The sequence below is a fragment of the Akebia trifoliata genome, chromosome 4, assembly GCF_017979445.1.
Source record: "Akebia trifoliata isolate Shusen 1 chromosome 4, ASM1797944v1, whole genome shotgun sequence".
NCBI lineage: Eukaryota > Viridiplantae > Streptophyta > Magnoliopsida > Ranunculales > Lardizabalaceae > Akebia > Akebia trifoliata.
The window spans coordinates 22,294,937-22,367,025 of NC_141378.1; the positions used below are offsets into that span (position 1 = coordinate 22,294,937).

The following is a 72,089-nucleotide window of genomic DNA, read 5'->3' on the forward strand; positions in this document are numbered from 1 at the left end:
CTACAAGGCTTACTTAATTTCTAAAAGTCTCTCTCATTTCTAATCTAACCTCAAGCCCAATTTCTCATCAAATTCAATCTTAACCCAATCCAATTTACATATCAAATTCAACCCAACCCCTAAGTTCATTGGACTTAAACCAATCCTAAATGCAATCCAACCTAAATCATTACCCAATCCTAAGCCTAAATCCTTACTCTAGCCCAAACCCATACCCATGTCCATGATCATAACCAATCAAGATTCATACAACCATTGATCATCAAGGTGGACCCAAAAGAAATCATTTTTATCATCCCGTCATTATTCCCACATCATACAACATGCCATAACTTAACCTCATCACATTCTTTTCAAAACACTCTACAAGTCATCTCCATACCCTATACCCCTTCTACTTAATCAACTCACCTAACTCATACACTTCCATACCATTTTGCCATGTGTCACCATATCCTTCACCCTCCCAATACCTACCTCTTTACATAACCACTCTTCCAATCAACACCCACACCCTTTAACTTCACCTAACACTCAACCCATATGGGTCAAGTAATCCATTTCAACTATTTTTTGCTAATGTTACTTCCTCCTAATCTCAAATTCCTTACACCTCATTCACAAATCTTTAAGTCATTTACCATCATTTTTTATTTTCACCTCATTCTATCCCTAAAAAGTCCTTAAAAAAATCTATAAAAGCCAGCCCTTCTCTCACAAACCCATCAATACTTGAACACCTTCTTTTCAAGTCATCTCTCTCAATTCTTTTCTTTCTCTCAACCTCCTTAAAATTCTTTTAAATCTCTATTCAACTTTTCAAAAGTCTAACAAAAATACATCACCAAGAACAATTCCATTAAGAACTCAAGAAGAAAAATAAGAAAGAAGAATACAAGTTTTAAGATAAGGTGTAGTAGGACCATATAATTCTCCCCTTCTCCCATCTTCATCTCATTTTTCTATTTCTCTGCTTTATTTTTTCTTGGGGATTTTGAAAATTCACCTTCATAAAAATGTAAGTGCTTGAGGCCTAGACAATAGTGAGGCCCCTATCATAATGAGGTGACCCCCATGATTTAGGCCCAAAATAAAATTCCTCTAAGTTTAAAGGTACAAATTTTCCCTTCTCTATCGATTTTCTCTCTTAAAATTTATAAAAATGAAAAATGAATATTTTTAAAGGTTACCACCCATGGTGAAAAGAATAGAATACTTAACACCTTCCCTATCTCTTAACATGGACCCCCTTACTTAGATCTTATGTAGACTAATACGCTTATCCGTACAAGAGTCACTACAAATAAAAATAAATTTTTGAAACTATTTTCTAGGTGCCCATTCACATCCTATTTTAAAAAAGAATGGTGACGACTCTAAATCTAAGTAATAAAGATCTTCAAAAATGAAAATCTCATGTCTATAGTCTCTTATAGATATTAAAATTATTGTTACCTCGCACACATTGACATCCTAAAACTTAGTTTTTATTTTATTTTATTAAAAATAACGATTTTGAATTGAAAATATATTAGGTACTCACTTGAAAATTTTCATGCTACGCATCACCTGGTATGAGAGTTTTTAAGCTTCAGCCATGCTTGGTACGATGCAAATCATTTGCAAATGCAAAAGATTTGCATCGCAAATAATTTGTAACAAAGCATATGTAAATTAGAATCCAACAAATCATTTGTATTTGCAAATGATTTGCTTCGTACCAAGCAGGGCCTTCATTTCAAATAATTACTCAAGATGTTAATTAAGAGCATTAAAAGCAAAAATGCTAAGAAGAAGAGAAAGACCAAGAACAAAGGATCAAGTATTTCCTAACAAAACCCCTAAATGATTAATCATTTTACTCTCCATTTTGTATCTTCATTTTTTTCTTAAAAACATATATAATGATTATAGTCATCAAAATTTTAAAGTGCCCTACAACTTTCCAAATTATCAAAAAATCCATAAAAATCAAAGTTGGGCCTATGTAAATTCGAGCCATTAATTGGGATAGGCCTATTATGATTTGGGTTTGGGTTTTCACAAATAAAACCTACAATTGAAATGAAGTCAAGTGATCTACATATTAAGTATTGGGTCCTACATCCAAATAAATGAGTTTGGCCTAATAACAATCCATAAAATCCTTAAAATTGGATTTGGATGAATAACCTTTACTAATCAAACTCTTTAAGTCAGGACAATAAATACCAAAACCTCCCTCAGTTAGAAGGGATCTAAATCATTTTTTTCTAAGAAGACAAAAATTCTTCTAAAGAACAAGAAGTTCTCAAGCCCTCCTTCAGAGAAAAAGAAAAACTTTTTGTAGACACCCCATTTTTGCATCCGCCTGATTAATCAACTCGTCAACCCGATCGCAAAAGTTTCCAATGATGGATGTTTATTCCAATGCTTTATTTTGTTACCAGATATGTTTCAGAAATTCGGATGAGGTATCTCGAACTGACAAAACTTAGAAACCACGCTACGGTAGGAAAATACGACCCCAGAAACATAGAAATCATCATCTTGCAGACCAAAAAGAAGCTTCACGATAAAAATCACTAAAAATGACCAAATTACCAAAATACCCCTAACATCAAAACAATCCTAGAGCCTACATTACACTTAGGAAAACCCATTCAAACACATAAAACAACAAATCGAAACCAAATAAACCACTTCACCAATTTTCACAAAATTCGACAAAATTATGAAAATACCCCTCATAAAATTCAAGATCATTTCATACAAAAATTTTCATAAATGACAAAAATCAATATTTTCATTGAATTCCTTACGAAAAACTGATTCTAAAACATCCTGGAATATTGAAAAATGACTTAAAACGTAAAAAATCCTCTCCGAGGGCAAAATGGTAATTTTACAACTTTAATAATTAAAATTTTCAAAATTAATAAATAAATCATTAAAAATGTAAAAAGAAACATTAAGGTCAATCAAGTAAGATTAAAGTCAAGTAAGGCTAAAGTCAAAACATTAAAGTCAACCAAGAAAGACTAAAGTCAAAGTATTAAAGTCAATCTCATAAGACTAAAGTCAAAACCCTAAATCAAAATACTAATCAAGTCAATTTCATAAGACTAAGGTCAAAACCCTAAATCAAAACCCTAATCTAATCAAGTCAATCTCATAAGACCAAGGTCAAAACCCTAAATCAAAACCCTAATCTAAATTAATCAAATCAATCTCATAAGACTAAAGTCAAAACCCTAAATTAAAATCCTAAAGACTAAGTCAAAACCCTAATTGAAACCTTAAAAGAAATCCTAATCAAACCCTAATGCTTCTAAAAACTTTATAAATAAGAGTCTCCACACCCTATTTTCGTATCAAAGAAAAAACCCTAGGAAAAGTAAGTAAAGAAGCCTCCATAGGCTCCCCAAAACCCTAATTTTGGAGCCCCAACTCCTTCCCTAACACCCCTACTCCGATTTTAGCCTCAAAAACACCCAAAAACCTCTAAAAAACATTCCAAAAATCCACAACAAATTCGAAGCACCCAAATCCAAGAAGGAGATACCTTATCTCGGAGATCAAGAATCAGATCCGGAGATAGAACGAAGTAAGGAATACGGTACAAGGAGCCATTCTCACCAGATCTGAGGGAATAGCACTTTTGCAAATCGAAGGTAAGTTTTTTTTTTTTTTTTTTAATCTAGGTTTGTCATTAGCGATGTAACTTTATTTGGGATAAGTAGAGACCGGCAATGGCCGGGCGGGGTTGGTGCCTAACACCTTCCAACCCCGTAACATGATCCCCGGATTTGGATTTTCTGTAGTAGATTAGTTTTTATCCATTTTATAGTCAGTTTGGTTCCTAGACCACAATAACTAGGTGGCGACTCCCAAACCTCAAGGGTCAAAAGTGGATCCGCGCACCCCGCGGATCGAGGGCGCTTTCACTTTTCAAGAGACTCAAACTCTGATTAAAGAGAAGATCCAACACAAAATCCTTCTTCAGAAGTTAAGAAATCATTCCCAATTGATAAAACACAAAGCTCGAGAGAGAAGAAAATCTATTGAAACCTCTAAGAAAATCAAGCACAAACAAAACCATCGTCAAAGCAACATTTTCAATTAATCACACACGAAGTCTAGAGAGGAGAAAAATACACACGTCATCTTTATTTTTGTACTTGACTGTTAATCAAAAGATAACACTAAGACTTGTATCTCATTTTTATCAAAATCAATAAAATCATTTTTGATCTTATTTCATGAATCTTGAGGTAGATTTGCAAAATTTATCATCGACAATGACATTTAGTGATTTCATTTTTAGGTGGGTATTTTGGATAGAATAATGCTAAAGTGACCTCAAACTGGAACCTCATGTCTCACTTCATAACGTGAAAGTGGATAGGAGCCATAGATGTCTTTTATCAAGATACCAGTGAAAAAGCATCTATGGCTCCTATCCACTTTCACGTCATGAAGTGTGGTATGAGGTTCCAGCGTGAATTCACTCTAGCACAACTCTTTTGGATATTTTGAAAAGAATTTCAAATTCACATTATCTTGGGCTAGCGGTATCAATGGATACCTATTTAATCGAAATGGAACTGGAATTGAAACCGAAAACCCAAATTCGATTATGGAACCGAACCGATTAGGTTCTATCTGATGGGTACACGGAACCAATTTACTTTTGCGTTATATGAGATTTAAGGGTTTCCTACATTTTAAAATTAATATATATAATATAAAGTTCTTCAATTTTTTGTATTAACCTATTCAACGGAACTTAAAATGGGCTTTCTCTTTTAAAAGTTTCTCACTCGTAAAGAAGTTGAATTTTAATTGTTGAAAAAAAATATATCATTAACTCATATCTTTAGTAGAAGAAATTATAATTAAGTTGATATTTTGTAAATAATACGTTAACTTTTTAAAAGAATTTTTTTTGTAATAATTTAAAATATATTTTTCCAATTCTATTCTTAAGAACTGGAATCGATGAGTACTTAAGTTCTTAGTGGTTTCGATTCTAATTCCACTTATTTTAAGTACAGAACAAGAGCCAAAACAAATATAATAGTTATGGTTCTAATTACCTTATGAATTGGAGCAGAGCTGACCCATTGACACCCCTATCTTGGGCTTCCTCCACGCTTGACTTTTGACCACAGCTCTCATTTTATGGGAGGAGGCAAAAAATCCACAATTTTGCAAGGGGTGATTAAAAGATTGAATTAAATTCCCAAAAAATAAAAATTAAAACTCAAGCCCAACCCACACTTCACACCTAAAGAACCGTAACCGTTTTTGTATTGCTGTTATTTCTCTATCCACATGTCTAGCTCATTGGAGATATCATATCTAACTACTACAATATATAGAAGTCCACATATGTAAAATTAATGTTCTAATCATCATGCGACCATATACCTGTATCAGAGAATCTTTCAGATCATAGATTTTCCAAAGAGTATTCCTCACAAAACTTAGATTCACTAACAAAAAATCTCTCATATTAGGATTATATCTCATATGTACTAACAACAATAGTTTTAAAATTTGTCGATTTTACTCAACTTGATTGGATTTATAGATTAATGATCTGCCCCAAAATTCAATGGGACCAAGTTACCAAACCAACTCGTCAACTTGACCGAGTAAGCTTGAAAATTTACCAAATTGATGGACAAACTCGACCAAGTTATTCAATTATATATATGATATTTTTGTGTATAAAAGAATAATTAATTTTTAAAATATTAAAAATCATTTTTAAATATTCATAAATTTATTTTATTTGAAGGTGCCAACTTGCTAAGTTAGTTAATGTATTTTGAGTGTTGACACCACAATTTGGACTCAAAATCTATATTTTATTAAATAAATCAAATGAAAATGAGGTTCAAAAAGTAGAAAATATGTTATTTTCTGAAAGATAAATTCAAGTTAAAAATGACAAATTTTCTCTAAGAAAAATTAAGGATTTTGGTTTGAGGTTGAAAAAAAAGATGGTATTTAAGTCATTTTCTATTATTTCCCTATACAAAATGTAGGTAAAGGGGGGTATGTTATCAGTTTGAAAACATAAGAGAGTATCTCTAATATTTATTGACCATAAAGGATTGGAGACATGTTTAAATCTCCCAAATTTATTTTATTTAATTAACTCATACTGATCGGTGTTGAGGCTCTCCATCAACGTAATAGTTGGGATTTTAGGGATTCTCAAGAACTATTTCTCTCTTGGAAAAAGTATATTATCCCTTAAAAGATGTAACTGATCTTTAGAAAATCTACAATTTTTTCTTGAAATCTTAACTGCCATGTTGTCGGAGAGTGGTTGAGGCTAGAAAAGAAACGTGGTAGCTTCAACTGCTCAACCCACGTGTTGAGGCTCTCCATCAACATAACGAACAGTGTCGCAATTTACGCCAAATCCCAACGGTCTTGTTGACAAAGAACCTCAATCGTGGTTTGAGGGTAGAAAGTCCTACTTCATTGTCAAATGTTTGAGCCAAAGACCTTGATATAAAAACGCACCCACCCCCCATTGGCCCATTTTGTGTATTTTAATCATAAGTGAAAGTTTAATATTTTGTCCATGGGCTTGTTGGACATGGTTGAAAAAAACAATGACGTCTTTTTACTGTTCGTGCTGGATCCTAAAAAAAAGCTGACTAGAAAAGATTGGAATTGAGTTGGAATCACCCAAACTATCGTTCAGAGTTAAGTTTCTTATGTTGTCTTAGGTGAGTCAGTCTTGCGAGGAAAACTTATTCTTGGGGATGAGCTCCCACATTGACTCTACTTGTGGAAGGGCTAGATAGATCACACTTTGTCCTGCAACAGGTCTTCCCAATGTGGGTGGTGATTTCCCGATCAATCATAGATAGACACATGTCATATTGAGATTCAAGTTAAATTAGTATCATTCGACCGGTCAAAAGTCGTCGAATTTCATAAAATTCGACGGACCAAGGCATCAAAATTATTATTATTATTTGCTAACCCAAAATCATCAAATTAATGGAGGATGAAAAAAATTCGTCTCTTAGCCATCGAATATGGGGGAACATAAAAACTTTTCAATGGCACTGGGCCATCGAAATTTGGTTTCTAAAACTTTTGGGCCTTGGCCTGTTGAATTTTTCATTTTTCACACAGTGCAACTTGTTTCAAATATCGGATTGGTGTGTCAACCGGTTGGACCCAAAATGAAATATTAATTAAGTTTTTGGGCTCCTTTCCAAAATATAATTACTCAACTTCAAAGACATGATCCAATTCAGTAGAGATGTAAATTATAAGATTCTTTTTTATGAATGTAGATTTTAAGAATTTTTAAAAAATAATTAAAAGATAATTTTTTACCATTGGAACTGACTTTGAAATTTGAGAGATACTTTTTCACTATTAGATTTGAATTGAAACTTAAGAGTTGCATGGATCAAGCAAAAAAATTAAATATATTTTTAAATTTTATTTTATATGTTCCGATTAGGTTTGGGAGTGAATTTTAGATGGTTGTAATGAGGCAATCCATGTGAATCAAACAATTAAAATCTTACTAAATTAGACTATTTTCCATTAGTTTACTAAATTAAACGGGCTTGTCATCAATTTCAAGACACAAGGGTATCTCAATAGTCACCAAATTGAACCGGTCCATCATAAGCCCAGTTGAGTTGGGCGGATCAATTGGTTTTTATAAAATTGGCTTTTTTCAATTGACTCAACTCGTAGAAGCTAGTGGGTATGGTCCGATCTGGTTTTTAAAACGCTAATATCAAGATCTGATTGTCGTGCTGTAACTTCAATCCCAATTTTGTAAAATCGGGGTGAACGTGAACACTTTGTATTTTTAAAATTTCTATTGGTCTAAACAGCACTAATTGATGTGTTTTTTTAAAGGAAATTGGCTACGAATTAGAAATAAGACTTTGCAATCTAGTCAAGTTTCCAATATTTAGGGGATGTGGTCTCCTCATCTACATAGAAATGATATCCTCCTGGGTTTCCTCCTAATTTTGTAATGAGTGGAATTAAGGAGATGAAAACTATTTAAAGTGGAGGCAGTCCCCTCTATTCAATTACAGCTCCATTGGTTATATCGTGTGTGTTGTGAGAGTATTGCTAACTTTAGCTCACAAGTTGAAGGACTTCTCAAGTTTTTAGAATCATTAATTGAGATCAAGAATACTTAAAGGGATTTCTTCATTATTTTTATTTTATTACAAATCTTGGATTTTAGAAGGTATGTCATCAATCTTGAGACTCTAATTTTATTGTTTCTTAAATAGATTGAATGATTGAGAACTTTAGATCCTTAGACAAATGAGTTTTAATCCAACATGCTGAAGTTTAGAAGTTAAGAATTAGTCTATGATGGGATATACCCTCAATTTTGACTAGGAATTAGTCCAAAACTCAGAGGTGGATAGTGTTTAGTTTACCAACTTTAACATACAAGATCAAGGCCACTCCTATTTTTTTCGGGGCAATTGTATAGCATATGTGTAGATACATGAGTTTCAATGGATTTGACCTTTTACCTCATTTACGTGGGTTTAGAGTCGTCATCATGCAAAGTGTTAAGATGTAAATGGACATCATAAAAAATGGGTTTGGAAATTCTATTTTTCAATAAATTAGTGACTCAAATCTAGTCTTCACTTAGAAGTAAATGATAAGGAGGTTCAATTGTGAGACAATGAAGGAATTAGGCACATTGTCTCACTCACCAAGTTGGTGGTTATTAAATATTGGTTGAAGAGTAAAATATGAAACTATTTTCTGTTTGTTTGTAATTTTTGAAGTTAGATGGGATGGTTGAGTAATTAAGAATCAAACGAAGTATAGGTCGACCTCTTAACTCATCAATGAGTTCAATGAACAAGCTAAAAATGAAACTTCATGTTTCCTAAAAAAATTTATGAGCTTAAAGTTTAGGTAGAAATCTAAATAGATTTCACCTTTGGGAACCTCTAGCATGATCCACATGATATGTATTTCCTTTGGAGTGTATTTTTGTTAAGAACTCTAAAGATATATTCGTAAGTTAGACAAATCTTTATTGGAGTTTACACTTTATGCATGAAATATGTATTCCCTTTGGAGAGTATTTTTGTTGGTGGAACTCTAAAGACATGTTATGAGTTTGACAAATCCTTACGGGAGTTTACACCTTATGGATGGAAATATATCCTTTAGTAACTGTTTTTGTTGGCTTAGAGCTAAACGACAAATTTAGGTAGATTTAAACTAGTGACTCGTAATCATTTTGAAAAATAAAAGTATTGTGTGTGAATAAGTGTATGCATGCAAATGTTCCATTGGAACTTATTTAATGAACTTAGAAAATAGAGATTTCTTCACATAGTGAAAATTTATTCTCTTCTCCTTAAGTCATTTACAAGAGAGAGATGTATGTGAGACACAACAAATCAAATCCAAAGTTGGTGTGGAGTGATTAATCAGATATACATGGTGAAATAGTAGATGAAGCATAAAGGGGTACAAATATCACAACTTGCACAGTTGCACTTGATCTAAATTGGAATGGTATCATCCAATCATATCAACATGGGAGGACGTATGAAAGCCACGTGTGACCAACAAATACAACTTTCTCCTTGAACACAGAGGTCTTGAAATCATGAATCATGGATGGCTTGATTGCAGGCATGGACATTAATGGAGACCATGATGCGAGAAGAGGTTAAAGGTTTTAGAAGATGAGTGGAAACGTGTAACAGACATGGGATACAAGAAAAGTTTCTCTCTCGATTTTTTTTCATGAGCATCTTTTCACTAACTGTAGGAAGTGTGTAGATGGTGACATAAAAGATTAGTAATACTTATTTGATAAAATATCCAAGAGATTAAGGGTTTATTCTTTACAGAAGCTAACTCCAACTCCAAAAATTGTCTTCTAGAAGAAGTAGAAGTCCAAAATCTGAAAAGTTACATCCAACAGAAGCTTGTTCGTTACAGAAACACATAAACCAGAAATTGATGTTCGTTGGACAATTTTTTATTATTAGATTATGATAAAATGATCAAAATACCCTTAATGTTGATAAAGCACCTAAAATACATAAAAAAATTATCAGAATACCTTAATAAATATATAATTACACTATATAATAATAATAATAATAATAATAAAATTAATATTAAAAAATTATAAAAATAATTATTTTCAATTTAAATAAATTTATAAATTTTATAGTTCTATTAAAAATTTTGTAGCATTTCTTCTTAAAAATGGGCATATGAAAATTTTATAATAAAGATCACATTATTCAAATAATATTAATTAATTTTAAAAATTAATATAAAATCAACCATTACTTAAGTTTGGGGGAGTTAATTACAAATTAACATGGGTATTCTTTCTTTATAAATAAGAAATAAATGGTATTATGGTAAAGATGAAGGGTATTTTGATAATAAAGTAGTGATAATGAATTACTTTTGGTCTTGGTAGTAAATATGGTAATAATCCCATTTTGAAAGATAAAGGGTATTTTGACAATCCTCTTTTATTTTTAAGGTTACGTTTGGTTGAAAATTTGATTAAAGATGAAGGGTATTTTGGTAGTAATCTTCTTTTGAAAGATAAATGGTATTTTGGAATATAAAAAGTATTTTGGTAATTCTCTTTTATTTTCTAATGTTAAATTTGGTTGAAAATTTGATTAAAGATAAATGGTATTTTAGTAATCTCTTATTATTTTTTAAAGTTAAGTTCGGTTGGAAATTTGATTAAAGATTAAGGGAATTTTAGTAAAGATGAAGGATATTTTGATAATCTCTTTTTATTTTTTAAGGTTAAGTTTGATTAGAAATTTTATTAAAAATGAAGGGTATTTTGGTAATTGTACTTGAGCCGTTTACATTTTTGACTTCACGCAAAAGTCATTTAAAGAAGTCTCTCTTGAATAACTTTTGTTAGGAGTTACTTTTGTACTTCAATTGAAATTCGCGGGAGCCAAAAAAGTTTAAACGAACATCATTCATCTAATTTTTTAGCTTAAAAGTACAAACAAATAGAAAAAACTAACTCCTGGAACTCAAATGAACAGGCCCTGAACATATATCATTTGCAGAATTAAAAAAAAATGAAATTAACAAATAAGTATTTTATATGGTGATGGTACCAATAGAAAGAAAGGTTAGAGGGTGGGGGCAAAGTTATTTGATGAACTCAAGATATGGTCTACATATGGTTTTTGATAATATGCAATGATGGATGAAGAATCTGAGGAATGACGTGGATCAAGAATTCTGAAGCTAAGGTTTGACAGATGACAATGATGTCGTCTATCAAAGGACTGCAAGATCTTTTGAACTTGATCAGACGATCAATGGTTCTCTAATACCATGAAAAGGTTAGATAAATTGAATTTTCAAATGCATTCATCTCTTGTGATGTTTCTATTAAATAGATAGTAGTTAGACAAATTTGGTTAACATAACTGCATAAACTATGGTAACTACAACACCAATACAATTCGGTGTATCTCGACTCACTTTAATAAACTACTACACTTCTACTCAAATAAAACTAACTAAAAATTTAAAGTACTTGAAATTAATTGCTATAGAAATAAATACTTTTAAAGAGTTTGTTATTAACTTAGAAAATAGAAATTACTTTACATTGTAAAGACTTACTCTCTCCTCTTTATGTCATTAGGAAACAAAAAGAGTCTTTTGAGGCATGAAACTTTCTTTTGATGGGCCTTTGAATCATTTTGAAAAATTCTTTGGGTCAAGTCCATTTTCGAAAGATTTTGAGACTCTTGGGCTCGGCCTAGACAAAATGGGGTGTCTACAATATGTAATCACAATGTCATCGTAACAAAAATTAGGGTAACGTTACTATAGAGGCATTTTCCCCAATTTACCTCGAACACCTCAACGGCAACTTTAATGATGAATCTGTTTTCCTTCACCAAGCTTGGGCACTAGTGTGATACCTACAAAAAACTCTCAGACACTCAAGTTAGAATAAAAATTGTGAGAAATAATGGTTAAAGTATAATTATAAAAACACACCACGAATTATTAAGAGCTATCCAAACCATAGCTAAATTATTTTGTCTTATATGGGTTGAAATTTTTGGAATGAGCTGATTTTGGTGATGATAATCTCTATGATGAAAATATCATTATCACCAAAATCATCCCATTTGGAAACTTCAAACCCCATTAAAATTGATTTACAAAAAAATGGATGATGTACGATTCTTGAACTTGTTTTGATGGGGTTAGAAGTTTCAAAATGGGCTAATTTTTAGTGAGAATAATCTCCGCATCTTAGAAATCATCATCATCATCAAAAATTAGTTCATTCCGAAATTTTTAACCCATATAAGATAAAACAATGCGGCTAAGGTGTGGAATGCCCTTATTAATCCGTGAGTTGCTTCTAGAATTACCCATGGCTAAAACAATTGAACCACCCTCATAAACACTTCACCCCTTTCTTTATCTAAGGGGATTCTGGATGATCTTCTTTTGGATTTTAGATTTAATTAAGGGAAAATCTTTGTAAAATAAGAAATCATCCATTTAGGGAAGAACATGATTGACGAGATCAACTATTCTTAGATTTTTGGGATACTCTCCTGATCCAACTGAAGGAATAGTTGAGCTCTTTCCAACTATACTATGATAAGTAACCAGTTTGACTCAGTCAAACTAAGTTGATTAGTACTGCATGTAACTGCGATTGACTACAATCCATCTTATCCTTCCAACCCCTCTTAAATCATGCCACGTGTAAGGCCGAGATTTAGTCTGAATTATATCCTAATTACGTGGAGAGAAGTATTATAAATAGATAACAAAAAAGTTGTCGAAGGTACATAATTTCTCTACAATTAAATGAGGAAGAAAAAAAAGATTAACTTGACTGTTGGATAGTCTTTATCAGGTATTACCACCTACACATATTGTATTTGGATCCAAGAAAGATAAAGAATTACATGAATCTCGAGGAGGATTGCAGATATTTTGCATCCACAGTCAACAATGCATCCAACAACAGCCTAAAGTACCTTGCCATGCAAGTTACACATAACTAACATAACACATTAGGTGGGTTGGTATTTGTCTTAATGTTTAGATAAATTAACAATTTCACTCCCCAACCTAAAAGGGCTGACCATTCGTTTAAGCACCCTCATAAAAGACTACATTTTGAGATAGCGAACTGAAATCTCTCACCATTTTACCTGAATTGAACATCTAAAGATCACCATAACCAATCTCAATGAGTTGATCAAAGAAAGTTTTAAGATAATTGTATCTAACAGCTTTGAAGATGCTGGACTTGGACCATAATTCTATAACACTGTTTCAAAGAATCAAACCAAGATACTCTAACACTGCTTTGAACAGATATTGTCAAAAGAGCTTGCTTCATAATTAATCCATCCATTACATCGATTGGAATTTAATTGTTTGAGTTCAAAATCACTTTGAATGGACCTGTATTTCAAACACCTTCCTTGACACATTTGATCCTGAATTAGGGGTGTAAATGGGGTTAGGTTGGGCCTGACTCAGGCTGAAATAGAAGTGGGCCAGGCTTTGGGCTGAAATAATTTTTAAAATTAGCCCAAATAAATTTTAAAATTAATCCTTTAGGTTGATCCACGACAAGTGTAGTAATCAGCTTTTCACTTCTGTTTCTTTTGAATTTCGATAATTGTGGCATCTTCAATAACAGTGGGGGCAAAAACTGTTTAATACATGCTTAATATATATTTTGAGGGTAGTCAACAGATAAGGATTTTCTGTTGCCATATTTTTAAATTTGATCTATTAAATTTTTTTTAAAATCTTGGTGGGTTTGGTTTGGGTTCAACAGATTGGTTTCCAATTGCTATGAAAATGGGGGTTAAAAAATTGTTAACTGTTGAAAATTGGAGTATAATTAAAAAAATAAAAGTTAGAACAAGTCAGAGTCCTTGGTGTATATAAAAACTGTCTTTGCATATTTAATGGACCCACCCAATGAATAATATCCTTACGATACAATGAACTGCAACCTAAGTTTATTTAGAAGTTCTATTGCGGTTGAATTGAAGACTTATTCATAAACACTATTCATTTTCATGTATGCTCAATTGAAAATATTCTAACTTAGAAAGAAGAAGAAAATTTATGGTGCAGAAACCCTTTGAAAAGACCCACATTTATATAAGTTTAAAACCACATGGATGCAATGTCTCTTTGAAGAAACACAACTACCAAATGGATGTAAACTCTTTGAAGAGTCACAATGGCCAATGGACACTAAGGGAAGAGAAACTCCCTTTTAAATAATAAAAAATGTGCACGTCTTCAAATATAGAGATCTTGAGAAATTATAGAGGACTTTTCCCTTTTTTAAATACCTATTTTGTTCATAAATGTCATTTTCAACTTAAATTTACATGGAAAATGTTATAAATATTATTTTCATCCCTTTCACTTTTCAACTTTTTCAAGTGAATTGTGTTTTAGATAACTAATTAGAAAGAGATCGGTTGGAATTCAAATTGGTTAGGAGGTGTGAATCATTTTTAAATTTAGAGAAGATGCCAATTTGGATGAAAATTTTATAGACATAAGTTGAAGTTGCTCTTAAAAGGCACAAAAATAATTTATTTAAAATATCTAAACAAGCCTATGATTGTTTTTGCAACTATTGACACACCTGTATAAGTAATCTTCTCATTGTTTATGTTTAATGGTGAATTCCGGCATTTTCTCAAGTGCAAAAACAGACATGGATGTTCCATGCCCAATCCCCCCTTTCCCCTTCCAAAATAAAATATTAATATTAATATTAAATTAAAATATAAAAAATAAAAAAAGAATTTTCATGCGGTCTGCCTGTGGCTGATGTGGCAAAGGGCATGGAATCATAATACATCTTTTTTTTTTTTTACTAATGCTTTTCGAGTCAGAAAATCATTAGTAAAAAAATTTAAAAAAAAAAAAAGCATCCTAATTGGCAAACAATGCACAAAAGCTGAAAGAATTTCTCATAGCCATCTTCAACTAATCCAATTTTTTAACTATATGGGAACTAAAGTTGAGGGACAATGTTCTCAAGGTGGTCTCTTAATAATCCAATGAATGGTACAGCTACACCTCTGTCCATATCCCGGCACATAAACAAACCCACTTAAGGGAGAGAGGATGAAACACTATATATATTCCAAATAGAGTGAGTCCAACGTAAGCCCAATAATTAACAGGACCTTGATCACTTGCATCCACTTAGAAAACGACAAAATTAACACACACCAAACGTGTAATCCGTTTCAATTTCGAATACAGCTCATCACACTGATGACCGAACACCCTGTATTCAACCATTTGACTTCTCTTAAACAAACAAAACACGACACATATTCCTACTGATCGACTCTGCCCTCATTGTAAGGAATTAAAAAAACACTAATGGATTTTAAAACAGATTTCTTATCTTGCCATCAGCTTTCTCGAAAAATTAAATAATTAAAGTAACCTCGTCCAAATAACCGAAAGTTTTTCCAACTTTTATATTATTATTATTAAAAAAGTCCACTCTACTTCACAAAATTTAATTTGAACAAAGCATATATATATTTCTCAATAGTTTTCACTCCTCTCATGATTTCCAATGCGTTACCGTCGTAGCGACCACGCTATCGTGTTCCCATAACCTAGATTAAAGAGGGGAGAGAAAGAAAGAAAGAGAGACCACCAACCTCAAAATGGGACACTACGCACACAGTTTCATACCCCGCTTAGTACGTCGTCTCTCTCTCTCTTTCTCTTTTGGCTAATTAATTTGCGCATTGGACACAAATAAATACATACATGATATGTGACTACATATACCTCTTGGATGCGGACACGTGGCGACGTTTTAGATGTGGGGAGATGATGGAGATTAGTCCACCTAAGGGAGGTCTCATCTTTGACCTGTAAACCATCTCATCGTACGGAATCCTGTACAACCTCAAAAAAGGCCGAAAAGATTCTCGGATCTTGTCGGTTCTGCTGACTTGGCAATCTCTCTTGAAGAACAAAGCAGGAGATTGAAGGAAGGATGGCCTTGGTGTTCTTGGTTGATTCATGTTGTTGTTGGTTGTTTTTTGAGGCAAAGGGGTTGAAGGGAAGAAGTTGCTTTTCCTGGTGGGTCCACCCCTGTTATTTATGCTGCCACGTGGCGATCTAGCGGCGGGTGATGCAAATGAGAAGGAACGGGAGTTGAGGTAGGGGGAAGATGGGATGTTATTGGGGCCTACTTTGGAAGCTGACGTGTCAGTTAGGCTGAGGTACCAAGGCTTGAGGGAGTCGCAATGGGGGGAGGTGGTGAAAGAGAATCGTGAAGAGGAAGAAGGGCCAATCTTGGCTGTTGTTGGGGTTGACGAAGGGTCGAATCGGAGGGAGGAGGATCGTGGGAAGGATGAGAAGTCGTTGTACTCCATTGATTCGTCGAAGTCTAACGACGAAACAACCATTATTACCGTTGACAACTCAACAAACCGACGGACTCCCTGCACACGTGAAAGGATGACATGTAATGTAAGAGTAAAAATTTATAAAATATAAGGGTATTTTCGTTATTTTATTGTATCGATAAAAAGGGGAAATTTTATAAGTTTATGACTTTAGTTTGGGAGTTTGCCTTTGTCCTGTATGAAGGTGGCCGAACACTAAAACACCCAATAATCCAAAGGACAATGCTAAGTTGACTTCCCAAGATATTGCATTCCACACCATGAGGTGTGGAGGTCTGCACTCACAATTAAAATACAAGTAAAAAGCATATATGGTGAGGTGCACACCTCCACGTCAGCTCAATGTCGTAAAAAAGTCATTCCTAACATTACTCTAATCCAAACGATGGACTGATGTACCAGGATCACTGCTTAGCAAAGCATTTCTCATCAATCCATTGACATCAAAATGGCTAGAAATTCACAAGGCCAATTTATACCGTTTGAGTCCATCAGTGACCCAAAATTTCATCGGAGCCAGATATCATGTGACATTTTATTTTCAACTATAAACTACCTATAGCCTTTTTATTTTTTTTATAATGGTTGAGAGAATTACATCAATAAGATAGTAAAAATCACTCGACCTAAATTTAGGTGTATAATAACCATCCATTTTCTCACAGTCTTTGATTGATTAAAAAGAAATCATTTATATTATTTAAATATGATGTAGTACACGAAACCTTGAGAGTGAAGATGCCAATTTTATCATCATAATGATCCCTCAATCATGGAAACAAGTTTTACAAGTGGCATTCGAAAAATAATCACAAATAATCGTACTAGAGTAACCTCAAGATTGGACCTCATATTGCACGTCTTGATGTGAAAGTGGATAAAAATCATAAATGCTTTTTCACTTGTATCTCGAGGAAAAATATCTACGATTCTCATACACTTTCCCATTATGATGCGATGTGAGATCTAATCCTGAGGTCACTTAAGCATTATTCTTCAAAAAACACTCTCACATTTCAAATTAAAATCCAATTGTGAAAATTAATATAAAAAAAATTATAATCACACGTGCCACACATATGAAGAATTATTCTTACTACGGAAGTTTTTTTATTTTTTTTTTTAAATGCGTGGTGGTCACTGAAATGAATATATCAAATCATGACCACACGACGGCATTGTTCATTGTAAATGATGAAATTAGTAGATTGCTAGTTACCAAATTAGCTAAAATGCAGGATAAAGAGTATTAGAATATGGGAGCATTTAAGTTTGGCATGATTTTTTAATTTTACCTTCCAGAGACATGAGAATAAGGAGGGAGGGTCGATGACGAAGGCCTTGTAGAGTCGTCCAGGATAATAATCGGATACAGTCTTCAGACTTACCATCAATACATTCATAAACGCGGAAGCTGATCTGAAAAAGCCTGCATTTGCACGCGCTTGAATCAATAATCAAACAAGTTTAAACGTATATCCCTCTTTCTTGTATTATTTCTCACAGTAGCAGTACACCTCAGAAAAGTCTGTTCTGACAATGAGAGTTTTGCGTGTTCATAAAGATCAACTCTATTAAAGGTCACCATTTCATGGATGATTGGAACTATATTAGAGACAAATTACTGATGACGACGTCGACATTTCAGCGACACTTTTGTCCCCTTGGAACTTTCAACTTTCAACTTTCGGGACGTGCTGGTTTTCCGACATTTTCGAACGCGAACTCCATTGTTCAAGGAAGGAATAATTAATGTACACTTCTTGCGACCTTTAAAAAAAAAAAAATGTACACTTCTTGTGGTCTAATTTGCTAACGTACGCTACGAGAGATGAATGGCGGTATAGACCCCTCTCGAGTGTACTCAAGTCAACTATCTCACTCTTATGTATGGTTAAGGAATTAAATAGGGGGTAGGGTGTCAATGGGTACCCATTTACCTGGACCTGAACCGAAATTAAAATCGAACATCTCGATTCTGATTCCTTTTTTATTAGAATCGAATCTAATATAGAATCGAACTGATAGGAATTAGAACCATTAGATTTTATTCGATGGGTACTCGCGAGTACCTGAAATCAATTTATTTTGTCATTTATTTTTACATTATACATAATTCAAGGTAATCCTATATTTTAAAATTAACATATATGATATAAAATTCTTCAAATTTCATATAAACTAAACATTTGAGTTTAAGATGAGTCATTTCTTTTTAAATTTATTACTTGTAAAGGTAATACATTTTAATATTTAAAAATAAGTCATTAAATCATCATTTTAGTAGAATAAATTATTATTAAGTTGATAGTTTACAAATAATATGTTATTTTTTAGAAGGAATTTATTATTATAATGATTTTGAAATAATTTTTCTCATTCGATTCTTGAGAATTGGAATCGACAGGTACCCATGATTTTTTATGGATCCGATTTTGATTTCACTTATTTTAAAATCAGAACTGACAAAAACCAAAACCGATAAAATATCAAGATTATAGTTCCAAATATCATAGGAACCGACCCATTAACACCCCTAATAGGGGGACGGATTATGGGACATAGATAGCAAAATTTTAAAATATGGGTTAGAAGTTTCGGATTGAACTGATTGTTTGTGAGGATGATCTCTATGATGAGAAAATCATCCTAAAAAAATCAGTCAAATCTGAAATTTCTAACTCCATCAAAAGTAATGTAAAATGTGGATCTTCGATTTTTTTACCAATAATTTTTAAATCACTTTTGATGGACTTAGAAGTTTCAGATTGGTCTGATTTTTTGTAAGGATGATCTTCTCATCATAGATACCAACCTCACAAAAAATCAGCTCAATTTGAAACTTCTAACCCATAGTTTGAAGAACCAATGTTTTTACATATGTCCCAAGATCTGCCCCATTAAATAGAAGTTGTTTTAACCTCAAACAAGGTCTGATGCTTAATCTCAAACAAATGGTCGGGATGGAAGAAAAATATAAGTCCAATTTAGAATCCCTAGGAATATCCTCTTATCCATTATGTTTGTTTTGTTAGATGAAATCTCAACCGTTTCTTCGAGGAAAATGCTGGAATGATATAGGGTATTTACTGATGTGGGATGTGCACATAACCATAGATGTGTTTTCTCACAATACAAGTAAAAATCATCTACGATTATGTATGGATGTCCACATCAGAATTGTGAGAATCACAGTAAATCCTGTGTCACCCCAGCACGACTAAGCAATAGGAAAAGAGCCGTTCCACGTCAGTGAGAATACATAGTCATAAGATAAGCAAGTAATTACTAATTAGTTAACTTTAACTTATAAAGGACTTTCTAGTCTCAAACCGAGGATCTCCAACAAACAGAGCTTTTCTAGGGTACATTATCGGGAAGTGCAGCCGTGTGTATCGCAAGGAGCGCAGATCTACGGTTCTTAACCTGTCACGTCAGCTAGTCGATTGAGTTTGCCCTAGGGTAGTTCGATTATCACGATTCTATGGGTAAAAACTGTCGTACTAGAAGAACATTACAGATTACATATTCTTGAAATAGGAGCTTTTCAAGGGCAATGTTGTCATTTCAAAATAACTTACCTGCGTCGAAGAGAACAACGAACTGTTCCACGTTTCTCGGCATGGAAGCAATGGCCACTTCAAGTGTAAAAACTAGAAATCGAACGTACCTAAATTATAAAATTTGATTAAAAAAAAAAGAATATGAAAAGGAACATACATTTTTTAACAAATTCGGAAAACTCACAGTTTTTGTGAATGAAGATTCTGGTAATCCTGCTTAATCCGGAAAACCTGCAAAAATTGACTTTTAAATCTCTTCTTTTGACCTTTTTTTTCTAGAAATATTACGAAAACAGATTGACATATCAGGAGATTTACCATAACAGGCCTGGATTCTTCGTCATGGCCCGCAACATAAGCGGAGCCTTCTGATATCTCGTTAGAAAACTCATCTGCGATCAAATGCTCTATTTTTTGCAAAAAAAAAATCTCCCTTAGCTTTTTTTTAGGACAACTACTGTAGACGTGAATACTTTTACTTTAACGGTTTCATTGTTGAAAAGAAAAAGCAAGATTCGAGAAAAACAGAACAAGCATAGCAAGAAACAGAGAAAAATGATTAAACACAGATCCTAAACGGTTTCTTTCCGCATTTGAACATAAAGTAAGATTCTTCCAAGAAAAAGTGAAGAAGATGACGAGAATAAGGTAATTTTATGTACCAATGCCGATTGTATCTCTCCAAGAAAGGCAAGATCGTAAATGCTTTGTAGCCTTCTTCACGTTATCTCCTTTAGTTTTCAGAAACCGTTCTACACAAGCAATGTTGCAAAACTTTTCCTAAACAGGAAAAGAAATAGAGGTCAGATTTGAAGATTCAAATAAATAAACTTAAAATATATAATTTCAATCAATCTGTAAAAGAATCGAAAAAGAAATTGAAGATTCAGAAGCTCATAAAGGATCAGTTCAGTTTAAAATCGAAAACGAGAGAGAAATTCGTCAGGAAAATCGTTTGCTATCGATCCTAACCAAACTTCTCATACAAAATATAAAATCAAGAAATTTTTTTTATGAAAATCAGCTAATTTTACATGAAAAATGTATTTATCAATCTAGATATTCTCAAATCGATGGAGAAAAAGAAGCTAGCAACAGATCTGTCGAACAAAAGCAGATAAAACTAAAACAGGGAGAAAGAACTTAAGGAACGAAGAATTTTCTTCAAATCACAGCAATTTTTTTTATCAAAAACGACCAGATACAGATAGGAGGAAAAGATTTCTAACTGTAAATCTGAAATTTCGGTCCAAAAGCAGCATTTCTGAGTCGATTTTAAGCTAACAAGAACTTTTTGATAGATGAAGAGCTCACCTGTTTTACAGTAAGTGGAGCTTGTTTTCTGAGGAGCTCAAGAACAGCTTCAACTCTCTGTTTATCTTTGTTATCCTTGTAATCTTTCTTACCCATTCCGACAATACGAAGTAATTAAATAAACAATATTAAAATTCGTTGCTTGTTCTTCACTCATCCATTTAAAATCACAGAAGAGAGAGAGAGAGAGAGAGAGAGAGACGAGAAACTGAACTGGGTGAATGAATCAGAGAGAGAGAGAGAATAGTGATAGAAGTGAAACTGCACTGTTTAGTCCAATGAGGTTCCTACTTATAGCAAACGGTGGCTCGCCACTGATGGATGCCGTTACAATCAGAGGCACATAAAGACAGATACGTCTACAGTTTAAGTTGGTTTCCGTTAACGTCAGTGATAGCGATTCGTAACGGAAAATGTTGGCTGCTCACAGTCAACATCAACACTTCACTATGACTCCTGTCTCCATTAATATCTTTCCTGAAATACCCTCGCTTGTATTTGTATAGTGAAAACCGAATATTTTTTGGGAAGATACCCATGTACAAAGTCGAACTTATGTTGTCTGTCGATCTATAGTGGTATTTTCGTGATTTTTTCAAGAATGATCATGTTTCCGGTCATTTGGCATAAAAATCCGGACCTACCTGTTCCGATTTTATTTATAAAAAAAAAAAATTGCCTTACATTATCAAGTTTGTTATTTGAGCAAAATCATATTATCATGACTAAATTAGCAACATTGCAAACCTTACTAAGGGTCATGGGCCCACATGAATAATCAAATTAGCAATCCAATAATATATAATCTTCTAAATTTCATGAAAAAAATTCAGATTCAAAAAAATAAAAAATTTTAAATAAAAAATCTTTTTTGAATTTTGATAGTAGGCCTTGAAAATTACTGGCTACCTAACTCTCAAATTTAAAATTAAAATTAACGTGAAAACTCTTTTTTTTTTTTTAAACTTCTTAGAATTTTTTCCATTATAACCTGATAACCTCAGGTCACATTTTTGGATGCCACACATTGATGGGGTTAGAATCCACTCTAAGGTATGCTAAATAGCAAATTAACATCACACACTTGAATTTTATGACGTGAACCCCTACTTGAGTGTTTGCTCGATAATAAATTTGACAAAGTAAAATTCCCTTAGAGTTGTTAGAATTTCAAAAGAGTTTTTTTATAATAAAAATGCAAACTGTTGGGTCTGCGGAGTAAATCTCCCTATTTTGTATTTATTTATGAGATATTTTGCGTGATAAACAGTATTGTTTTTTGTTGTTTAGAAATGATTGTCAATTTATCAGTGAGAAGAAGCAGTGGGCTGGTGATACAGAGGGAACAGGAAACATCAACAAACGAGTATCGCGCAAGGATCAGCCAGAAATCTATGATGACTCTGATCAAGCTTTTGTTTTTTTCGTTTGATGGCCTACATGGATAATTGCTGTGTAATAATCATTTAGTGACCCCACCGTCACCCCCAAATAGGGCTTTTATAGGTTCCTAATTAAGTGTACAAAGAAAATAAATTTTCTAGGGATCTATATGGACATTGTGGGAGATTTTTGGTGTATTCAAAACCTCGAGATTCCCAAGTCATCAATCCAACCTCATCTCAGACACATCATGATGCCTGTGGATACACCAAAAAGAAAACCGTTTTGTAAAGTTTTACCCCCCATAATATGTATAGGTTGATAGCTTCTACTCTCTCCTTTATTAAGTCGCGAATAATATCCAAAAGACTGCAAGTGGGAGGACGCAAGCGAACCAAGTTGAATTCTAACCAAACCTTAAAGAATCATGCTGCACCATAGCTTGACCCTAAGTAGGGTGTCAATTGAGCCCGTTGGCCCATTAGCCTGACGGGTCTGCCCGAAAAATATCTAATTTGACAAGTATTTTTCTAATAAAACTAAAATATATTATATAATTATAGTGTTACTCTCATTTATAACAAATAATTTATTTTTGTTGGCAAGCATGTTTTTGTTATGTTTTTATTGATATTAGTAACTCGGTGTTGGTAAGATTTGAATCTGGGTCTTTAGTATCTTCACTTAAAGACTTTATCAAGTAAGCTAGTTGACACCTACTTTCTAAAAATTGGATTATAGATCCATCGAATTGGATAGCCTCAACCATGTGTGGTAGCAGGTAAACTCGAAAGTTGTTCCCATCCCTATCAGTGGAGATGCCAACTGTCTCTCCTTTCAATGAAGACAAAATAAACTCACTAAATAACTCTTATTTATAACAATTATAGGTTAATAACACATTAATTTCAAATTCGATAAGATAATCTTGACATACACAAAAATTATTTAGGAAAATACATTGTTTATGTAATAAAAAATATATATATTAAAAAAAAAAAGGATTCTTAACATTTTATATGACCCAAACCCAGCCCGAGTCCGTTAGCGCCGGGTTAGGTCTCAACCAAGCCCAGCCCAAATCCGCCCACTGACAGCCCTAACCCTAAGCCTCGAATGTGCCTGAATTATCCAGCCCTAACCTTTTCAAGGGAGGTTGGGCCAGGCTTGGGTTAGATTTCAAGCTTGACAAAGTCGATTATTTTTCAATTATGTATTTTCATCTACTTTTTAGTAGAAATTAATGCATGAATTTAAATCCTTTCAAGTTATCTTTCTAAATAACTTTGTCATTAGTTTCATTCTTTAAGCTTAGATCTTAGCAGGGGCAGAGCCAAGATTTTCTTGTAGTGGGGGGAAATTATGATTAATTGTATAGTTGAAGAACTTGCAGATGAATGATTTTAGGGAGAAATTCAAAAAAAAAATTTGTTAGAAGTTGAAGATAATGATATTTTGATTATTTTCAATTAGTATATGCGATGGCCAGTCAAAAGGCAATTTCATCAACAAAAAGTTGAAGATGGGGGAGGGGGGAATTGGAGAGAGGTGAGGGTGTGGGGAAAAATGGGGAATGTAATTAGTTGAAAATATAGGGGTGTCTCAAAGTTTTGTGGGGGCAATTGCCCCCACCAACTCCTTACTAGCTCCGCCCCTAGATCTTTAGCATATTTATGACTTCCGTTGGAATCGTGAAATAAAAAAGATTGTGCACTATAAAATATGACAAAGGTATCAAATCACTTTTAATCCATAAATCTAAGAGAAAAGTGGCAAATGACATAAAAAATAATAATTTAATCATTAAGACTCCACTTTTAGAATTAGCTAGTTCAGTTAGTTTCTCAACTACAACTAGGGGCGGAGTTAGGAATTTTTTTCGTAGTGTGGCAAATAATAGTAAATGGTATACTTGAAGACAAATAATTTTCTTTAGGGTGAAATTTGGAGGTTTTTTTGTTAGAAGTTGAAGAAAAAGATATTTAGGTCATTTCCAATTTATCTATGAGAGAAGGCCCAATCAAGAGGCAATTTCATCTACAAAAATTGAATGAGAAGGGGGCAAAAATTGGAAGGAGGTGAAGGCCGTGAGGGAGATAAGGGAGTGGGGGAAAGTAAGACATGTAATTAATTGAAAGTAATAAATATCTCAAAGTTTGGTGGGGGCAAGTGCCCCCATTGTCTCCTTACTTGCTCCACCCCCTGACTACAACCCTAAACACGACAATAACCGCTTAGTACCGTTGTTTCTTAATATTAATTAAATCACGATGAGACATTGTAACGTAATGATTCATGTTGATTTTGAGAGTGATGTTGGTCATTGTAAGTCAATAATGAGATATGAAAGTTTTCTTAATCAATAACTAATACTTTATATCTACCATACCTAATAAAAAGAAATAAATTCTTTTACTAATTAATTTAGAATAATATTGGGTTTGAAGTAGTTCCCTCACACCTCAACCGTTATTCCTCCAAAAAGGGTGTTGTATTCATGAAAATAAAAATAAAAATAAAAATAAAAAACTCAATGATTTGTGATAAATGTTATAAACACTTTTAATAAAAATGTTAATGAAAATTTTGATATTTACATGAGTGTTATTGCATATAATCTTTTCATGAGAAAAAATATTATTGAAAAAGAAAAGTTGAGACTTATTGGTCTTACCTTGTGAACTCAAAATCAAGGTCCTAACATTTAATTTTTGAATAAGATGGGCTAAGTTAACGGGCCAACAAGTCCAATTAACAAATCCTATTTATGATCGTGCTTATAGCACGTTTCTTAATAATCAAGCAATCATAATTATCATCATCAATGGTTCAAATAATGAATTACCTAATGACATGATACTTTCATAATTTTTCTTCTATCATAACTTCATATCAAAATCTCATTATGAGTTTGGGATGCATTTATCTCGTCCCATGCCCCCCGAATTTTAACATAAATGTGGTCCGTTCCTTCCCTTTCATGAGTCTCCTCTCCTTCCCTCCCCCATTCCAATCCAAATATTCTCTCTTCGTCTCAAGCCAATGCCATGTAATGTTTGTTCTTGCCGATAATTTTAAAGCAGACTAGTGCTTATTTTTTGGATTAGAGAAGATGTTTGAAATTTACAAATTTTTGCTAGTGTGCATTAGTAAGAGATCAATCGATAAATGGTTGAAATATCCTTTTGTTTTTTTTTTTCTTTTGCAAAGGGGGATATCTAAAGAAATTGTCTCAATTTAAAGGTCATCATTGCACTATATCAATGTTCAGATGCAAACACGTATACGCCCTCTATTTTACCCTAATTATTCTTTTAGTAGTGTTGGAGTGACTATGAGATTCATTGTGTTTCATACTGTGCTGATGTGGAAGTGAGCAGAATCGTACTATCATATATGCTTTTCACTCGTATTGCAATTAAAGTGTATCTTTGGTTCCTTACACACATCCACATCAATACAGTGTGAAACGTAGTGAATTATGTGCATCAATTCAGCAGATCCTGGTAAGGTAAGGTTTTTCGCTTTGCATCGAATTAAATCACATGTTTCACCGCTTCTACAGCCCAATCAATTTCTTTGAGTTTCATGATTGGAACGTATTACATTTACCTCTTTTTTTCTTTTTTTTCTTTTTTTACAAAAACAGTTATTTAATGCATGCCCGTTGTACAGATAATTTGACAAATTTACCTTTTAGACCCTCAACTTGAATGTAGATTCACACATGAAGGGTAAATGAAGTGATAGACCGTACATCAGATCACCAAATGCATGCTACAATTTGACAAATTTACCTTTTATGCCCTTGACTTGACTTGAATGAAGGTTCCAAGTAAGGGTAAACAAGTAAATAATTAAGTACACTAGATAATCATTTTAGTAAAAATAAATAAAAATATACAAAATCAAGTATATAGAAATTTGGTTGGCTCAGTATCTTTTCTCCCAGCCATCTTTATGGATTGCCCCCATAGAAAATGTTGGGTCCCATGATTTTGATACACCAAAGTTTGGCGGTAATGGAAATTAAGCAAGGGCCGTGTGAAAGGGTCCTGATAAATCAATATTCAAGCAAAAGATGAGAAAAAAAAAAAAGCATCAAACACCCTATATAAAAAAAGTTCATAAAGAAGATGCTCTAATCATGTTAATTATTAAGTTGGGACCCATAAATATAGTTGTTAGTCCTATTAATGGGTGATTTAGGTTAAAGATCAAAATATATTATATATAACAGATGTGGTTCAAGTGAATTATAAAACTATAAAATGTGATTTTAGAACCAAAACTGACAAATAATCTAAATTGTCTACTTCTTAATTTGATATGATTAAAACGTATATAAAATTAAAAAAAGAAAAAAAAATAGTTTTATGCTCTCACAATATTTTAGAAATTGTTGAATATCAAAAGAAAAATCCAAACCTATTCCAACTTAAATTAGTTTTGTGATATTATTGTGTACCTATTTTTTTTTTTTTTATACCTAGATATCCCTATAGACAGTTGATCGGGTTTGTATCTGGGCTTTGCCCAATTCCGAGGTATGTGCAACGCCCGCACATCACACGCACCAAAATTGCCATTGAACCAACCCCACAAGGTTTTATTTGTAACTATTTGAATTGATTTTACAAGATTGTAAGGAACTTTAGGACCAAAATCATATAACAGACCCCACAAAATTCTGATACGGATCTTCCAAATCCCAAAATCAGGATAATCACTTCTGGTCCCACTAAATTATTAATTAATGAGATACGCATGGACACCCTACTTATTCCCAATTTATATATGTCATTAAAGATCATCATCATAAATAATAGTCGAAAGACTTATGAATAATAAATAAATATTGTCCCAAGACAATGTAGGTCCGTTCTTGTTACGGCGTAGACCAGTTCTACACCAATTAAAGCCACAAAGTCCCAAGTCAATAGAACCCCATATCTAAGGTTTCTCTAATTATTAAGTCCAGTTTTTTTCTTTTTCAACTAGAATTAGAAAAAAGAGCTTCTTGTCTCCAAAGTGTTTGGTTGTTTCTCTTGAAATTTCCCACTCTCACAAAACCAAAGTCAAAAGTGTCTCAATTCCATATTATAATCACATAAAACATAAGATAAGTAAAAGTGGGTGCTTGTCTCTTAACTTGAAAAAGAAAATAGTGATTAGACATATCTCACCATGTTATGGTTAATATTTGAGATATTTCAAACTGGTGGCATGCCCCCTTGACCTCAGTCTTTTCTTAAAGACTAATGAAACATGGCCTAAATGCCCTCAATCTTCAAACTTTGGCAAAATATTTTTGATTTTCTCCAAAATTATGTCATCTTCCAATTATTCAACCTCTATTAAAAATAATTTCTTATCTATTTAACCAAGGGTTTTGTTAAGTGTTCCCCTAGGACAGGCATTAAAGTGCAATAAATACACCTTAGTAACAAGTATTTGAGGGTATTTATTGCACTTTAATATGTGCCCTAAGGACACATGTGAACAGGACACTTTAACCAAATCTTGAATACATTATTTACAACCTCAACTCAATTACCTATTTGATACTTTTACCCCAATTTCGACCGTAGTCTAGTTCTCTGAAAGTCATCACTTGTTCTTTAGGTTGAAGATGAATGCAAAAAACATTTTACTTAAGAGGTTAAAGATTGGATTTGGGAAGAAAAATCAAGAATTTCTAACTATGTGTTGAATATGACCGTATGCAAGTCATTTTCCTTAATCTATTATATAGACTGAGGGGGTGTGCTTAAATTCTTTCAAAAAATATATATATATATATATTGATTTTGTTAATAAGCTTACTTTGCGTATTTTGGGCTGGTGAGGGTTCAACTCCCCAATGTAAAAGCTTACAATAAGTTTTATTATATTTTAATAATGTATCTTAAGTTGTGTTTAGTGAAACATTTATTTTGTTTGTTTGTTTGTTTGTATTAGGTTCTTCAGTTACTCTACATGTGTCCTGTTGGTGAATTCGAATATACTTTATATTTCTTGTGGCCTTTGTGGACGAAGGACTAAAGTTGTGCCACTTGACTCCAATACTTCGATTTCAAATTTTGAAATATTGGCCCAATGAGAGGTGGGGTGAAAGCAATCACCCATTGCCCCTACGTACAGCCCACCACTCCACCACCATCAATTACACTGTAATATGGTAAAATCATTACCTTTCAAATTCAAAATTTTGCTCACCACATTTGTCATTGTGGGACAATTTTACTTTCTCACTCCTTGAGATTCAACTTGTAAATGATCAGGTCCAACCCATTATTCCACTAACCCAATCGATATTTCAAAGGTATTTTAGTTTCATACCCCCCAAGAAATGGGTGATATTAGTGATCCCCCCCTAAAAATGGAAGATGTTCTTACCCCTTGACTATTGGTCAAGGGGTGAACAACAAACGATTAACCTTCTGGTGGAACATTTTTTGAGAGTAGGCCACTTCTTTAGAAATTTCTTGGCACATACAATAGGGGAGTCATTGAAAGGTGATTGAAACATAAACGGGAATTACCCAAGCTAATAATAGAGGCAAGAGCACCTTCTGATGAGGTCCCGTTGATTTATTATTAGCTTGCCTCTATTATTTAGCTTGGGTGTGCTTCAATCATCTTTCAATGACTCCCTTAATGTATGTGCCAAGTAATTTCTAAAGAAGTGGCCTACTCTCAAAAAATGTTCCACCAGAAGATTAATCGTTTGTTGTTCACCCCTTGACCAATAGTCAAGGGGTATAGAACATCTTCCATTTTTAGGGGGGGGATCACTAATATCACCCATTTGTTGGGGGATATGAAACTAAAATACCCTTGAAATATTGATTGGGTTAGGCATGAAGTGGAATCATGGGTTGATGGACTTAGCAAATTGATTGGAAAGAAACTTCCCCCTTTTTGTTGGCGAATGATTTAAGGATTTGAATCTCAATGATTCCACTTCCAAAAGTGCAACATTGCTTCATTTTTTCGGATCTATTGATGCCATGCATGGTTAAAAGTTTCGTGTCATTTCAAATGTTTTGGAGTGAAATTGAAACATTGATCCTGAAATATTAAATATTAAATATTTTCCTAGAATGTTCTATAGTGTTTCGATCAAAATCATTATGATTTTTCTACCTATAGAAACATTGATTGGAACCAATATTTTTAGACATTTCACCCACCAGAAAAAAAAAAAAAAAAAAAAGCATTTGTCAGTGATTTCTAGTGATTGGATTCGGGGATCTTTCATCTTGTACTACTCTGATATGTTTATAGTGATTTTAAGTCTACCACTATAAATGTTCAAAAAAGCCAATAGATAAAAAAACATAAATCTTGACATTTGGTGTGTGGGTCACCCTTTAAGGTAACCCTGCCCTGCAAGGCTGCAACTGATGGATGAAACCAAGTATGTTTAAGCCATATAATTTTAACAGTCAAAACCTGCACTTGAATGTCCAACAAGTTGAGTCAATTTATCACTCATGAGTTGACTTGGATAAGTCAAATAAGATTATATATCAAAATTTATAAATATTTTAAAATTATTTAAAAAAATATTAAATATAACAACAAAATTCCATTGAATTTCCAAAATGACGATGCATGCATTTTCAATCTTGTTCAATCGAGTATATGAATTCACTCAATGATTTCTCATGTTGACTCAATGAATTGATTCCATCGAGTTTTAGAACCAAGTCCCCTCGAAATTCGAATGAATCAAGTTGGCTAGATACATTTTAAAACTATGGTTTAATGAAATACTCTGTGAAAATATAATTATCAAACACCTTTATAAAAGATTTGGCTAGCTTTACTAACCTAGTGATCAAGTGGCCTAGATCAGATTTTAAAAATTAGAAGTCCAAAAAGATTTGTTTTCTTTTTTATATATAACTGATTGAAGGCTTTAAAAGGACGGCTACTGAATTCTTAAATTTCAAAAATCAAATCCAACAATATATTTTTCCTTATTTTCTTTTTACATAGTTCTCACATTTGTGATGTATATCCCTGTGGCATCCTATCATGTGTTGGATATGCCATCGCACGGAATTTTCCGTACTTAATGAGGAAAGTATCTTTCTTTATATATAAATTAGATAATAAAAAGTTTAATATTAACATACTAAACATTTATTTTTTCAAACATTTGAAAATATGTACTATTTTATCATAATTTAATATTTTTTCATCAGCTAACTTCTATTTATAAACTGCAAGGGGGTGGCACAATGGCAATTTTAGATCCAACAAGCGGTGAGAGTCTGTAGGTTGCGTGTTCAATGCCCAGTATGAGCAGTATTTCCTCAAGGCCACCTGTGATGGCGCACCCTCACTTATCCAGCGTGTGTAATGTACAGGCGTCGCACGTGCTCAGGGGAAGGACTCATATGCCTTGGCTCTAGCCTTGACTCTTCCGGTCCCCCTAATCAGAATTAAGTTTGGACACCCTTATCATAAAAAAAATAACTTTTACTTATAAGATTAGATTGTAAAGCATAGTGTTATGAAAATAATCATGCACAATATCTATTCTATTGAATAAAGATAAATAGTACTAAAAATAGATCAATCCAACAAAACAAAGATTCATGTGATTTGATGAGATTACATATCAGAACTTTCCTTTCTACTAAATGATGAAGGGAAAAATAATATGTTAAGTATCCTCGATATCACCCTACAAATTACTTTGGGATTCACCTCACTAACTCCCAAATAAGATTACCCATGATAATAGAGATTCAAATGCACAAAATATATAAATGGGAGAGAATTTAAGATTAGATAGGATTCATATTAGGGGTAGGAGTAGTTAATAGGGAAAATTACTTAAAGGGCCCTGGTGGAAGGATTTCTTTTTAATTAGTCCCTACGTTTTGGAAGGTTGTTTGATAATTCATTTAGTAAAAAATTTATTTCTTAATGGTCCCTCAACCTCATCTCAAGTTATAATATTTTTAAAATACACAAATTACCCCTTTTTTCGTCCTTTTCAAATATAGGTTTTCCAACGATGATTCCAATAATTTTTGATGATTTTTTTATCTTGAATGACGAATGAAAATAATATACTTTTATTTTTTGATTTATCTTTACTACATATAACAAAAAATGAGGTACAAAGTTGAGATTCAAAAAAATTTATATGAAAACTTGGAATTTGATTTGACCAACTTTTTGAATCCTCTGTACATTTTGTAGCACTAGATGCCTTGATTCAGTAGAAGTGTGAAGTAGATTTTTAATTGCAACTTAGGATTGGTGAGACCATCATCTCTTTTTCTCAGAAGTTGGAACCATAGCAGTTACGACGAAAGTAGTTTTAAGAGAAAGTAACTTTTAAAAATTATAAAGCAGTTTTCTTTTGCTTTTTAAAAAATTAGGATTTTTTTCCTAAAATGAATCCAAACAAATTTTATAACTTTCTAAAGTACAAAAGTTATTTTTTTTATGTGTATCCAAATAATAATGTATTTGGTTCTCAACATTGTTTAGAAAAGTTAATCTGCTAAGAGGATTTCCTGTGACTAATTTCACTTATTTCCTAGTTTGTAAAGCATATCCAGTTGCATGATTTGAGATTTTTTTTTTCATTTTTAAGGTTTAGTGGAAAAGATTTTAAATATGTTTGGAAGGCAAATATCATCCCATTGGATTTCAAATTTGCACAGATTGTTTTGGTGTTAGATTATGTTAAGTTTGTGTGGGATTATTGAAAATGACACTCCACGTAACATTTAATATTGCCTTGGGGACTATGGTAACAGTGAAAAGGTCAATGATTCACCTTGACCATGCCATGATCATTTTAAGCAATGATTTGCATCTATTCATCGTTGTCTTGTGGCCACGTCAGCCCTTACAGTGGCAAGAAAAAACTGCCACTCTAGAAAACCCTTTCATAATAGATGTTTGAGAATTTTTAAATGAAAGTCACATTTGATAGCCAACGTGTTTGTATCTCATCCTCGCAAAAAATCAGCTCAATCTGAAACTTCTAACCGGATCAAAAGTGATTTAAGAATTGTGGGTCGTTAATGTTTTACTGTTAAATTGTAAATCACTTTTGATGAGGTTAGAAATTTCAGATTGGACTAATTTTTTGTGAGGATGATCTCTTCACCATAGACATCATCCTCAAAAAAAAACCAGCATTTTGACTCCTAACGTTTGCTGCCCAACACCGCCCTTTTCATAAATTGTCAAATGTATACTCCACGTCAAGTTGAACTAATCCCGCACCATTTCTTTGATGGACAAATTACCCCAACTACATAGCAGTACCAACTACTAACACTATAATGATAGGTGATGTTTATTTTAGAGAGCTGCTATTGCCACATCAGCTTTTACAAATGCCACACCGATTCCTATCACCAAAGAATTGCACAATTGGAATTTAATAAATGATATAAACGAGGTGGTTCCAGAGGCATTTGTAGTTATAATCGTTGTAGGAGGCATTACACCTGAAATCAAGGATGATTAAATCTAATTGTGATTATCATACATGTTAGAAAGGTTAAGAATTCATTTATTTGTATACATATCAACCCTCTTAGAGTGATTAATCATCTTATTATCAATAAAATCTTTATTTATCCCTCAATAATTTGTTTTTCTGCAAATGTTACTAGTTTTAAAACGATATTTTAATTAAGGTAACAACTTCAAATGGAGGCACAGATTGCCAAGGATGCAAACCAACGAGGGAGGAAAACTGGCTTCAAAGCTTGTCCCAACCACCATTTCACATCCCAAAATCTCTTTTTAAGTCTTGGGTACGTCCCAAGATGTCTCTAGAGAACCCATTCATACATGATAACAGTCTTTGGGAAAGAAACCATATTTAGATTACCTTCTAATAAACATTATATGACATTGATTTACATTACAAACCAGATCAAAACCCATGGATGGACATATAAGATGTTGATGTTCCAAACAGTCGGTCCCATAACATAATTTGCCTGACAGACATGACCCATTAAACTAAGCTTCCAAAATCACATAAAACAAGCTAAGCTCAAGGACGATGTATCGTTAAAGACACTATTAGTTCTAATAGAACCATTGCCGAATGGACCTAGTAAATAGATTCTGCGGTCAGTTTAAACACAAAAAACATCGACAATGGAGCATTTATAAACACCAAAAAGAGTTCTTTGTGCAAAATTTTTATCAAATCACCTGGATGGAATGCTGGAATTTCCATCCTTGCTACCTTTAGCAACTTTTTTCCTTCCACCGGCTGGAGAACGGGCTTCACCTGGATGGAATAAATAGAAACAAATCATGCCGAAGCATGCCCATTAGAAATCGCTAACCTTACTTTTAAGTAAAAGTTGTCCAACCCAAAGTTTGAATATATATATATATATATATATATATATATATATTATATATATATATATATATATATATATATATATATTACCGTGACGCAGTATTAGAAGTTCAATTTCGGTTACCTTTAGTAAGTCGCCTTCTTTTAATTGCCCGAGGCAATGCTAGACCCGATACCATATCAGCAGTTTTGGTTAGACTTGAAATGAAAAATGCATCTTTAAACTTATCGATTGCTTCAGAATAGACAAGCTGCCCTTTCTCATACTGGAAGCAAACAAGTAAATAAAGAGAAATGCAAAGAGCAGATATCAAACACAGGGCTTATCAAGTCGAGTCGATTATGAATATGAATCAGCCAAACTTGTAGACCTAGAAATCAAGTCAATTGAGTGTTTCTAACCATTTGATAAAATTGAACTTTGGACTGATTATTGTGTCAATAAATCTACAATCAAGTTTCATCAATCAACAACTATGGTAAACTATGCTACATTTCACATGCAATTATTAACAAAAAAGTATAATGAATCGGTATAGAGCATACCCCTTCAAGCTTGCCAACAACAGTTTCCAACTTCTTACTTAGCTCAAAATTTTCGTTCCGTAGTTCTTCAATCTGAAAATGATGTAAACACACAAGCAAAACAATTAATGACACTCTACAATTGATGACATGAAGCAAACCATGCAGGTAACTGATAAAGATTGTGTGACCTTCTTCTGCGAGTCTATATACATGTTCTTGTACTTGGTCTTCTTCATCCCCGATTTAATTTCGGCTAAACACGGGTTTTGGGTAGGAAAACATCTCTCGCACCCCTGTTTTGAGAAAATTGGATGAAGTTAAAATAATGATGGAACCAACAAAGTGCATAGTTGAACAAAAGATGTACCTGGGACAATGATGCTTCACCAGTCTTTCCTTGCTCCAAGAGTAGAATTAGATGGTCAATTTTCTTTTCCATGGTTTCTACACCCGAGATTCTCTTGGGTGATGTTTTCTCCTTGTAAGAACACGGGTTATCTTCCTCACTTTCACTAGCTTCTATGTTTTCAATCACAGGCTCTATATCTTGATCTCGAGAAGATGTTGGCACATTTTGATTGCGTGGTGATCGCCTTGGTGTAGCTTTCTTATTCTTCAATATTTTGTTTCCCACCGTGGTTACGTTGATCAACTCCGTTGTTAGTTCGGGGCTCAATGTGGTTTTTTCCAAGGAAGGAATTGTGCTGTCAGGCTAACCAAATAAATTAATCTAGTTAGTAAATCATGAAACAGTGAAAAATTCCCAAAATCCACTTTGGTTCCACACACCATTGATCTATCAATTTTGTATTTGTATATGTTGTGCGGAAGCAAAACAAGAGCAAGAAAAATAAATCAAATCAAAACAATCACATAAAGAACACAATGATTTAGTACATTGAAGCCTGCGACAAACTTAGGAACACTAGATGTCTCACAACAGTACATCATTATACATGTATGGGGCATTCTAATGTCCAATGCTTTGGTCCAAAGCTACATTGGGGTGTTAGTGACCTCCATTACCCTCTTTTTTTTTTTTTTTTCCATTGACCCCTCTTTTTTTTTTTTTTCATGACAGGGGTGTCCGGACCCATAGGCCCTGTTGAAGTCTTTATGCAATGGATCCACAACTTGTTCGCTAAACACCTTGATTATCTGATTAATGGCTCAATTCAATACTTCCAAGTAAAGAAGAATAAAGCCATACATACAAGAGAGGAGAAGAATGTTTGCTGATTCTCTACAAACAAAAAAAAAAAATCAGTACACATTGCAACCCGTATGGGTGCTTCTATAAAGAAAAAAATGAAGTCCTAATACTAAACTTCTAATCCTAATCCTAATCCTAACCCAATTTGGTAATTAACTTCTAATTAAACTCTTAACTTTTGAGATGAATCTTAATCTAATTTTAAAAAAAAAAACAAATTCTACTTAAAATAAAAATACTTAATTAACAATCCTAATTAAAGTTTAAGCCCACCGGCACTACCCCTCCAATAGTGGTAAACTCGATGATGACTCTAACACTCCTCTCAGCACCGACTCCTTATTCATGACGCCAAGCTACCATCGAAATTTGGAGAACTTCAGAAAAGACAATCCCTTTCTGAAGATGTTTGCCATATGTTCTTCTATATTAACTGGGAGAAGACTAATATCACCCTTCAATACATTTTCCCTAATGAAATGATGATGCACTTCAATGTGCTTCATATGAAACACTGAATTTTCTACCAATCGAATTGCGTTCTCAATGTCGCAATATAACCCAACTGAATAGTTACTCTATTACTTGATGTTTGTCATTAGTTGCATGAGTCACTCACATTCTTGTGTTGCCACGACTGTTGTTCTATATTTTGCTTCGATCATTGAAAGTGGCATTGTTGGTTTTCTCTTGTTGCATCAAGATACTGCTCCTAAACCCAAGCTGAATACATACCCAATGATGGATTTGCGAGCTAATAAGTCACCAACGTAATCAGCATCACAATACCCAACTACCTCACATAAGACTCCCTTTTCATAAAAAATCCAAAAATCAAGTGTTCCTTTCACGTATCGTAAGATTCGTCGAACTGCTTCCAAGTGTGGCTTCCTCAGATATTGCATGGTTTCATAAGCAATATCTGATCGTGCAAGTGCCAAGTAAATTAAGCTTCCAACCAACTGTCGATACATGGTTTCATCCTCCAATAAATTTCCTACATTACTTCTAAACTTGCCATTTATTTCTACTAGAATTGAGATTGATTTGCAGTCCACCATCCCAAACTTGCCTAGTAAGTATGTAATATACTTCCGGCACAAGAATACTTTGTTATCACATCTATCCACATCTTAAACCCAAGGAAGTGTTTGAGCTCCCCGAACTCCTTCATTTCAAACCTCATTAAGAGACTATCACAAATTAATGTAAATTATTTTGTATCATCTCCAATAATGATAAGATCATCCATGTAGATTAGCACAATAGTAATTATCCATTTTGTTGTTTGACAAATAGGCTCGAATCTACTGGTGCCACTACGTAATCACTAAACACAGAACTCCACAATCTTACCATACCAAGCTTGTGATGCCTGTTTCAGTCCATAAAAAGCTTTTCTCAACTTACAGACATAGTTCAACTTCTACTGGTCCTCAAACTAACAATGCTGCTTCATAAATATCTCTTTATTAATCTCTCCACGTAAGAATGCATTATTGACATCCAATTGCCATAGTTTCAGCCCTTTACTTGTTGCGATTGCAATCAACACACGTACAAAAGTGATCTTTGCAATTGGACTGAATATCTCGTCAAAGTCAATTCCATATTGTTGACTAAATTCATGTGCCACCAAATGCATCTTGTAATGATCTACAATTTCGTCTAAACCATCTCTTCACCTTTTACACCCACTTGCATGTCACTGATTTTACTCCTTGAGGATGTGGAACCAATTCTCATGCTTCATTCTTGATCAAGGCAGTGAACTCTTTGCCTATTGCGATTTCCCACTCCTTATCTCCTTGTGCTACTTCAAAAGAAGTCGGTTCCTCTATGTTGTGGGCTTCCAGGTTATTTCAAGAAGCTTTTTCCCTCATAATGATTTCTACAAAAACACTATATGCATAGGTCTTCTTACACATGAAGATCTCCAAGACTTCAATTCTGCATTTTCCTCCACATTCTCAAGTTGTGAAGAACGTTTTTCTTCTGATGTTATGTTTTTTGGTGAATTGATTCCAATTTTCCAAAGGTCATTACAACTTCTTGGAGAAATTTCAAATTGAAGAGCATCACCAACCTTGGTCACTTGAGTGTTTAATCCAGATCTATATTGATCAACCTCCCCCTATTTTGATTCTTCTTTATTGAGACAAATTTGCACTTCATCTTCAAACTCTAAGGAATCTAGTAACACAACTTTGTTGTTTGACCACCAAGACAATGCTTCATCAAAGATTAAGTCTCATGAAACATAAATCTTCCCTGTCGATGGATCACAACACCTCCAACCTTTTCTTTTGGAATTGTAACCCACAAAGACACACCTCAACACCCTTTTATCGAGTTTTTTTGTTTGTAGATTTTCTGTGACAAACACTCCCGAAAACATGAAAATGTTTTATTGTAAGCTTCTGTCCAAGCAGTTTCTCGAATGGAGAAATAAACCCGAGCTGAGGTTGCAGTAACCGGTTGATCACATACACTGTTGTCGCCATACACTTAGCCCAAAACTGTGATCGCACATTTTTAGTGTAACATGCATCGACACATGTTACCCAAATGTCGAATCTTCCATCCAACTACTCTGATCTATTGTGGCGTGTTTGCACAAGTGAATTGCCTTCTAATCTTATGTTTAGTTCCGTAATCATTGAACTCGTTAAAAGTGTACTCTCCACCATTGTCAAATCGTACACAACAAATATTGTGCCCAACCAATGTTTCTGCCTTTGCATGAAATTCTTTAAACTTTTCGAATGCTTTAGAATTGTATTTCAAGAAGTACACTCAAACATATCTCGAGAAGCCGTCAATGAAAATGATCATGTGGCGCTTACCACTTATTGACGACTACTTCACCTTGCCAAACACATCAGTGTGCACTAGCTCTAACGGTTCTTTCGATTGAAACTTTGACTCTTCAAAGGGTAGTTGACACGTCTTGCCAATCTAGCATCCTAGTGTGTTTAAATGAACTCAAGCTTCGGTAGTCCTTTGACAAGTTCACATTTTATTATCTCATAAAGTTTTTTGTATCCTATTGTTTTAATCGTGCATGCCAATGATCTGGTGTCTCGTTCTTTCAGGTCTTCTTCACGTACACTTCTTCGACTGACATAACGTACATTGACTTCACAAGCGTTCCTTTTATCATAGGGAAGCCATCTACTTTGACATTCTCAAAGATCTGCACATCTTTAGGCCCGAACAAGACATCGTCATGTCCTAGTTATCTGTGGAACAGATAATACATTTTTCGCCATGCTAAGAACATGGTAGACTCCACGTAGTAAGTAGTCCTCGCCAAATCTTGTTGTGATTTCCACATCACCCACGTGTTTTATCAGATGTTGTGAGTTATCAACCGTCACAACCACCCAATTTCCATCATATGGATGCATAGTTTTGAACTTTTTTTCATAACCCATCATGTGGTTCGAATGACCCGATTCCACATCCAATCTTTCACATAGTTAATGTTTGCATTCCGCTTAGATGTGCAATTCTCTGAGACTAAATTAACTTCATCATGTTGATCTTCCACCACAATTGCGAATGCAATCTCCTCAATTTATATCAATAATTTTTGTTGCAGATATATCTTTCGATTCAATAGTTGGTGCATAATTTGCTTGTGGGTCCCAGTCTTCCTCATCACTGGCTCCTCCTCACTTGCTACCTTTTGCATGTCGCAAATCCTTAGTGACTGCGATACCTTCTGTAGGAATCAACTTTACTCTGCAATCACATGCAAATGGTTTGACTTTCCATAGTGATAGCATGACATATTAGTTTGTCTATTCTACGTCTTCTTATCATTATTTCCGTTGACGTAGGTATCTCCCGTTTTTCGATCCACCTTTATCCCATTTTAATTTTGATTTGCCTCGTCACTTTCCTTTGGAGTCTTTGGAGAACATTGCTTATTCCTTATCTTCAATTTTCAACGTACCGATTTTGACAAGCACCATCTCGTGGCTAATGACAGATTTTCTAACTCATCCACAAATGGCTGCATCGCCCACCCAACAATAGCCACCACGTATTTTGGTCGTAAACCATTGATCAAGAGTCTCCACGTCTTGGCATCCAAGATTTTATTCTCTGGATCCAATAGGGACAAATCCCTACATGTTGTCTTCATGCAAAGGAAATTCTCTACCATAGAGAGTTTTTCTTGTTCAAGACTTCCAATCTCCTTTTCTAAAACCTAAAGGCCATGCATGTTCTTCTTTGAGAATAGACCAACAAATATATCCCATGCCTCTTTTGGTGTCTTCACATCCGAGATATGAACCAACATGCCATCATCTACAGATTGCTTTAATGCATAAAAAGCTCGACCAGGCTTGGCGTTCCACTTCGTCTTCAGCGCAGGGTCTTCTGGCGACACCGTGTTGTCTCCACACGTCACATCCTAAAGCTTGTGAGCCAGCATGGGCGACTTTATATATGATTTCCATAAATCATAGATGGAGTTGTTGATCTTTCACAAAAATGAGAAACCCTAGTCAGCGGTCATCTTTTTTTTTTTCAATCAAATTCATTGCGTAGCCGTGCCAAACACTGTCTCCCAACGAGCTGTCTCGCTCTAATACCAATTGTTGAAGTATTTATGCTATGGATCCGCAACTTGTTCGCTAAACAACGTGATTATCTGATCAATGGCTCAATTCAATACTTCCAAGTAAAGAAAAATAAGGCCATGCGTACAAGTGAAAAAAAAAAATAAGCAAGGAAAAATAAAATAATAATTTATTCCTAGAGAAAATTCTCTACAAAAAAAATCAGCACACACCCGTATGGGTGCCTTTATAAAGAAAAAAAATAAAGTCCTAATTGAACTAAACTTCTTATCCTAATCCTAATGCTAATCCCAATCCCATTTGGTAATTAACTTCTAATTAAACTCTAACTTTTGAGATGATTCATAATCTGATTAAATAAGACAAATTCTACTTAAACTAAAATACTTAATTAACAATCCTAATTAAAGTTTAAGTCCACCGGCCCTACCCCTCCAATGGCGGTAGAGTTGGTGATGACTTTATCAGGCCTGACTAGTAAGGGCAAGGCATCTGTCCATTAACACCCTTAGTTGTCTTTTCATAGTAAAGGCATGGGTATTTTGATCTTTGGATACTAAATGCTTTAAATCACATTTACAAAAATTTCAATAATATTTTTGATATTTATAAAACTATCATTGCATAACCATCTAAGATTTGGTGAGATGGCCAAGACCACACCTCAGGAAGCAAAGGTTTTGAGTTCGAATCCCTTATTAGGGACCACCCTCAGGGATTTATCCCAAAAATTACCTAGTGCATGTGGGGAAAAAAGAAGGGGGACTGCACATGCCTTGAGGATTAGTTGACCTCCTTAAGAAGCCCAAATACCTCGGTTCCCAAAAACAAAAAAACTAGGACTGCATAAGCACCAAAATACCCTTACCTATATCTCTAAAAGACAAAAAACTAAAGGTGTTAATGGAAAAACGTGTAGGGGAAAGGGAAGGGGACTGCACATGCCTCAAGAATTAGTCAAGATTAATTGGGTACTCTAAGTGGCCCAAATACCTCTGTTGCACAAAACCAAAAAAATAATAATAATTAAGATTGTACAAGATGAGTTCTTGAATCTAATGCAAGTATGACGGGAACAAGTATGCTACGAAGATGAGTTGACTCAGAACCTCAACTTGATCATATTCTTTCGTGAGTCGACTCAGAAGTGTAGTTGATAAAAGACCAACCAACTCGCTAAAGTCCTCAAGAATAAGGACACCCTGATCATAGCCAAGCTGTCGAAGAACCCGAAGTGATACATAGTAGGTTGCCCCTTTGAAACCAATCAAAACAAGGAACGAGCCCCATCAAATGCAATCACGGGAGACCCTTGAGGTTAGAATGCACCAACCCATCACACCGCTTCATCATCATGATTGCAAATAAAGGCATACCATTCTCCTTTATCACCCGAGGCCAAATGAGCAACTCACCTCGATATTATGAGCACCTTACCTCTATCACTAAAAGACAAAACAACTAAAGTTGTTAATGGAAAGGAGAAAGTATGAGAAGTTGCTATAGTCCCCATGGTGACAATATGTTTTGATCTATTTTTCCATTAACTTTAGTCGTTTCGTCTTTTAGTGATAAACGTAAGAATATTTTGACAAGCCATTGAGGGCTAACTTTAGGAAAATTTAAAAGTCCTTATCAACAGATACAACCATCATTATTATCCATTGGATAACCATTATTTACAATGACGAGCCCATCATTAGCATAGAAAGAAATTGATATTATCAGTCAAACATCGTTAGTACTTAGCCCCCAATGGAAGAATGTCATAGCTTCGCCCTTGCCTGCTAGGTCATTTACCCATGTGACAAAAACTGAAGGACAACCCAGGAAGAAGTTTTCACGGCCACCCATGAAATGTTGTTTCCTTATAGTGAAAAATTGTTGCACAACTCGTATTTTTTACACGTGGCACACTCTGTAGGATCAATTGTGAATTACCCGGTAATGTTTGATTGGTCAACCTTTTCCATTGAACTGGATGAGACATACATTAACCACGTAATTATAAAAAAAAAAACCAGACCATTAAACGTACAACTAAGATGGAAGACAAAATACAAGTTCCCTCCAGATGGCTACAGATTGCCTAAAGATTCATTTTCTGTGAAATCATAGGAACCTTCACATCATGACCACTCTTTTGATGCTCTATTGTTAATCATGGGATTTATTAACAAGCTATTGGATCCAGCTAAATAGTGCACACCGAGCATTCATGGGCTCGAAAGGCTTACCGAGTTGACTCGTCAAAGTCATTTCATCTAACACGAGATAAACCATTTAAATCGATTTAAAATTGTGCATTAATATATTTTTATATAAATAATTATAATTTGTTTTTCTTAGAGAGATTCTATTGCCACACCAACTTTTGGTAACGTCAGTCTAATTCACATGTAAAGGGATCGACTAGTTGCACACCACTAATCATTAGTTGCATCCCAACCTTAAAAAGAGAGCTTATTGCCACGCCTACTTTTGCTAAGCGTGGGCTAATTCTTTAGTGATTTACATATGAATTGGAGTAGCATTAGCAAAAGTTGGTGTGACAATAGAATCTCTTGGTGTGTTATAACCTCTATTTTAACTTACTAATTGCACTACAATACCTAACCTTTTAGGCTTCAATGGTTATTTATCTTCCTACAGCTTTGTATTCTTTGCTCGTGCTTCCGACATGAATTTGCAAGTATTTTATTTGTCTCCAATCTGAGGTGCTTATTTTCTAATCTCCATTTAGATTTTGTTTAGAAACTAAAATGAACCCTTTATTTGGATCTCATCTCTTGGATTTCCATTATCTATGTTGGTTTGAAGCATCGCCATGTATTCCAACAAGTTAATATTAAGCCTTATAATGGCTTTAAAATCACCAGTAACAATCCTTCCCTTATGGTTGTTAGGTGGGTTATGACTATGCCCTAGGGATGACTTCAACCATTTTACCCTTCAATTCATGAAAGGTTTTGAGCTACATTTTTTTAACCCCGAGGCAATTTCGGATCCAATAAGTGGTGAGAGTCCGTAGGTTTTGAGTTCAATACCCAGTATGAGCAAATACTTCCTTGGGGCCACCCGCGAAGGTGTACCCTCACTTACATGTTTGAGGGTGGCTCGTGCCTGGGGGAGGGACCTAGCTCTTCTGGTCGCCCTAGTCGGATGTAAGTTGGGACACCCCGTCATAAAAAAATAATTAAGAAAAACATTTATTTTATAATTATTTTTGGAATGGAGTGCAATTGTGCAAAAAAGTGAATTTTTAAGTGATGGAGTGCAATTGGTTTTGAGTGGTGTGCAATTAGTCGGTTCCTTATGTAAATCACCCAAGAATTGGTACACATTCTCTTTTCTTATTATTATAACGCAGATTAATAAATACTGAGTAACAAAATCTTAATTTTATAAAAATATAAAAATCATTAAAAAAAAACCAATTATTTTATATCAAAACCCATTTGACTCGGTCGACATCTTAAAAACAACAGATCAGTGATTGAGCCATCTCGGACCTTGGATGTGTCAATGTGAGGTTACTATTCACATTGACTATCTCACTCGGTTAACTCCGAGACCGGGATGACTCGCCCGAATCATCATTGAGGGGTTCTGACTTCTGATGAGTTTCTAAAGCAAGATTAGTAGAGATATGAGAAGAGAGAGACCTGATCTTTGACTGATGAAGGATGATCTAACATCTGAGGCCTCTCGATCTTCTTGTTAACACTACCTTTCCTCCTTCCCATCTCCTTCTTCTTCTTCTTGGCTCGCTTGTAAGATTAGACTCTCTCTCTCTCTCTCACACACACACACACACACACACACTCTCACAGAGTCTCTATATGTGTTTTAAGAGAGGAAAGCTTCTTTTACCAGCCTTGTTCACTTCGCCCTGAAACTGCAAAATGGGTTTTATTAAGGACAAAGTAGTAGTTCCATCAGTAGTCTGGGGGGTAAACTGTCATCCCTATATCTGGGACGTTTATCATTTCTTGAAGTTTGTATCCCACAGTCTTGAGAAAGGGATGACTATATATCCGGGCTGACACTATTCTTTTCATTGAAATTAGTAAACTTTTAATTACAACTGTTATTGTTTTATTCGTTAAAAGTTATAGAAAGTAGCAAAATTTTACAGCCACAGAACGTACGGTGCTTTGGAAAGATTTTATAGAGATCACTTGTACGAACGAATCCCTACGTATAATTCTTGGGTGTTCTTTAGATATAATATACTACTTGATGATGACTGTTTTAGTGAATATTTGAGATGCCTTCTCTATTGTCAAAGTGATGATATACTTCTTGACCTTAGTCTTTTCAAACAGGCCAAAAAAATTGACCCAAATTTCAACTCATAGCAAAAACCTTTGAATTTTATATATAAAACCAGTCATCATCAAGATCTTCAACATTTATGGTATGTTATTTTTAATTTGTTCAGCTTTATCTTTAATTAATCATTACCTACCTAGCTTTAATTCATGGTAAAAAATGGTAAATTTTTCTATCTAAAATTATATAATTTTTTATTATTTTCTTAAAAAAATTCTATTTGTTTTTCTACACTCAAATGTGTCATCTTCAAGTTTTTCAACCTCTACAATGAATTACATATAATCTAATCTTTATTTTCAATCCATTATAGTTTCAACTTAGTTTTGATCCACTATACTTTCTCAAAATCTTATCTTGAGATTTAAAATTCAAGTAGATAGAATTGCCGGATTGATTTTTTTTTTTCCTTTCATTTTACCTAAAATGTTAAAATTGTTGACTATGGGAAGGAAAGTTGAGGGTTTTTTTTTTTTTTGTTATAAATTGAAGTTGAGAACATTTGAACTATTTTGTCATTAGTCTATTAGAATAGATTGCCGCCAAAGGCAAGAGTGTCAATAGTTTCATTTCGATTTCACATGCACCCATCGTCATAATCTAATTGAAATATCCATTCCAATTTCAAACACAATACACTTAAAACCAAAACTAGCCATACAAATGACCCATACCCATCGAATTACCTATTAAAATAGGCACAAAAAAAAATGGATGAACAAAAAAAAGAGTACCAATAAAATAAACAATTATTTTTTATCAAAAAATAATATAACTTTCTCACTCATTCGATGGTTGATACCAATAATGAATTCTTCAAGCAAATCAAACTTTTAAGAATAAAATATTAGAGAATTATGCATGAAGTATTTGTTTGTGGTTGAAATTGAGAAGGAATGATAAATGAATATGGCTGCATATTTATGTAATGAAAAAGAAAAAAATAAAATATATATAGACTCGACCTTCTCTTTATTTTTTTTTTAAGTTTAGTTAAAATACATTTGATTCAAGAAACCTCTTAATATCATTGCTAATATTATTATAACTAATATCTACTAGTTTGTTACTTCACTGAATCTCGATGGATACTGAAAAAAACACATAATTCTTATTGAATATGTAGATGCGTGATTTTTTACTCCAAAGATCACCTCTACGAGGATTTGGAGTCATCACCATTCCTTTTTGTAAAAGGGTATGAATGGTCACCCAAAGTAAATTTAAAAAAAAATGTTATTTTAGCATTTTAGCGATTCTCGTATGGATAAAATATTAGACTACCTAAGATCTAGGTAAGTGATTCGATTAGAGAAAATGGAAGGTGTTAAGCATCCTTCTCTCTTCATCAGATGATGATAACCTCAAAAGTTTAGTTATTTTAGAGAATAAAAAAAAATAAGAAAATTCGGTTAAACGATGATTTTATATCGTCGAACAAGGGGGACTTTTAATATTGGCTTAAACTAAGAGGGTCATCTCATTAAAAGAAGAGACGCTACCGTGTTTTGCCTCAAACTCAAATGATTTTGAAAAAGTATGGGCTTTGTGATTGTGAGCCCATTCTCATGAAATGAGAATGACACAATTATCGATAGCCTCGAAATGATTTTGTGGTGTGTACAAATTGTGGATGGGGATTAAAAATGATAAGATTTTATTTTGAAAAAAGGATTTCAACCCTTACACTTTCAATCGAATCAAAATCCAATCTACTGAAGATATGGGAAGATTGGCATTACATCTTAGAAGATTTCTAAAAATAAATTTAAAGAAGTGAGAGAGGGAGAAATAGAAGATGAAAATGAAAATAGGAGAAAAGGGGAATTTAAGTAAATTAAAACCCTATTCTAGACCCATATTGAGGTTTGAATTTTTCTTCATCTTCTTCTTAGATCTTTTGTAGATGTGTGATTTTCGATTCTGAAGATTACCTCTACAAGGATTTGGAGTCGTCATTATTCATTTTTATAAAAGGGTGTGAATGATCACCCAAAATGTATTTTTTTTTTAAATGTCATTTTAGCATCTTAGCGACTCTCATATGGATAAAGTACTAGACTATCTAAAATCTATGTAAATAGTTCGATTAGAGAGAAGAAAAGGTGTTAAGCATCTATTTCTCTTCATCAAATGATGGTAACCTCAAAAGCTTGGTCATTTTAGATAATTAAAAAAAATAAGAAAATTTGTTAAATGACAATTTTGTGCTCTTGAACAAGGAAGACTTTTAATATCGACTTAAACTAGGAGGGTCATCTCATTGAAAGAAAAGGCCCTACCATGTTTTGCCTCAAACTCAAATGATTTTGAAAAATATGGGTTTTGTGGCCCATTCTAATGGAATGAGAAAGGCCCAATTATCGATAGTCTTGAAACGATTTTTTTGTGGTGTGTGCAAATTGTGGGTGGGGATTAAAAATGGCAAGATTTTATTTATAAAAAAAATATTTCAACCCCTACACTTTCGATTGAATCGAAGTTCGATTTACCAAAGATAGAGAAGGGTTGGCATTACATCTTAGAAGATTTCTAAAAATGAAATTAAAGAAGTAAGGGAAAGGGAAGATAGAAAATGGAAATAGAAATGGAAAATTTAAGTAAATTGAAATCTTATTCTAGACCCACCTTGAGACTTAAACTTTCCTTCTTCTTCTTCTTTTTAGATCTTTTGTAGAATTATAGGAGTAGATATTTTAGACTAGATGAAGTAATAAGAAGGAGAAGAGTTGAAGTAATTTTTTTATTTTTTTCTTGAGGTTTCATAGTATATCCTATTTTGAAATATGGAGGGGTATTTATAAGTGTTGAGGGTTACTTTTAAGGGTAGGATGGGGTGAAAAGGTAAAAAAGTGAAAAATGGAATAAAGTTTGAGGGTGAAGAGTATGACATTTAGGATTGAGAGGAAAGTATTTCTAAAAGGAGAGGTAAATAGGTAATTTTTTATCCAAATGAATTGGATTTCTCAACCCATTTGGGTTGAGTGTTAAGTAGAGTGAATGGGTGTAACGTTTGGTTAAAAGAATGAATTGTATAAGAGATTAGGTGGTTAGATTTTGGGAGGGTAAAGAAAATGATAACAAGTATCCCAAGGGTGTGGGTGTATGGGTTAAGTGAGTTGATTAAGGAGAATGGGTGTGGATTGATGAAATGATGGGGATAGATTATAACATAGGTATTAGTTGGTTTACTTTTTAAGAATGATGATGGGGTTGATAAGAAGAATTTAGGAGGTGAGTAGTGATAATGACAAGTGTCCCCCTTGATGATCAAGGGTTGCATGGACATTGATTCTTTGAGATCATGGGTATGGAAAAAGTTATGGACTTTTTGAGTTTATGCATAAGGGTGCTGGTCTTTTATTTTGATGAGGGCTTAGGTTTTAGCATTGACTTTAGTTTAGGACTTGGATTGGAGTTGGGTTGCATAGGATTTAGGGTAAAGGTAGGTTAAGACATTGGCTAAGGTTATACTCGTTTTAGGGTGAGGCTAAAATAGGATTTAGTGGATTTGAAAATTGATGGGTCTTAGGTGAGCTTAGAATGTTCTTGAGTTCTGGATTGGAGTGGTGAGAAATGGAGAAGGTAAGGAATTGTTGTGGGTCCATGAGACCTTTAGGGATTTTAGGAACCTTTGATTTGATTAAAATGTCGAGTTTCGATGATTTAAACTTTTTAGGCCTGTTAGTGAATTTTATTAGAAATGTCGATTTTTTTTATCCTTTCGTATGGGGGACTCATTCAAATTGGGGCGTCGACAGAATCTTTGAGATGGTAACTAGACCTAAAACCAAAGATATGTCGAATTCACAATGCTAGACCCAAAATTGAATAATTATTTACAAATACATGAGACAATAAAATAATCATTAACACCTTTATCAAGGGGTACTGTAACTGGGCATCCATTGACACTTTAATTAAGGGATATATCATCATTTTCAAAACACTCTTATGTCCCAAATATTCTCCAAAATAAATAGGGTTTGTCTAAAATCTAAACCACCTTTGAATCTATATAATAAAACACAACTCTAAGATTCATAGTTGCTGCAGTATTGTAGGGGATAATGTGGCGTCCCACCGAACGTTAACACAGATCCCCATGTCAGATCTCGAGGTACTAGGTGGCACCTCGAAATTTCGGCATAGTCTCCTCTATTTATGTTAGCATTTCAAGGCGTTCAACCTGCACCTGATAAACGACATACAATCATGCATACATATACAAAATATAATACTAGCGGAAACTTATATACGTCTAATAATGTACGAAATATCAGAGTGTGGAAGAATAACCATAATATAGGATTATACAAAATACCTCACTCTGACAGAAATCCTAACACTCAAGACAGAACCCATAAGACTACCTAGGGGAACTGACACCACTAGGGGCTATAGCCCTAGTACTTACCAGGTGACCGACTCTAGTTGTCTATTTGACCAATCAAATGATCCTTATTCGTACTCTATACCTGTCTCGCCAAACTCTGAATCTGAAACTAAAAAAATAGAAAAAGAAATGGTGAATAATAATGGTTACCCAGTAGGGAAACAAACAATTTATGCCAATAACCCTTCCTAGCATGAACGAATAAGCATACTAAATCATTTTAACAATATAAAATTTTATAAAATAAATTACGAACTGGTACATATAGTCAGGGATGAGTAACTAAATATTTTAAAATTGACATTACATCAATTAACAGTACTCACTATAGCATTTTCTTTATGTACATATCAAATTGAAACATTAAACATTCATTTCATTTTATATATCAAAGTAAGGCAACAGATACATAATACACTATGGTGGAGTACTGGAATTAGAGAGTTGGGATTCATGACTGAATCGCTCCCAGTCGGAACATGTTACAATTCTTCTCTGGCTTTTAGTTCCTGATTTTGTGGTCGGTCGCTACACTTACCACACTTGGTTAACCATTTATCTGGTTTAGGCTGACCGTTTGACGTGACAGTAAGCAATGGGTCTCTTTTCGATGTGTCAGAACGTTTGACTACTATAGATTATTAGGGATCACTGACTAATCATCTTCGTCTATGCCTATCAGGCGTGCATGTGATTCCTAAATATACAAACCATTCTTATACGACCACCTTTACATTACAAGTTCACTGGTAAAGATAAAAAAGAAATATCCCGGATTCTAGTTGTGACTCCACTCTCATACGCATCCCATACCACGTAAGAGCTTGGTGGTCCCTACCGTACATCCCAGGATAGTACACCACTCCGGATGATATGACGCACTATCCCTTCAGGCATTCACAGACTCTTTAACAGCTCACAAAATAGCTACATATATATATATATATATATATCTATATATATATATATATATATTATTTTCATTTGAAAACAAAAGAGAAATTAACAATACAAGGTTGAGAATGGATATTCAGTTTTTTACCATGCAAGTGTGGCCACCTGGCCTAAAATAAATAACAAAACGAAAACGTAAATAGCGCATCGCGCTAACAAAAAGTAAATAAACATGCAACCAGAAATATTATCCCTGAATACCCATTCACCAACCTACACACAACACAACAATGTAAAATGCAAACATCACCCCTCGGGTGTGATTCTGATATTTTACCATTTTCATACCCCTTTTTCCCATTTTTCGATTTTTTTTATAGTTTTCAATCTCTTCAAAAAAATATCCATTTTCTGATATTCATCAACTCAATATGAATTCATTGAATATTAAATCACATTTTTCAACTATAGAATTTATTTTTATCAATAATATTGAAAAAGAATACAAATTTTATATCAAAACGTGGTCCGAGCAGTGCACAAGACCCAATTGAAGGAAATAATCCGTTAAAATACCCCACCCACGTATAACTTGTTAAAAAATACAATTAAACATATCAAACATGCAATTTCTGGCGTGAATTTTTAAATAATAAAAGAGTTCTATATTTTGAAAATACATCAAAAAATTTTCGATAAAATCCTAAATGCAATTTTCACAATCTATGATTACTAATAGAAATTCAGAGTTCCTTACAATCACTAGGCAACGGAATTAAAGCACGTGCACGGAAAACGAGGCAACGGTGCAAAAATCGAGGTAACTCGTACTTCGAGATGGCAGATTTTTGAAACTGGCTTGGTGGTTTCGAAGATCTCGATGTCGTCGTCCTTTCTCCCTTCTGCAGCGGAGGACGATTTGACCCCAAAAAGGATGAAATCCGAGGTCGAAGTTTCGAAATTCTCGTATATACGTATGGTTGATTTTTGACGATACGGGATGAAAAATATGAGAAAATAGAAGGAATTTGGGTGGGTTATCTAGAGAATGAGGCTACGGATGTTTCTCCCTTCTGTGTCGGTTGTCGACAGTGAATCGTTTGCAAGAGATCTGAGGTGGAAGATCGAAGAAAAAACAAAATTTTCGTTTATATATGTCGTGGCTGTTTGGACGAGTTGGGGAAGATGAGAGAAAAAAAAATTAAAAAAAAATTATTTATATAAAATTTGGGACGAAATCGGTATTTCGTCTATTATTTCGATCGACGATAACTTGACTGTCCAGACTTCAAAACTGACAAATGAATACTCTATTTCGCCTAATTTTTCATTCCAGATCTAATGGTGTGGTCAATTTTTACAAATTATGTCTCTATCAAAAGTTTACATTTTTGGCCTGAGGTAACCCCTAAACTTGATGTCATTTTCGTTTTTGACGATAATTCGACTTTCTGATCTCCAAAAATGACTAATAAATAGTTCATGTTCAATAATTTTTCATTACGAATCCAATGGTGTAATCGAATCTTAAAAATTCTTACTCTAATAAAAGATCACTATTTTAACCTGATCCGACTCGATAATCGAGGATTTCAACTTTTTTATTTGGACTCGCACTTGAGCGTGCTTACAGGCTAAACTATGTTTTTTGATCATTTTGAATCTAATGGTGAGGTTAGATTCCATTAAAAATGGTTAGAAACATCATAAAGTTTTATCCCTAAGTCTCACTTTCAAGATTTTCTTAAAATTTCACTATTTATTTTTTTCTCGAGATACGAATTGAAAATTCAGGGTTTTACATTCTCCCCCCCTTAATAAAAATTCCATCCTCGAAATTGAAATCATATCTAATAGAGCTTTGTCGCGATTCCACTAACACGACACCTATTTTCAATTACCATCTATTCTTAGTCCCAAGTCAATCTCATTTATAACTCATAGATTTATGCCTCCTGTACTTCGTCAACCCAATACTTTCATTAATTAATCACTCTATTTCAAACTCATACTTCAACTAATCCATTATTTGTATAACCCTAAGATAACAATCAATTCACCTTGTATCACTTCCCCACCAATGTTTATCAACCACAATCCTTTCACATCTTCTTCATTCTTTATCTTTATTTCTTTCATCAATTACACCGTCTATTATGTTTTACCCTTACTTGCATGAATATTACTCCTCAATAAATAGTTTTACCGTATAACCAAGGGCATTTTGTAACTCGCCTATGCAAAACTAATATTTAATCGGACCACGCGTGTGGTGTGTGTGTTTTTTTTCCTTCTCGTCTAAAAATTGCTCGTATAAAAAAATGAACCTTACCTTATAAGAAGGGTATGTCTTGATTGCAGACCTCTCTCTTTAAGATGGATGTGGGCACAGGTAAGTGGTAGTCGCTGCTTCTACGGAGTCATAATCTTTACTTATAGCGTTTTTCATTTCGAGGAGTGAAAAGAAGTCACAATCGAAGTCTCGAAGTGAGTGTTTGTCTGTAAAGGCATTGATCACGTAACGAGAATGAGAATAATGAATTCCTCTACTGGAGGCGATCGTGAAAGGAGAAGGTAAAAGAAGAGTTAGAGCCGACAGCGAGGATAGAAAGATGAAAGGGAAACGATGATCTATCTTTTTAAAGGAGGAGAATCGATTCAAGAAGTCATAAAGCAAGAGTTGCTTTATCTAATAGTTCAGTCGTTAAGTCTCCCAAAGTTAAACCATCTTCAATCGAAAAGAAAGATACGCAACTCCCTGTGTTGATATTCGATGAAGTAGCTATCGACATGAAGGATATACAAGAAATACCTGCTTATCTACTAGTGTAATATACGGAGTAATTGACTATACTATTGATATAAAGACTAGCGTACCAATTGAACAGCACCTGATGGAACTACAACTAGAAATCAGTCGGAGTTAACTAGTTGAGACTGAACTGATAAAACATAATGACATTACACTTTACATGGCCTACTTTCAATCGTTTTATCGCTCTCTATCTAAGCTAATAACTAATGTAGGGCTTGACATTTCTTATTTTTATATACTAGTGTCACTACGGCTTACCTTTATGTTGCCTACTGATACTATGCACTAACTAAGTTAATAAGCTTGAGTTATGAGTTCTCGTCTCTTAGGAAGCAGTAGTTCTTATTCTACTCTAATAGCTATATAAGTTGTCTAGTTGTTCTTTGTCTTATCTGCACTTTAACCTATTACTTATTAATTGTATTTAACTTTTTTGTAGCTGTTGGAATAAATAATATGTGTCCCACCTGCCCACATGGGTAACATGTTGACGATCCTGTTTTCATAGATCTCTGTGAAGTAGGCAATTGGTGGATTGGAGTCTGTAGGCTCTAAGCTTGCCTTGTTGGTTCCTTTGGCCCTGTTAGCATCATTGGAGCTCCAATTGCTCTCTAACTCAGTGATGGGAAACTCTACAACTCAGTAGTGGAGGAGTTCTATATTATGGATACACTGATTGGCCTCGAATACATCGGCTTCTTGCCCGAATCTGATCTGGGAATAAAAGAAATCTAAGGTCAACTCATTTGCCCCCTGGAGGTCTGTAACTCTATCTCCTCTCGTTTTATCCTTTACACTTGATTTATCGTATCTCTATAATGGGTAGTCTCAATCATCGACCACTTGGCCCTTGGGTAAGGTTATAGTCTTCTAAAAAATTTATGGGCCTTCTGTAAATCTGTCAGGATAAGCTAGGACCCATATTGTGACAACGTAATAAACATCATATCTTAGTCTCTATAATTGATAGAGTACCGTGCACTAATCTCAAAAACTCCTAGTACTTGATTTCTCGAGCAATCTCAAATATAAATCTATCGAGAAATATCTTCTCGAAGTCTATCCACTCAAACGATCCATCTCCCAATACATTCCTTTCAAAATATTACTAATGACTAGCATCTCCATCTAACTAAAAAGTAGTCACCATCACCCACTGATCTCTCGGGTACTACATAATACTCAAAACCTCAATCGGATTGAAAAAAAACTCTCAAATCTCGGTAGAAGTAATCGTTGGAAATTCTACTACCACATCTCTAAATTTACTTGTCCTTTGGGCTTGGGAATTCTCTCATTCTTCAAAGGCACAACTTGTGGTAGTGGTCCCTGAGGTGGAATAATATTTACTTCTTGCGAAAAGGCTCCCCGCTCCATCATTTCTTGGATTTATTGGTGCACCTTGCAATCATGGTAAGTCTTGTACTATTTCTCGCTTCTGATCGTTAGTCTTGTCTATTCGGGATGGCACGAGTACGTTATCAACTTTATTAAATCTAGTGACCTTATTTTTCTTTGAATTGGTTTGTCTGGCATCTTTTTGAGCCATGCATCCTCAATCGGTTGACGTCGACCCGAACATTACTCTTCTTTATGTCTCAATTTGCCACTCATAACATACAACTTTTTCTTTCAACTGATTTTACAGTATATGTTGTTGTTCCTTATAAAATTCTTTCATCCATTGAGTAGGTATGTTTATCATCTCACTCCTCATATATGATTATTTTTCTTATAAATTTGCTAGTTTTGTAATTATTTGTCTTTTATTTGATATTAATTGTCTTATTTTTATTTGACTTCGAGGTGATGGTGGTTGTATTATTCATATTTCCTCTCTGACATTGACATGAGACTCATCCATCTGTCCCATGAATGACATTAGTTATGCTATCGGGTCAGTAATTTAATTCAGAATCTACTCGTCTCTATTGTATTTCGGCCTCTGCCTCATCCACTCATCTTACTTGGGTTTATTCGTAACAAGACACTTATTAAAATAAGGCCAAAATTGTTCATACGTAACTATGAATTGTTATCGTAGCTTAGAACTTAGTATTGGACTCCATTTCCATTACTAAAGAATAAACTTAGAATCCTATCTTAGGTTTACAAGGCGCTAAACTTCTAGACACGGAAGAACTCGTAATTCCAATACGAAACTACTAATGAGCTTGGATACCGAATTCTTAGTGACATTCTATGATTATCGAACTAATATCTGTGGTATCAGCAAATTCTCCAAAACATAGAAGATCAGTATCCCATACAGATCTAATACTAGGCTCTGATACCATCTGTGGCGCACCGCTGAACGCTAACACAAATCCCCATGTCAGATCTCGAGGTACTAGGTGGCACCTCGAAATTTCGGCATGGTCTCCTCTGTTTATGTTAGCATTCCAAGGCGTTCAACTTGCACCTGATAAACGACATACAATCATGCATACATAAACAAAATATAATACTAGCAGAAGCTTATATACGTCTAATAACGTACGAAAGATCAGAGTGTGGAAGAATAACCATAATATAGGATTATACAAAATTCCTCACTCTAACAGAAATCCTAACACTCAAGACAAAACCCATAAGAATACCTAGGGGAACTGACACCACTAGGGGGTATAGCCCTAGTACTTACCAGGTGACGGACTCTGGTTGTCTATCTGACTAACCAGATGATCCTTATTCGTACTCTATACCTGTCTCGCCAAACTCTGAATCTGAAACTAAAAAAATAGAGAAGGAAATGGTGAGTAATAATGATTACCTAGTAGGGAAACAAACAATTTCTGCCAATAACCCTTCCTAGCATGACGAATAAGCATATTAAATCATTTTAACAATATAAAATTTTATAAAATAAACTACGATTAACTAATACATATAGTCAGGGATGAGTAACTAAACATTTTAAAACTGATATTACATCAATTAACAGTACTCACTATAGCATTTTCTTTATGTACAAATCTAATTGATCAAATTAAAACATTAAACATTCATTTCATTTTATATATCAAAGTAAGGCAACAGATACATAATACATTATGGTGGAGTATTGGAATTAGAGAGTTGGGATTCACGCCTGGATCTCTCCCAGTCGGGACATGATGTTAAAATTCTTCTTTAGCTTTTAGTTCCTGATTTTATGGCCGGTCGCTGCACTTACCACACTTGGTTGACCATTTATCCGGCTCAGGCTGGCCGTTTGATAAGACCGTAAGCAATGGGTCTCTGTTCGATGTGTCAGAACGTTCGGCTACTATAGATTGTTAGTGATCACTGACTAATCATCTTCGTCTATGCCTATCAGGCATGCATGTGATTTCTAAATATATAAACCATTCGTATATGACCACCTTTACATTACAAGTTCACTGGTAAAGATAGAAAGGAATATTCCGGATTCCAGTTGTGACTCCACTCTCATACGCGTCCCATACCACGTATGAGCTTGATGGTCCCTACTGTACATCACAGGATAGTACACCACTCCGGATGATATGATGCACTATCCCTTCAGGCATTCACAGACTCTTTAACAGCTTACAAAATAGCTATATATATTATTTTCATTTGAAAACAAAAGATAAATTAATATACAAGGTTGAGAATGGATATCCAGTTTCCTACCATGCAATTGTGGCCACCCGGCCTAAAATAAATAATAAAACGAAAACGTAAACAGCGCCTCGCGCTAACAGAAAGTAAATAAACATGCAACCAGTAATATTATCCCTGAATACCCGTTCACCAACCTACACACAACACAATAATGTAAAATGAAAACATCACCCCTCGGGTGTGATTATGACATTTTACCGTTTTCATACCCCTTTTTCCCCTTTTTCGATTTTTTTTACAATTTTCAATCTCTTCAATAAAATATCCATTTTCTGATATTTATCAACTCAATATGAGTTCATTAAATATTAAATCATATTTTTCAACTATAGAATTTATTTTTATCAATAATACTGAAAAAGAATATAAATTTTATATCAAAACGGGGTCCGAGCAGTGCACAAGACCCAATTGAAGGAAATAACCCGTTAAAATACCATACCCACGTATAACTTGTTAAAAAATACAATTAAACATATCAAACATGCAATTTCTGGCATGAATTTTTAAATAACAATAGAATTCTATATTTTGAAAATACATCAAATTTTTTTTGATAAAATCCTAAATGCAATTTTCACAATATACGATTACTAATAGAAATTCAGAGTTCCTTACAATCACTAGGCAACGGAATTGAAGTACGTGTACGAAAATCGAGGCAATGGTGCGGAAATTGAGGTAACTCGTACTTGAGACGACTGATTTTCAAAATTGGCCTGGTGGTTTCAAAGATCTCGATGTCGTCGTCCTTTCTCCCTTCTGCGGCGGATGACGGTTTGACCCCAAAATGGATGAAATCCGAGGTCGTAATTTCAAAATCCCCGTATATACGTACGGCTGATTTTTGACAATACGAGGTAAAAAAGATGAGAAAACGAAAGGAATTTGGGTGGGTTATGTAGAGAATGAGGCTACAGACGTTTCTCCCTTCTGTTTCGGTCGTCGACGACGAACCGTTTGCGAGAGATCTAAGGTGGAAGATCGAAGAAAGAATAAATTTTTCGTTTATATATGTCGCGGCTGTTTAGATGAGTTGGGGAAGATGAGAGAAAAAAAATTAAAAAAATTTATTTATATAAAATTTGGGACGAAATCGATATTTTATCTATTGTTTCGATCGACGATAACTTGACCGTCCGGACTCTAAAACTGACAAATGAATACTCTATTTCGCCTAATTTTCGTTCCAGATCTAATGGTGTGGTCAATTTTTACAAATTATGTCTCTATCAAAAGTTTACATTTTTGGCCTGAGGTGACCCCTAAACTTGATGTCATTTTCGTTTTTGACGATAATTCGACTTTTTGATCTCCAAAAATGACAAATAAATAGTTCATATTCAATAATTTTTCATTACGAATCCAATAATATAATCGAATCTTAAAAATTTTTGCTCTAGCAAAAGATCACTATTTTAGCCTGATCCGACTCGGTAATCGAGGATTTTCAACTTTTTTATTCGGACTCGCACATGAGCGTGCTTACAGGCTAAACTATATTTTTCGATCATTTTGAATCTAATGGTGAGGTTAGATTCCATTAAAAATGATCAGAAACATCCTAAAGTTTTACCCCTAAGTCCCACTTTCAAAATTTTCTTAAAATTCCACTATTTATTTTTTCCTCGAGATACGAATTGAAAATTCAGGGTTTTACAGATAAACTTCCCATTAGTTATAGTTTTATGGGATAAATCTATCATCGTTATATTTCATCTTTTACCCCTATAACCTACTTTTTATTTTTTCATATTTTATTCCTTTAATCTCAATTTTTTTTTAATAATACATTTCCAATTTTTATTTTTTATTTTTTACTTTTTTAACTTGAAAGAAGATGCTCGTGCCTAGGGCATGAATGAACTTTAGTACTCTTGCAAAACATATGTTTTTCCTCTCACACATAAACGTGGCTTGAGACTACAAAACACTTCCAATGCCAATATTTATCCAAAAAACTACATTTTCCTATGCATTAAGTTGTCATCCTTAGGAGAGCAATATACGTTATATCTAGACCGATTATTTATCTAAAATGTTAAAAATTTCAAGGAAACATCAAAATGAGAACCTCATTCTTAAGATGGTAGCTTCAATTTTTGAAAAATCATTGTCCATCTCTATTAATTAAAAAATTGTCTCTTCGATCCATTATTTTGTCTATTATCTTTTCGAGTTATCACTAGAACTTTATGTGGTGAATTTTAGTGGAGTCTTATCACCTTTACTCTTTCCTTGCCAACTTTTGATTTAGATTTAGAGAAAATTACTTAAGGGTGGGTTTATTTGCACATATCGAAATGGCTCATTTCACTCACTTGCTTGCTTTATCCAATTTAACTTGAAAATATCCCCTTGCACACACCTAATAATCCGTTTTAACCTTTTATTGCTTATTGCATACACCTAAAGGTATTGAACCATTTCTTCATATATTTTTCTCCCCCCTCTCTCTCACTCATTTCTTCGTCATCCAAGGACTCATAGGGTGCAATCAAAGTACGTTCATTAAAGGGAGGAAGATTTTGGATGGGATTATAATAGCAAACAACTATATTGACTCTAGAATGAGATCTGGCAAAACAGGATTTTAAGGATGTTTTGATATTAGGGGTATTTTGATAATTTGATCATTTCTTAATGATTTTTCTCGTAAAACTTCTTTTTGTCTGAAGAATGATGATTTTTACATTTTTGGTCATTTTTCCTAGTGTAGCATGGCTTTTAGAATTTTGTTTACTTGAGATACCTCATCCGTATTTCTGAAACATATCTAATAACAAATAAAAAACATTGGAATATTCATTCATCATCGGAAATCATCACAATCGGACTGACGAGTTGATTAATCAGGCAAGTGCAAAAATGGGGTGTCTACACACTAGGAGCCCTTTCTACTACTGCTAGTTTTGAACATTATCAGTACATTCAGTGGCTGCATTATGATTCATGTCTTTAATATGCATTAACTAAAAGATATTGGTCACATACTTCTGCATTCCACCTTCCACTTTGAGAGATGGCTATTACATTAGAAGACATTTTTCATTGTTCGGGATTAAAGATTGATGGGTACCATATTGTTGTACCACATACAATGAGAGATGAATATCCAATATTATCTTTGAACGTATTGGAAGTCTACCTCTTACTGATGAAAGCTCTTCTTACAGTTCTATTAGCCTTACATGGCTATGTGATACATTTAAAAAATTATCAAATAGATAAATATCTATAAATGAGGTAAAATTTAATTTTTTAGTATTATAAAAATATTAAAATTTATATTATTTATTAATATTTTACTTTATATTAGGTATATAATTCTACTTGTGGATATTTATTGGCACTATGTGGAGTCACATTATTTCCAAATCCATCAAGTAATACTGTTGATAATAATTTACTTTATTTATTTAAGAATTTATTTGTTATGTCATGTTATGTTTGGAGTGTCGTCGTTCTTGTATTTTTGTATTATTCTCTTAACAAATTTGTAAGAAACGAGAAGAAGCGACCATCGAGACTTATGGGATGTACACCATTATTACAAGTATAAGCACACGAACGATTACCAATAGGTAGGCCCATACTTACGAGTGACAATCTTTCATTCCCTCGAATGTGTAGATGGATGATGCATAATAAGACATATATTGATGATCCGCATCATAATGTATTATCATATTAGACCGAGTTGGATTTTCTTCTTCTCTCTATGGTAAATATAAATATTTTAATTTATATGTTTAATTTATATGTTTAATTAAAATGTTATTATGATATTTTTCTTTTATTTATTTTTAAGTTGAATGGACCTTATATTTTTATATTACAGATGGAGATTATACGTACAACGCATAATCTGAGCCTACACTAATTTTGTGTAATATTTTTACACATTATATTATATTATCCCGTGGATTGATGTATACGATAGTTCGATTTACAACAACTTATTATGAGTCCTATTTAATGGTAGACTACAGTGGGGAAGAGAGAAATAATACATATTACAGTAATGATATATTGGGAAAATTTTTTTGTTAGATTTTGCATACATGGTCAATTATATTAGAACTTATAAGGTAATTTTTAAAAGTAAAGTTCATTTATGTCAATTATGTTAAGATTTAATAGTAATTTTAAAAAAATTCAGCTGATTGATCATCCGAGGAATTTTGGAGATGGTATGATTGTCCTCGGATGCGTAATCTGGTGCTACATTTTCTTGGGCTATGATATATGTCTCGTGGTTATACGAATGACTTGTATACATCATATAGAGAGGGATGTTACAACGTGGTAAGTTATAACATTTATTTTAATAATAATATTTTTTAAATAAAAATATTTATCTAACATAGTGTACTATTTTTCAGGCTGATGTTCTTAATTCTTTGACTCTTTAGATTCGTAAGATGGATGTCTATAGACGAGTCATAAATCAGTTGGAAGTTGTTGTCTCGACTTTGACATTGCTACCACCTTTGCTTCTTCAAATACCTAGATCGGGTAAGCCTGTCTATACAGTTTCACAACGTCGACGTCATCGACGTTAGCCTAAGTCCGAGCTTGAGCCTAAGGATAAACCTGAAGATGAGGATGATGATAAAGATAGGGAAGAAGATGAGGGGTAGTGATGAGGAGTTTGGAGAGTAACACGATAAAAAGTCTTGAAAGTAGTAAGATGATGGGATTGGATATCACACGTAGATCAGACAAAGTGATTATGTTCCAGTACATATTGATTAGGATGAAAAAATGGTGCTTGTAAATTTTGAGACATGTTATTTTTCATTTTTGTTGGATCCCCCTGATGACATGCATTCACTATTTTTCCTTTAGAACCATATCATACACAATACTCACAGACTCTACAAGCTCCACATCTTCAGTTATCTCAGCCTGCACATAAATATCGGACGCAATACCTACAGATTCTACATTTTCAATCATCTCAGCTTGCACGTGAATATCAGATGCAATACCCATAGACTTTACAAAGTCTATATTAGGAGTCATCTCAACCCCCCATCTGCGTTATTGATCATTTATTACATTATATATTATGATTTATTGTTTGTGAGTCATATTTTTAGATTCGAAATATTTGTCATGTAATTAAGTTTAGATTTAAAATATTATTGTATGTTTGCCACGTGATTAAGTTTAAATTTGAAATATTTATCACGTGAGCTATATTTTTAGATTCAAAGTTTACAAACCAATTATTTGTCACATTATTTATTTGTTAAATAAAATAACATAATTAAAGTAAAAGATACTCAATATTTGTTTATGAGATTCGTTGCATAATTTGACATCTACGTCCCCGAGTTCTTACGAACAAATTCACTATTTTCATATGTACATATTACATCTTAACTTACAAATTGATATACAAAATTAAATACAAACATTTTAAAAAAATTAAAAAATTACAATTATTTTCAAATTGAATTTTTACATATGGATTAATTATGTTTAATATTTTCGTAACGACTACAATGTAATGTTCGTATATCTTGAATGTCAATTTTCATTCTATTTACCTTTGGACGACCAGATCGACTTCAAATCATAGGTGATAAAATTTATTTTTCTCATTGAGGGAGATTTTTTGACTCATATAGATTAGGAATACCTTTCATAGAAGTTGTATAACACTGTCTATATCTTTCAATACTAAATTTGTTAGAACAAAATTGATATTTATCTCATCTTTTTATATCGTATACTTTGATTGCATGTTGGCATGGAATAAGTGTTTGAGCTCCTTTGTCAAACATACAATATTTATTATCTATTTAAAATACATGCGTTTTTTATTTTGTACTATCATATACTTCAAATCTCATATCATTAATAGTTAAAAGTTCACAACTAATAATCTTTTGTATTCTTTTTCAAATTTTATTTTTTATCAATGGAACTAATTAAAAATCACAAATAAGATTCTTTAATCTATGTTTATTAGGTTATTTAATTATTTTACACATAATACTTTCTAATAATTCGATTATTGGTTTCATGCGCAATTTCAATATTCATGAATTAAAATTTTTATTTGCATTTGATCTTATTATTCTAAAATAAGGTATTGAAAAATGATTTACTATCCAATGGACTAATGCGTGTATCGAATCTTTCTTTGAAATTATTTAATTATATATTTCAATATTTTCTTTTTTAATTAATTCTAACTTTTTTTTATAGTCAATTTCAATATTAGCTTTAACTACTTTTGTTAAAAGTTTACAAAATAAATCTAATTTATAAATTCTTTTTAAATTTACTTGAAAATGTTGAATGTAAAAAAAATGAAATGATAAAGGAAAACATTTATCAATTGCAAATATTATTCATTTTTATTTATCTGAAATAAATAAAATTTTATTAAAATCATAAGGTCTAAGTGATATTTTAAAATAATTTAAAAATCGTTTCCAGGTATTTTTATTTTCTTGTTCCACTATTGCATATGTAAGTGGAAAAAAATCATAATTTTAGTAGTGAGCAACCACAACAAGTAATATACCTTGATATTTATCTTTTAAGAACGTATTATCTAATCTTACAATTTGTAATATCCATTTTTAAAACCATATATACATGCTTTAAAAAATATAAAAAAACGTTAAAAATTATTATTTAAATTAATTTTAAGAAAATAAAAGATTCCCGGATTTGTTTATAAAATAGTTTGACGATAATATTCAATATTTTTATATGCCTCAACTTCACAATTATGCATTTCACAATTGATTTTTTTCTTATTTTCCAAACTTTTATATATGTGATAGATACATTATATTCATCTCTAATATCAACCATTATAGATTGGAAATAATAAAATTGATTGATCCTTACGTAAGTTAATATTTTATTTTTTATCCAATTACTACTAGCTTGAGCAGGGACGGATTTACAATGGGGCCAGTGGGGGCAATTGCCCCCACAAGAATTTCTAAAATTAACAAGGAGGTACTAATAATTTGAAAAAAAATTTAAACATTCTACTACTTTGCCCCCACAGAAGTTTTGAAAAAAAATTTATTTATAATTTGCCCCCATAGTCCACAGAAAATCAGAAATTAAAGATAAAAAAAAAAAAAAATTTAAACATCTTCTCTAACTCTCTAACATCGCTAATGTCCGTTTCTTCTCCAAGGTTGGAAGACAACTCGAAACCCCGTCTCACAATTTACGAGTCCGTCACTAAAGTCTCTTCTCTTCAACTCAAGAGAGTCTCACAGTTTAGAAACTCTAGCTCCCTCTCCATCTCCACCAGCCGACAAGGCGAGAAGAACACCGAATTCGAACCTTGAACTGAAGAGTTCTTTGGTATGTTCTCTCTCTCTCTATAGTGGAGATTTTGATTTTGTTAGAGGTTTTTATGAGTGTGAAAGGGATTTTCAAACCCTAGATGAAAATTGAAGAACAATGATTTTTCAAAACATGATTAAACATGATTACATGATGGGGGTGGTTCAAGTGACATATAGAAAAACAATGATTTTTCAAAACATGGGTTAGAGGTTTTGGATTGAGCTGATTTTTTGTGAGGATGGTCACCATGATGAGAAGATGATCCTCACTAAAAATCAGCTCAATCTGAAATGAATATATATATATATATATATATATATATATTATATATATATATATATATATATAATATATATATATATATAATGGGAAATGTTCAGCAACAAACATTTTGGCAAAACATGGGCTGATTTTTGGTGAGGATGATCTCTACGGTGAGGAGATCATCATCACCAAAAATCAGCCCATTTCAAAACTTCTAACCCCATCAAAAATGGTTTACAAAAAATGGACGGTCCACGATTTTTCAACTTGTAAACATGGGGCAAGAAGTTTTTGAATGGGCTGATTTTTGGTGAGGATGATCTCCTCACCGTAGAGATCATCCTCACCAAAAATCAGCCCATTCCAAAACCTCTAACCCATGTTTTGAAAAATGTTTTGCCAAAATGTTTTGCCAAAATGTTTGTTGCTGAACGGGACCCATATATAATATATACTGCAATGAATTTAAATGTTGATGTTAGTTTTATTTACATATAGAAGTGTCCTATGAACCATTTGAACAACTTCATTCACAATTTATTGCACTCTTTTAATAAGATATAGCATATAGAGTGGTTTTTTTTTTTTTCCTCTCCTTGTAAAACTGAATTAGCATCTCAAAGTTTTCAAAAGCACATAACTTCCATAAATTGGCTTACAATAAAAATGAATCCTTCAGGTAGCACTTGTCAAGATCTCTACATTGCTAACTATATTACAATTAAATTTATATTTATTAGAATTAAAATTCTTATATTCATTTATTATTTCTTCCCTATGGACTATGGTGAAATATAAATTATTCATAATTTGGTATTTTATCCTTTCTTATCAACAACCATTTAGCATTTTTTTTCCTTACGTTAAGTGATTATTCATTCTTAAAAACATATTAAGTAATGCCATTTCGTGAGAAGAGGTTAGAAAGTCTAATTTCAATTTTCTGAAGTAGAAAGTCTACTTTCAACTATGGTCTTCTTGTGTCAACTATTTCTGTGGATCCTAAGTTGAATGTTTTATTACACTGTTCTCCTCGTCTATGTCATGTAAAGTGAGTACTGTTGTACTGGTGTTTAATAGCATTTCTTATTATCCACATAGGGTGAAGAAGTTAACATGGTGATCAAGTTGGCAGCACTATTTAAATTTGATTTTGGTGACTGTTTTATCCAGCCTAAAATGTAATTGGTTCCATAATAGATATTTTCCTGTTTTTAAATAATAAAATTAGTAAGTATGATGTGGATTTAGAAATATTTTAGTGATGTGCCTTTTCGGTCCCTGTGGGTAGATGCATTTTGTATAGTTCATAACAAATATGTTGAAATTTAATATCACATGTATATATTAAAAAAGTATGTATCTAAATATGGACACTTTTGAGAGCCAAAATACTAGTTTAAATGTTCAAAATATCTAAGTTGGTTCCTCAGTGAGGTGGTAAAGTCTGTGCTTGATAGTACCAATTTATTGTGGTATACATGTTTTGTTGCTTACTTGCTTATCTTTTGAACTTTCATGATTTGTTTGAGGGTTGTTTGTATAATTGTATTGTGTTCATTTTTAATGTATATACATCGAATTGCTCTTTTCCAAGAGATTTAGAATTTCTGTTTCTGATACTAATGGTTAAGAATATATATACATTACTTGTTATATTTTTTACTCATCCAAATATAATTTTGCAGGAATTTTTCAATTTATCACTCAATCTAAGTCTTGATCAGTCAACGATCAATACTCTTCCAATTTTGTTATTCAAGCATCGAAATTAACTTCAAAGGTATTCACTTTAAACTTATGTCATTATTTCTGTTTATAAATGTGTAAAGGGCGGAGTCCAATTGTTAATTTAGTAATGAAAAATTTATATTTCTTTTATGAATATACAGGGGGGCGGAGCCTTATTGTTAATTTATTGATGATATATTGTTATTTGTTTTATAAATATACAAGGGGGCGGAGCCCCATTGTTAATTTTTTAATGAAATGTTATTCCTTTCACGAATATATAGGAGTAGAGTCCCATTTGTTGATTATTGATTATGTTTATAAAATTATGATGTTATTAACTTTAATTTTTATTATTCATTGAAATTGTTGATTACACAATTGAGATTAAATTAGTTCTTGTTACCTTTCTTTTATATGTAAAATTATTTTTCAATGTTAGATTACATAACTTTCTAGGATAGAATAATATGTATCTTTAATATATAGAAATATGTTAAAAATCTTGATATCTAACTAAATAAATTAAATTTGTGAATCAGATATGGATAAATTTCTTATAAGAAAGTCTAATTTGGAACAACCATCCATTACTCGAGACAGGAATGATCCTAGTGATGATGACATGCGGCGATGTTTAAAGCATAGTTGTGTTGAAATCAACCTGGAAGATCTTCCTTCGGATCCTGGGTTACGAATCAAAATTTTGGATTATAATTCTAATGATCGAGACAAATTCGAAGAGCGTACTTACAAAAAGGTCCATGTCAATCTCGTAAACATAATTTCCCACAAAGAAAGTTTGGAAAGGTGTTACGTCGTTTTAATTCAACTTGGTTAGAGTATAGTATTACGAAAGATGTTGCATTTTGCTTGTGTTGTTATTTGATGAAAGTTAATTTTGAGGAGCAAGTCGGTGGCGATTCTTTCATTACTGCGGGATTCACAAATTGGAAAAAGAAAGAAAGATTTCAAATCCATGTTGGAGACCCAAATAGCGCTCATAACAAAGCTTGGAGGAAATGTCAAGATTTAATGAATGAAAGTCGACATATTGAAGTTGTTTTTTCTCGACAATTTGATCAGGCTAGAAATGAGTATCGGATTCGTTTGACTGCAACAATCGATTATATCCGATTTCTTTTACGTCAAGGATTAGCCTTTCGGGGTCACGATGAATCCGAATCTTCAAGAAATCGTGAAAAATTTATTAAACTCTTTCAATTTCTTTCAAATCATAATGAAATTATCAAAAATGTCGTGTTAAATAATGCTCCCAAGAATCTGAAGATTGTATCTCATGATACACAAAAGGATATCGTGCGTTGTATTGCAAGTGAAACTACCAATATAATAGTCAATGATCTTGGAGATGATTTATTTTCTATTTTGGTTGACGAATCTCGTGACGTATCAATCAAAAAACAAATGACAGTTCTAATTCGTTATGTGGATAAAAAATGATGTGTTATTGAGCGGTTTCTCGGCATTGTCCATGTTAGTGATACAATGGCTTTATCGTTGAAAGTAGCAATTGAAGCATTATTCTCAAGACATGGATTAAGTATGTCAAGATTACGTGAACAAGGCTACGATGGGGCTAGTAATATGAGAAGAGAATTAATGGTCTCAAAAGTCTTATCATGAAAGAAAATCAATCTGCTTTTTATGTTCATTGTTTTGCTCATCAACTTCAATTGGTACTTGTAGCTGTTGCAAAAAATCACAATCAAGTTGTTAATCTTTTCAATATTCTTGCTAATTTGTTAAATGTTATGGGAGCTTCGTGCAAACATCGAGATATTCTAAGAGAAAAATGTGTTAGTAATATTATTCAAACATTGGACAATGGTGAAATTTCAATTGGGCGTGGTTTGAATCCAGAAACTAGCCTCCAACGAGCTGGTGATACACGTTGGGGCTCACATTATAGTACTTTGATGAGTTTGATTTCTATGTTTTCTTCTGTTATTGAAGTGCTTATGACTGTTGAAGAAGATGACACAAATTCTGAGCAAAGAGGTGAAATAAGTGCCTTATTAGATTCCATTCAATCTTTTGACTTTGTTTTCATCATGCACTTAATGAAAACTATTTTGAGAATTTCAAATGAATTGTCACAAGCATTGCAAAGGAAAGATCAAGATATTGTAAATGTTTTGGCATTTGTTAAAGTATCTAAGCAACGGTTACAAACGATGAGAGATATTGGATGGGAATCTTTACTCAATAAAGTTTCTTCTTTTTGTGAAAGACATGATATTATTATACCGAGTATGGATGACATGTATGTAGTTCGAGGGCGGCCACGACGTAATGCTGAACAAGTCACCAATCTACACAATTATCGTGTAAATTATTTTGTACGATGTTAGATTTGCAGCTTTAAGAGCTTAATGATCGTTTTACAGAGGGAAACACAGAACTACTTCTTTGTGTGGCATGTTTGAATCCATGTGATTCATTCTCTGCTTTTAATAAGGATAAGTTGATTCGTCTTGCTCAATTTTACCCATCAGAATTTTTTAACGTAGAGCTTATGGCACTTGATAATCAACTTGAGACTTACATACTTGATGTGCGCTCTGATAATGAATTTTTACAACTTAAAGGAATCGGTGGCCTTGCAAAGAAATTAATTGAGACAAAAAATAATGTTGTATATCAATTGGTGTATTTGACTTTGAAACTTGTTTTGATACTACCAGTGGCAACTGCAACCGTTGAAAGAACTTTTTTTTGCAATGAATATAGTAAAGAATTGATTACGTAACCGAATGGGAGATCAATGGATGAATGATTGCTTGGTTACCTATATCGAGAAAGATGTGTTTGATACCATTGATAATGAGATGATCATTCAACGCTTTCAGAATATGAAAACTCGACGGGAGCGATTGTGAAGATTTATGTATATGTATCAGTGATTGGATTTTTTTGGAAACGATGTGAAAATTTTGTGTATATATTACAAGTTTATACTTTTTGTGAGTGACAAATTATTAAAAATACATGTAGTAAAAGTTACTTTTTGTATATTTTAAAAATCAAAATTTAATATTATTAATGAGTTCATAGTTGCCCCCACGAAAACAAAATCCTGGCTCCGCCCCTGGGCTTGAGGATGAGGTCATGAGTCCATGTACACACATATATATGGGTTGTATTAAATTTATGTATAGTAAATAAATCACTATTTGCAAATTTTTTTACATATATACACCAATCACAATTTGGAACATCGCATTTAACTATAATATTTTCTTTATTATTAATAACATATTTTATTCTAAAATTATTTGTAATGCCTAAAGAAATTATTTTTTTTTCTCTTAATTCAATTACATTATTAAAAATTTTACCAATATAAATATCGAATATATTTTCATCATCGTCGGATGACGAATTCAAATTGTTATTAACAAATTCATTTACATCCCTATCGGAATCATTTTGTGTTACACATTACATTGAGTTGTATTGTATGCAATATTATGATACATATTAGTATTTTGATATTGATTTGATGAGCTACGCTTATCTTGACCATAATTTGATTGATACGTTATAAAATTTTTTCATTGTATTACAAAAATAATTGTACTTTTAGAATTTTGATTATAATTTAATATATATTCTCAAGTTTCTTGATAAAAAATATCAATTAAAAATTTTCATTATCTAAATTAATAACTGACCTTATTGAAAATTGTCGTTGAATATTATAGATTGAAATAATAAGAGTTTTTAATTCCGCATATGTAATTTCTGATGAAATTGATAAATAATTACTCTTGAAGACACCTTCAATGTAAACTATGAGAGAATAAAAATAGTACGAATTATGAAAAAATCAAAATAATGAGAATTGTGAAAGAATAAGTGTGGACATGGGATTTTCAATATTTTAAAACATCCCTCCACTTTGGGGTGTTTTGGAGTCGCCACCATTCATTTTTCATTTTTGAAAATGGGTGTGAATGGTCACCCGAAGTTGTATTTTTGAAAAACATGTCATTTTGACATTTTTTTATGACTCTCGTAGGATAAGGTGCATGGTCCAACCTTTGATTCAAAGGTAAGGGAGTTCATTTATGGAGTAGGGAAGGTGTTAGGCACCCTACTCCATCCACGTAATGTGGTAACCTCGAATTCATTTTTTAGAATAAAAAAGAAAAGAAAAATCGAAAAGAGTCGATGTGTCCCCTCAAGTGTGAGGGGCTTTAATGTTAGTTCAAACCATTGAGGGCACCCTTATTGAAAAATGGGCCCTTTGGTGATTTAGAACATTGTGGTGTGTGCAAATGTGTGGAGAAAGGAAGAGTAGAAGAGGGGAGTTGGGGGGTGTTCTTTTGTCCAAACCCACCTTGTTCCTTCTTTGACTTTCCGTGACTTTTTTTTCTTTGCTTGATTTGCTTGAGAGAAGGTTGAGTATTGAAGGTTGTGAGATGAGTTGAGAGTTGGGTGTTGAGAGTAATAAGGTGAGTTGAGGGTTGAGAGTAGTGAGAAGAGAGTTATATATTTTTTTTTTGGAGGATTTTTGTCAAATTTTCATTAGTTTTTGTAAGGGGAGAATGGAGGGGTTTTTATAGAAGTTGGGGAGTTATTTTAGTGGTAAAGTTGGGTGAAATGAAGAAAAATGATAGAATGGTTATGAGTTTGAGAAATAAGTGGGTGTAATTTAGAGGAGATTGGAGGGTATTTAGGGAAGGGGGGTTAAATGGGTAAGTTTTGACCCAAATGATTTGGATTCTACCCAACCCATTTGGGTGGAGTGTTTGGTGAGGTGAGTTTAAGATGGTGGTTGTAATTAAATGGTGTTTGGTTTAAGAGAATGGATGATTTAATGAGGTGGTTGATGATATTTTGGAGGGTGAGGGAGATGATGACATGTGTTAAAGTGGGTGGAAATGAAGGGTTGAGATGAGTTGATAGGAAAGGATGAGTGTTTGATTTGAGATGATAGGTGTAGGTTTTGTAGGAAATGATGGGAGTAGATTAGGGGGAGATGTAGGTTATAAGTGTCTGATTTGAGAGAATGGATATGATAGGTTTTGTAGGTTGTAAGTATGGTAAATGATATTTAAAGGAAAGTAATGGGATAGTTATGGTGATGGGGGTTGGTGGTTAGATGAGGGAGGTGAGATGGGGTGATGAAATGTGTCACACTTTGATGATTATGGTGATTGGTTGTGATGTTGGATTTGGGTAATGAGTTGGGCTTTGGTGATGGATTGAATTAAAGAATGGTTGGGTTTTAGGTTGTAGGTTGGGCTTTGGTGTTTTGATGGGTAGGGTTAATTTAAATGAGCTTAGGTGATGGGTTTAGTTTGGGTTGGGAAGTGTAGAATAAGAATGAATTTGGGTTTGTATTGGGTTGAGAGGGTAGTGAGGAATTTTTGGTTCGTGGGCCACGTGAGAAGCCTTGGGCCGTTTATTGAAATTAAGATGATAAAGTTTATTGGATTTTTGTAGGTTTAGGCTTCGGAGCCCATTCCGATTTTTTTGATTTTTGGGGCATTTTGCGTCGAGGGCCCAATCAAATTTGGGTGTCTACAATAAGAGTGTGAGGTATGTATATATATGCATATCTTACATAACGATCGAAAAAATGGCTACATGACGATCGAAAAAAAATGATTAAATAATGGTCGAAAAAAATGACTAAATAATGGTCGGATAATTTAAATTAAAAAACAGAAAATTCAACCCTTAAAGGGCTCAAAATTTTAATTTTAAATTTTAAAATGTTGTATAAAATTTTCGGCCCTTTAAGGGACGAAAATTGAAATTTTATATTCGTAATTTTTTTTTTAAAATTTAAAACATATTTTCGACCCTTAAGGGCCAAAATAGTTTTCTATCGATAATTTTGTGAAAATTAATACTTTTTTGCCAATTAATTTTTTTTTTTTTTTTTAAAAATAATTTCCCTAAAGATGAATCATGAAAGGGTTGGTAGTGATGTTTATAAGGTTTAGCAGTGTTCAGTAAAATGAAACTCTTGAAGAATGGAAAAAGAAAAAAAAATAGAGATGGTTTGTTGATTGATGAGGTGGCATTATTAAAAAAAAAAAAAAAAAACAAAACAGACAAAAATTGGATTGGTTTCAATTTTTATATGGTAGAGGATTTCCATTACCTAGACTTTACTTATCCTATGTAATAGAGAAATATGTGTCATTTATTTGCAAATTTACAAACAAAATCATATCAAACACGTGAT

General features: G+C 33.3%; 2 protein-coding genes and 1 non-coding gene across 3 annotated transcripts; all 3 read right to left on the reverse strand.

Moving 5' to 3' along the window:
* Positions 1 to 15,458: 15,458 nt before the first annotated feature.
* Positions 15,459 to 21,560, reverse strand: LOC147404494 (uncharacterized). Its single transcript, XM_086437745.1, has 7 exons — positions 21,374 to 21,560; positions 20,722 to 20,839; positions 20,378 to 20,466; positions 20,244 to 20,290; positions 20,078 to 20,166; positions 17,792 to 17,925; positions 15,459 to 16,532 (listed from the first exon to the last, which is right to left on the reverse strand). The coding sequence occupies exons 1-7, from the start codon at positions 21,467 to 21,469 to the stop codon at positions 15,861 to 15,863; spliced, it is 1,245 nt and encodes a 414-aa protein (XP_086293871.1). The 5' UTR covers positions 21,470 to 21,560; the 3' UTR covers positions 15,459 to 15,860.
* A 1,919-nt stretch (positions 21,561 to 23,479) lies between these two features.
* On the reverse strand, positions 23,480 to 23,604 carry LOC147404495 (U6atac minor spliceosomal RNA). Its single transcript, XR_015178144.1, has one exon. It is a non-coding gene; the product is annotated as a U6atac minor spliceosomal RNA (small nuclear RNA).
* A 10,035-nt stretch (positions 23,605 to 33,639) lies between these two features.
* On the reverse strand, positions 33,640 to 44,346 carry LOC147404496 (uncharacterized). Its single transcript, XM_086440503.1, has 7 exons — positions 44,129 to 44,346; positions 35,023 to 35,367; positions 34,844 to 34,948; positions 34,674 to 34,745; positions 34,252 to 34,393; positions 33,971 to 34,049; positions 33,640 to 33,866 (listed from the first exon to the last, which is right to left on the reverse strand). The coding sequence occupies exons 1-7, from the start codon at positions 44,207 to 44,209 to the stop codon at positions 33,842 to 33,844; spliced, it is 849 nt and encodes a 282-aa protein (XP_086296629.1). The 5' UTR covers positions 44,210 to 44,346; the 3' UTR covers positions 33,640 to 33,841.
* Between the last annotated feature and the right edge of the window lie 27,743 nt (positions 44,347 to 72,089).

Excerpts from the sequence above, each read along its gene's own strand:
- LOC147404494 (XM_086437745.1), bottom strand. The coding sequence starts at position 21,469 with ATGGGTAAGAAAGATTACAAGGATAACAAAGATAAACAGAGAGTTGAA. Across the intron at positions 20,840-21,373 it reads CTCCACTTACTGTAAAACAG|GAAAAGTTTTGCAACATTGC; the intron begins GTGAGCTCTTCA and ends TTTCCTGTTTAG. Across the intron at positions 20,291-20,377 it reads AAGAATCCAGGCCTGTTATG|GTTTTCCGGATTAAGCAGGA; the intron begins GTAAATCTCCTG and ends CAATTTTTGCAG.
- LOC147404496 (XM_086440503.1), bottom strand. The coding sequence starts at position 44,209 with ATGGGAAGGAGGAAAGGTAGTGTTAACAAGAAGATCGAGAGGCCTCAG. Across the intron at positions 34,394-34,673 it reads TTGTTGGCAAGCTTGAAGGG|TATGAGAAAGGGCAGCTTGT; the intron begins GTATGCTCTATA and ends GTTTGCTTCCAG. Across the intron at positions 33,867-33,970 it reads AATTCCAGCATTCCATCCAG|GTCCATTCGGCAATGGTTCT; the intron begins GTGATTTGATAA and ends TCTATTTACTAG.